Source organism: Octopus sinensis, linkage group LG2 (assembly GCF_006345805.1).
Source record: "Octopus sinensis linkage group LG2, ASM634580v1, whole genome shotgun sequence".
NCBI lineage: Eukaryota > Metazoa > Mollusca > Cephalopoda > Octopoda > Octopodidae > Octopus > Octopus sinensis.
In genome coordinates this window covers 161,894,142-161,966,230 of record NC_042998.1, presented here as the reverse complement: position 1 = coordinate 161,966,230, position 72,089 = coordinate 161,894,142, and the positions used below count along the sequence as shown (strand labels likewise).

Below are 72,089 nucleotides of genomic sequence, written 5' to 3'. Positions count from 1 at the left end.
TCCTTTGATATAGATGAACAGGTAGAATTTTCAGATCATGATAGTTACAAGAAACAAAAAACATAGATGAGAGAATTTTGTAAAATCTAACAGGGTTTTTTTTTTTTTTTTATGCCATGGAAAATAATCCAGAAGGTGAAGAGACAAATTATATATAATTATATGTCTCTTACAAAAAAGATGGAAAAAATAAGATTTTCCAAGTAGTACAACAAGCTTTCAAAGATATATCAGCAGAAATTATTGCCACTGAAAAAAGGCACTGTGTGCTCTATCTTTAAAACTAAAGATGGAGCTAAAGATATTGCCAAAACTTGAGCTGAAATTGTCAGATCAATGCATAGGTCAAAGAGACACAAGAGTCACAGTAAGTGATGTTGAACATGATGTAGAATCATGACCAGAGTGACTTTTATGTTACAAGGAATATAGTGAAAGCAGGCTTGATGAAAGGTGACCTGTGGTCAAGGAGAACCAAAATGTCCTTGCAAGTTCTTGTGACCTCCTAAAAGTCATTGGACCATACCAGAACGGTACCCAGTAGAAGGTACTGAAACAAAGAGCACGAGATTGATGATACTGGGTAGAAAGCCACACTACATTTGTTAGAGTAAAGCACACTTTAAGGGTGAACACCCAGAAGAACTTGGAAGATTGAACAAAAACAAGGAATATAAAATGATGAAAATCAACAGAAACAACAAAAAGAACAACAAATATTAGTTTCCAAAGCATCACCAGCCAAAACTTTGGAGATGGTAAATGAAATATCTTTAGGTCTAGTATTACAAACAGATGAGCAAATACCTCATCCCCTATCATTACTATTCTGTAATATCAAACCTTCATTGTGCAATGAGGAAAAGATAATTATAGATGAAAATATGAAGGGAAAAAGAGGAAAAAATACTCAAGAAAATGAAAATTACTCAAATTTTAATTGATAATGAAATACCTCTTCAAGAAAATAAAGAAAATACAGAAGATACACCAAAGTTTCATCATTCGTCAAAAATCCCAAAGCAGTTAATAGACAAAATTGCACAACACTGGTGCCATGAACTGTCATTGGAAGTTATAATGACACAGAAACAATTAGGTTAGGAATATAAACAACATGCAAAAGATAGACTACATGTAGAATTAAAACTAAGGCATTGTACCAAAGTTAGAAAAGAATTCCCTCAAGATATTGGTGTTTTTTAACACCAAATGTCTCAAACATGTTTAATGGTACATTCAGTTGCACATGAATGCAATTTGAGAAACAGTTACGGGAAAAGGTCATGGAGTAACCAACTCAACCAAGCCAGAAATTATGTATATTTTATTTCCCTAATTTGCATCTTGTTTTAATTATCATGCATTTTATTATACTTTTCTATTTCCATGCACATGTTAAAATATATTTCTATGTATGTGCATGTGAGTATGTACATATATATATATATATATATATATATATATATATACATATATATATATACATGTGTGTGTGTGTGCATGCATGTGTGTATACATGTACATATGTGTGTGTAGGTGTGTGTGAACTAATGAATAACAAAAGAACAAAAATTACATAATCAATTTCCTTGGCTGACAGTTGTCTCTGCTATAAGTTGTTGTGCAGGTATTCAGCTCTGAATGCAAATATCTTATAGCAGGAATAGCTGCAGAGTTGTTTACACTGTTATATATAGAGATGGTATAACAGATTCTCAGTCAATTTCATTTCAGGGCATTCAGTTGTTCAACCCATTCACTTCTTACACATGACATTAATGTACAAGTGGTTGAATATTCCCATGCACATGCCTTAATAGTTTTCTGTCCTGTTTATCATGACACAATGTGACAAGGTCAAGTATTTGAATTACAAGTACAATTCGAGAAAAGAAGGTAAGAGAGAGAGACAGAGAGACAGAGAGAGAAAGAGAGAGAGAGAGAGAGAGAGAGAGAGAGAGAGAGAGAGAGAGAGAGAGAGAGAGAAACTGATTCCAGTTTTAAACAGGTAATTTATTTATTGATTCCAAATGAATGCAAAGACCTTTGGTAGAATTTGAACTCAGAAAGCAGAGCTGGAACAAATGCCAAAGTATTGTTTTATGAACAGTGGTACAACAGTTCAGAAGATAAAGTTATGGTTTCATTTTGCAAATATATTTGGGTCTTCTTTACTATGGATTATAGCTTATTATTTTTTCTAGAATATTATTCATATAATAGGTTTTAAATGTATTGTCATTACATGATAATCACTGCTGGATTATTATCAAAACTATTTTTTTTTAAATGGTAACTATATTGTTATTTTTGCCTTTTTGTTTTTGTCATCATCATTGACAATGGAGCCACCATTGATTTTTATCAATATTCTCTTAAAGTATATCAAAAAATATGATGACAAGAAAAACTAAAGGAAAAAAATCATGCTGGCTTGTTGAGAAATACAAAAAAATTCAAAAATAAAATCTTCAAAAATATAAAAGAATTGGAAGGAAAACCCAACATGACGAAGGATGAATAATTTGTCTGGCTTTAAATGGAGAATTGCTGTCAAGTGCCATGCATTTAGGTCTGCTGCTTGCTCCAAAATTTCTAATGATGCAACAGATAAGAGAAAATTTAAATAGCTTCCTATTTCCCATAATGATCATTACTTCATATAATCTATAGAAAAGTAGTGGCACACTCGTTAACTATCACGTTAAATGCTTCTCAAGGAAAGCAAGTCCCTAATATACAAATATGAATGGTTATTCCTTCATAATAAAATACAGATAGATAGATAGATAGATATAGATAGATATAGGCACATCATGTAATGTATCTGACTATATCCATTTATGTACATATATGGAATTACTTGAAAGATATGTGTGGGGGTTTTCTTGTTTGTTTATGTGTATGTGTGAGTACTGTGTGCATGCATGTGGTGTGTGTATGTGTGTATGTGTGTGTTTCAAAGCTGTATCTTAATAGATTGCTATTTAAAGTCTTGCTTACACACTGCCATGTTACTGCCTGACAAAAGAGGCAATGCGAAATTCAGTGTAGCCATATTTTGCTTGTGTGTGTGTGTGTGTGTATTTTCTTTTACTCTTTTACTTGTTTTGGCCACTTAACTGTGGCCTTGCTGGAGCACCACCTTTGTTTGAACAAATCGACCCCAGGACTTATTCTTTGTAAGCCTAGTATTTATTCTATCGGTCTCTTTTGCTGGGGATGTAAACACACTAACATCGGTTGTCAAGTGATGGTGGGGGAAGACAAACACAGACACACAATTACATACATATATATCTACGATAGGCTTCTTTCAGTTTCCGTCTAGCAAATCCACTCACAAGGCTTGGGTCGGCCCAATGCTGTAGTAGAAGACACTTGCCCAAGGTTACATGCAGTGAAACTGAACCCAGAACTATATGGCTGGGAAGCAAGCTTCTTACCATACAGCCATTCCTTTGTATTATTCTTTAACTAGATTAGTATTGACAGAGACTTCAAAGGTACAGTCATCTAAACCTATTCGAAGACACTCTTGATATTATTCTTGTTAAAAAATAATAAATTTGTACTCTACAAAAGTGTGTATGTGTATATACATGCATGTCCAACCTAAACCAGCATGGAACATGACTGCTATATGACGATGATGATGATGATGGCGTGTGTGTGTGCATGCGTGTGTACATGCTTGCACATACAAGCATGCACACTGTCTTATTCTACTTAATATCTTAGTTAATATATTTTCTTGTTTACTATTTAATGACAGAATCCATCATTTTAACATTATCTAACAGAGTTGTTGGTAATCTGATTAATTAATGTTCATTAGAACAGCAAATAATCAATTGTTGTCCAATCCAGTGTATGCATGTATGCATGTGCCTCTGTGTGAGTATGTGTGTAAGTGTTTGTTCGTGTATGTGGCAGAAAGAGAGAGAGAGAAAGAGAGAGAGAGAGAGAGAGAGAGAGAGAGAGAAGAGAGAGAGAGAGAGAGAGAGAGCAAGAATACAATCCTTGAAAGTAGAAACCAATTATCTATTGTATAAAACGTTATTGTATATAATGACAAACCAATGCTGGAAGCCCTGTGCCAGTGGTTCTCAACCAGGGCCCATATGGCTTTTGGGGGCCCATGTAAGATTTTGCTGTTAAAATTTATGTACAATACATTGCTTATACTTTTACAATACACAAAATATTTTAATTTTTTATAGAATTCCTAATAATATTTAATTATAAAACTAATAATAATAATAAATAAATGCGCCCTTTTAAAGCCTAGCCAGGCTCATGGGCCCAGTTTCCCGGTTTCCATGGCATATGTGTTCCCAAGCTGGATGGGATGCCAGTCCGTCACAGCGTTACTCATTTTTGCCAGCTGAGTGAACTGGAGCAATGTGAAATGAAGTGTTTTGCTCAAGAACACAACACGTCGCCCGGTCCAGGAATCAAAACCACAATCTTACGATCATGATGCTGACACCCTAACCACTAAGCCCCCACAATTATAAAAATATATTAAAATTTTTTTATGTGCATTGAATTGCTATGCAAGTCTAGTAGAGTGAAATAAGAATCAAAGTAATCCACAAGCAAAAAATGGTTGAGAACCACTGCGCTGTGCTAATGCTCAGCCAGATTTATATGTTTTATCATCATCAACAACAGCAACAACAACATTTAATGTATATTTTTCCCTGCTAGCATGTGTTGGACGGCCTGGCAGGAACTGGCAAAGCCAGAGGCCACACCAGGTTCCATAGTCTGTTTTGACTTGGTTTCTATGGCAGGTGGTCTTCCTAATGCCAACTACTTTGAGTGTGTATTATGTAGCACCATCACCAGTGCTTTTTACATGACACTAACAACAGTACTTTTCATGTGGCACCAGCATCCATGCCAATACTTTTTTATGTGGCACCTTGGTTTTAGGATTTCAATTTTGTCAAGTCTTCTCAAATACAGCAATGCACCACATATCCCAATCTTCAGTTATTTTCTTTGTAGGGTTTATTGTTTTATGTGGTTAAATATTTTTCATGATTTTTGGACAATTCTTTTGACTGTTAACCTCATCTGTGAAACAACATTATATCCCCCAGAATGCACATCATGCTTATCATTTGCAATATATGCCATGTTACATGATCTACTTGGGATTGAACTCATGAACTTTTGTTTCATGCAATTTCCAATGATTTTATTCATAGCTCACAGATGAAGATGAAACTAGACAGAACTGTGTTTTCCATAGCATAAATGTTAATTTAACTCTTCAAACATTATAATGTTAGTATTAAATGCTGCCTGATGTCATCTTCATAGTATTTAAAAAGAATACAAAATCACACACACACACACACACACACACACACACATACATATATATATACACAGGAGTAGCTGTGTGGTAAGTAGCTTGCTTACCAACTACATGGTTCTGGGTTCAGTCCCACTGCATGGCACTTTGGGCAAGTGTCTTCTACTATAGCCTCAGGCCAACCAAAGCCTTGTGAGTGGATTTGGTAGATGGAAACTAAAAGAAGCCCATCATATATGATTGTGTGTCGGTGTTTGTCTCCCCAACATCGCTTGACCGATGCTGGTGTGTTTACATCCCCGTAACTTAGTGGTTTGGCAAAAGTGTCCGATAGAATAAGTACTAGGCTTACAAAGAATAAGTTCTGGGGTCGATTTGCTCAACTAAAGGTGGTGCTCCAGTATGGCCGCAGTCAAATGACTGAAACAAGTAAAAGAGTGAAAGAGAACATATATATATAGTTCATAGATGAGAACCAGATATTCTCCATACAGAATACACTTAGTGCTCAAGAGGTTTAAATTTGAGTGGGTAGAGAAGAAAATGTAAGGATAAGCAAGTTAGGCAGATTGATATATGTCGAATATTAAATACATCAAATACAAAAAAAATATGTTTACATACAAAATGGTCTGATTTACACAGAATAGAAATAATCCTTTCTGTTATAGGCACAAGGCTTGAAATTTGTGCAGGGGATAGTCAATTACATCAACCCCAGTACTCAACTGGTACTTAATTTATTGACCCTGGAAAGAAGAAAGGTAAAGTCAGCCTCAGCAGAACTTGAACTCAAAATGTTGCAATGGGTGAATTACCGCTAAGCATTTCATCCAGTGTGCTAACGATTCTGCCAGCTCGCTGCCTTACACAGGATAGAAATAATATCAAGAATTAAAGTGGTTGAAGAAGAGTATTACAAATCTAACAGCTGTTTCTGGGGACTCAGTGGTCTAAAATAATGATTGCAAGTTGATTCCAGTAGAGGTTTGTATCATCCGACAATGGAATCAATTTGCAATCATTATTTTTTTGACCACCAAGACCCAGAAACAGCTGTTAGATTTGTAATACTTTTCTTCAACCATTTTAATCTTGGATATTATTTCTATTCTGTGTATGTAAACATATAAGCATTTTTTTGTATTTGATGTATTTAATATTCTTTGTATATTGACCTGCCTAATTTCCTTGTCCTTACACACACACACACACATATATAAATATATACATGCATAATAATAATAATAATGATGATAATAATAATAATAATAATAATAATAATAATAATAATAATAATAATAATAATAATAATAATAATAATAATAATTATAATCATAAATATTCTGCTCAATACTACAGATTTGCTTGTCAGTTGTTTGACCTTAACCAGTTGAGCATGTCCCTTAGTGGCTAATGATACGAGCAGAAGTAGTGGGGGAGAATCATAGCCATGTTTTGAGAAGGATTCTTTGGGGTTTGAATAATTCACCTCTGGAAACAAGTGTGTTTCGTTCAACATCCTTAAACAACTCTTATTCAGGGACCTTTTGAGCGGGATGGGTTACTCGACCAGAAGAAAATTCTAATTGAGCCCCACTTGCAAGGTCATGTGCTGTTTATCTTGATATGAGATCTCCATGTCGCGCACATATGGTTGTGATGCATGTGCCTAGTGTACCCTTATCAGACGGGTAGTCATGATGGGTATACTGGGCTTCGTATATTTTACCCCAGTGTCACTTTGATGGCATGCATTGCTCTTTCACTCAATAATAATAATAATAATAATAATAATAATAATAATAATAATAATAATAATAATAATAATCTCTCTATATATATAAAGCTGAAGTTGACTGTGTATGGCAGTTTGGTAGCCTTCAACTAACACTATCTCCTCCGAGACCCTGCAGCACAAGTTGACCAAAATTGAAAGTATGATAGAAGAATGTTTGCTCTTCCTTCCTTCAAATCGGACAATGTTAACACCAAAAATTATTTACATCAAAAAGGTGCTTTTTTTCTATGAAAATCCCTATCTTTTACGATTTTTTGACTGCTGTATCACCATTTTTCAGTGTATTTCAACCAGAAAAATGTTCACTTAAAGAGAATAACAAGCTACATAAGGCAAAAGTTTTACTTTTCAAAAATTTCAATTCTGAAGGGTCGAAACAAAATCGAGCAACGCCAGGCGATACTGCTAGTAATAATAATAATGAACTTATTGTATACAGTGCTCAAGTTGCATGAACAATACATCGAAATTGCAGAGGAAATGAACAGTGAATAAGTCTTAAATAAAGAAATAAATGGAGGTGAGGAGCATCAGGTGCACTGTTGGCAAATTTCAGGAAGCATGGAAGTTTTGAAGAATGTAGTGTTTCAACAGCTAACAACTGATGTGGGTAGTTTATTCCATGCTTCAGCAATTCTGAGCATGAAAAAAATGTTTCCAAATGTCATAGGTGCTGTTCAGTTCATTGCTGGAAAATCTGATCTATAATGTGCATTAGATTAGTGTATAAGTGGCTGAATACTCCACAGACATCTGTACCCTTGATATCATTCTCAAGATGAATCAGCATGATGCAGTGTGACAAAACTGGTCCTTTGAATTTCAGGTAAAATCCATTTTGCAAGATTCTGCACAGTTTCCATTAACCCAATTTCATTTGTATGATCTGGATATACTCGAGAGTATGGAAAATGACACTTGCTCAAGATGCCATACAGTGAATTTGAAACCAGACGACATAAATGCAAACCAAATTTCTTCACCAATAGACCAAATTGTTCCTGAAGTATACATACAAACATACATATAAGCATATGCATAAACATACATGCATATATACATGTGTGTGTGTGTGTGTGTATGTGTGTGTGTGTGTGTGTGTGTGTGTGTGTGTGTGTGTGTGTGTGTTTGTGTGTATGTGTGTGTTTGTACATACGTATGTATGTAAGCTGGTTTTTTTCTTTTTGAAATATGAAAAACACGTTTAATGTAATTGCCACATTTCTCTAATTGCTTTTATTACTTTCATTAAATGCCTGTCTTTCTTGTAAGTTTTTCTAATTTAAAATTTGTTTTTCAATTGAAAAATTAATATTTGGAAATTTAAAACAAAGCTTATTCTTTCAAAGCAAATGCCAGGGCTTTGTCACTGAAATGTGCAGAAGGCCTGAGCAATAAAACTGAATTATAGGATTATTAATAAGCCAAGCGATGAAGTTCACATAAAGAATGAATGTCCCTATGGAAATATTGGAAAAACTATAACTATATACAGAAAAGTATAAAAATATATACTGTGTGTGTGTGTGTGTGTTTCTATGTATGCTTGTAGATCCATCCATACACACATACTTTCATATGTGTGTGTGTGTAAACGTGCATTCATTTACATGCATATATTGAGTCGTGAATGTTAATGATATTTTAGTTTGGAAGAAAATGTATTAAATTTATATTTCATGAAGTATTGATTTTTTTTCCCTAAAACATACTCTCATAATTTCTCATCATTTTTGTTTATAAATTGAACTTTTTGACGACTTGTATCTTCAATACTAAAGCTGTCTTGGTATATTTATATCACTTTCTACATGTCCATCTATGTCTCTGTCTAGCTTCCTAAATATTTTATGTACCTATATCTTTGCCATATATATATAGAAATATATTTTCATCCTAGCTTTAATTTTGAGTTCATGACTTTCTTTCACAAAATTTAATAGCATAATTTTTCGTTTATTCTCTTTTTTTTTTTCAATAAGGTAATTTTCATGAACATATTTAAAGAAGAGGCTGATCATTTTGAATTATTGATGTCTATGTTTTATACATTTTTTTTTTGTTCTAGCTGGAAGAAAATTGTCCATATCATGTATAAAGATCTTTTGGAAGGTGGATGGTCAAAGACATTAAAGTTTATATTATGCTTAAGTAGAAAAATTATGGTAGGAAGAATATACATGACCGGAATCAAATTTTGGGAGTTATCCAATTTTATAGTAAAAGATTACAAACACTCTTTAGTATGAAGGTCAAAAGGTATCTTTCACTTGTTTTCAGTCATTGGACTGTGGCCATGCTGGGACACCACTTTTAAGGGTTTTAATGAAACAAATCATCTCCAGTACGTATTTATTTAAGGGTCGTACTTATTTTATGTTTCTTTTGCTGAACTGCTAAGTTATGGTGATACAAAGAAACCAACATAGTTGATAAGCAGTGGTGAGGAACAAACTTGAACATAAAGACATGCATGCATACATATATACATATTACAGGCTTCCACACAGTTTCCATCTACCAAATTCACAAACTGGTCTACTCAGAGTTATAGTAGAAGACATTTGCCAAGGGTGTTGCACAGCAGAGCTGAAGCCAAAACTATGAAGCTGCAAAACAAGTTTCTTAACTAGAGAGAGAAAGTGGGGGTGGGGGGGGGATAAACAGAAATAGATAGATAGATAGATAGATAGATATGCATACATACACATTGGGTTGTCCGGAAAGTTCAGTCCGATTTAAAGTAGCTTACCTTTCGACTTATTTTAGAACATGGTTGAGTCCATAAAATAGGATTTGACTACACCTCCATTTAGAGCACAGTTTAAGCTATCTTTTCGTGGAAGAAGATTTATGTTCCTATAACCTGTGTTAATTCTGTAACCCTTTAAAATGGAAGATAAGAAAGTTCATTTTCAGCACTTGATGCTTTGGGAACCAGAAAAAAATTGCTGCAGCTCGACTGGGATGTGTTACCCCCACCCTTCATATTCACCAGATATTGCTCCTTCAGATTTTCACTTATTCAGATCTCTGCAGAATAGTCTTAATGGTAAAAATTTCAATTCCTTGGATGATGTAAAAAGATACCTTGATGAATTCTTTGCCATGAAACCACCTCAATTCTGAGAAGAGGATATTTTTATATATATATTTACTGTAAGAACATTATCATCATCATCATTGTTTTAACATCTACTTTTGCATGTTTGCATGAGTCTGTGGAATTTTATTGAGGTGGATTTTCTACAGCTGGATGCCCTTGCTGTCACCAACCCTCCCCTGTTTCTGAGTAGAGTAATATTTCCCCATTACCAGATTTATTTTAAACAGAAGACAGAGAACAAAGAGCCCTACTTGCATAACAAGGACATTCATTTCCAACTAGCACTCAATGTCAGGGCAAGAAGAAAATAACACACACACATACACACACACACCCATTGAAACATACACATACCCACATATATTCATACAAATGGACCCTGAATGCAGAAGACATGCAAAGGTTAGAAAAGAATGAGGCTAGTATTCGCTGCCGGATGTGTGATGTTAGTGTACATGTTTGACAGAGTGACATTGTTCTGAAAGAAAAGTTAGGCATAAGAGGAATTGGTTGCTGTGTGCAAGAGAGCAGACTGCACTGGTCTGGTCATGCGATGTGGACAGCTCCATAAAGAAGTTCTGATTTCTCAAATTGGATAGAACATGTGAAAATGGGAGGCTAGGAAGACATGGGATGAAGTACTGAAGAACAACCTCAGGAAGCTGAACCTTTCAGGGAAAATGACAAAGGACCAAGATCCTTGGTGCCTGGCCATACTCAAGAAGACCCATACCCTGCAACAGAAGTGTTAAGACTGATCCTACTGATGGTGTAAAGCATTCATGGTAGTGTTACATAAAATTGCCTGTGCAGTGCCACATAAAAACACCCATGGCATATTAACGATTCTACCAGTTCGCTGCCTTAATAATAACAATAATATTGGCTTCAAATTTTGGCCCTAGGCCAGCAATTTCAAGAGATCAGTTAAGTCAATTACATCAATCCTAGTGCTCAACTGGTACTTAGTTTATTGACACTGAAGGGATGAAAGACAAAGCCAACTTCAATAGAATTTGAACCCAGAACTTAACGATGAATGAAATGCCACTGAGTATGTTCACTGGTGTGCTAATAATTATGCCAGCTCACCACCCAATAAGGAAATGCAAAAAGAGTCCAAATTATATCTTTGCTGGTAAGGATTCTTTCTCTGAGTGATGAATAGACTGTTTGATGTTGTAGGCGAAGTGCATTATTGCAGGGTTGTGAAACATGGGCACAGAATAAGGAGGATCTGTAAAGAAATAAGGCACATTACTTACATTTGACGGATATTTGTCCTCATCTTCCTTGTTGTTAACACAACGTTTCAGCTAATATCCCCTCCAGCCTTCATCCTAAGGTATTTTTTGATGTTGTTATTATTATTATTATTATTATTATTATTATTATTATTATTCAGGTCACTGCTCTTAACCACTCTTAACCATGCTCTTAACCACTACGCCATGTGTCCATGAGCAATTACGGATTGAATTTTAGGGCTAATAAATCTAATATTCTCCTCTCCTTCCTTAATACTAGTTCCCATATGCTGTTCATATGCTAAGCACTGGGTCTGCTTAGGAGGTTGCTGTGTCCAAGCATATGTGTTGCTGCTTTTAGTTTTCATATTTTTCAGTGGTGTTCTCTGTCTATTACTTTAACTTCATCCCACAGGGGGAGGTGGTCTCCATTTTTCCATACATGATCAGCTGTACCTGATTTATCCATATCTCCTCATGTCACAGTTTTGCGATGTTTCTCTACCCTTATTTTGAAGGGGCAGCATGTTTCACCTTTGTATAACCTACCACAGCTGCATGAGATGGAGTACATGCAATTCTTAGTCATATTCTCTTCAATTGGTGGTTTTATTCGAAGGAGATATTTGCGAAGTGTTGTATTACTTCTGAATACTGTCCTGATGTCATATGGGCCACATATCTTTTGTATCTTTTCAGAGAGGTCTTTCACATAGGGTAGACAGACTGTGGAGGTTTCCATGAAAGCTGAGGCACAAAAAGATTGAGGGGGAAGAGAAGAGGTAAGAAGAATCAGATGAAGTGGGCAAGAGAGAAGAATAAAGTGGTACAGACATGAGATGCATATGGTGAAAGAGAGTTAGGCAGTGAAAGACCAGAGACACCGATAGGAGTAAAACAAGGAAAATGTAACAAGTGGTGAAGGAGGATCTTGGAATAATGAACCTCATGAAAATGACAAACTGTTGCCCCACATACATGCTGGAGATAATCTGTCCATTGCAGCCAAGCATGGGATAAAAATGACATAAAATTTTGTGTGTGTATGTGTGTGTGTCTGTGTCGGTGTGTGTGCTTGTATCTGTCTGTCTAGCTATCTATCTATCAAATTTATATATATGTTTGTATTTGTATGTGTTTGCATATGTATGTATGCATGTCTGTGTGTATATCTTTATATTCCTGTATGCATGTATGTATATGTATGCACATACATATGTATTTTTGCTTGTAAATGTGTGTGTGTGTATATGTGTATATACACACACACACACACAAACACAGATACATATATTGCAACATTATTTATTTATTTCAAGAATAAAATATTTCTTTTCTGTTTTTTTTTTAAAGAAATTAACAGTAGAATGATGCTACTGAAAGTACAAACCTGGTCATTATGTTAGTGGCAGTGGTGACGGAGGAGGTGGTGGTGGTGTCAGTAGTGATGTTTTTTTTGTAATGATGAAAGGGAGGAACTAGTAGTTATTGCTGTGAGCTGTCCTTAAAATATCTTACATACAGTTATCCTTTTCTTTGTTTTTTTAGCTTATATTTTTTCTTTTCAAATTTTGTCATCATACTCAAGCAGACACCATGATATGCATGATTGTTGTTGATTTTTTTTTTAAAAGACCCACCACCACCACCATCACTACCACTACCACCTCTTTGGTTATTTTGATTGCTATCCATGTTGTTTGTAATGGGTGATGGGTGATGCTATTAGCTATGCAATGCTGGTGATGGCAGTATTTTGATGATTTTTATTTAATGTTGATGATAACGATGTTGCTATACGTTGTTAGTGAACAATCTGTCGGGAGGTGGCTTCAGTGTCAGAATTTTGGTGTTGAGAATAATGGAATAAATAAAAGTAAAATCACAAAAAAAAGATAAAATAAAATAGGATAAAAAAAAAATGTAAATCTTTTCAACTAACTATATCTACAGCATTTTGCACTTGTTCCGGTGGTTCGTATGCATACATAAATGCATAACAGGTAAGAGATTTACCAGTGTAAACATATACCACAGCAGCCGTGACCTTGTTTACAAACTGCCCTATTAAGGGGTTGCTATGGTGACATGAGAGTGTATGTATATAGATGTGTGTGTGAATGTGTGTGTCTGAGGGTTGTTTCAAAGTACGTACACACATACACATATTTGTTCATACATACAAGCATCCCCCCCTATATATATATATATATATATATATATATATATAGTCATATGTGTGTATATATGTATGTGTATACATGCATATATATATACATATGACTATATATATATATATATAGTCATATGTGTGTATATATGTATGTGTATACATGCATATATATATACATATATATATATTATACATTATATTACACACACCCACACACACATATATATAGATAGATAAGTAGAATATAAATGCATATATACATATATATATATACATATATATATATATATATATATATATATATATATATATATATAATATATATATATATGTACATATATTTATCTAATTATTTATATATATACATATATAAACACACACATATTATAGATAGATATGTGCATACACACACACGTACATATATATTTACGAATATATACATGCACATATATATATGTATGTGTATGTATGTGTGTATGTATGTATGTATGTATGTATGTATGTATACATACATTTACATGCATATAAGTACTCATACACAATTATTTACATTCTCTCATTAGATGGCTAGGTGTCTAAAGTTTATATCAGCAAGTTTTTCTTTTGTTTTGTTTGCTTATTATGAGTTGGGTCACTGTTAAACCTTTAGAAATTCTTGCACAAGGAAAGAAAAAACAAAAAAAAAGCAATAAAAGAAACTTGCACAAAAAAAAGAAAGAAACAATCTGAATCTGTTTGTTCTTTTGCTTATCAAAGAATCAAAATACATTTATTGATTTAACAGCCTAAACTCTATTGTAACACGCTTCTTCTAGTCTATGAGAACAAAAACTGAGCTTTGTATGAACTAAAGGCATTCAATGATTTTAATTGTGTCCAAAAGAATTTTTTTATTTTTTTATTTATTACTGGGACACCGTCTTTAAAAGTTAGGCTTAGGTTCTGTTTGAATAAAACACAGATATACAAACGGCCCTCTAGTATTCATGTGGAAACAAACAGTGATCTCTTCACCCTTAAATCACTGCATCCAACAAAAAAAGTCACCATTGATTCAATATTTGTGACAATATTTTATCACCAGGACATTTTTAGGATGTTGGAATTACTGGAACTGGTGAATTTTTGTTGTTATTAATGTTTTCGGAGTCTGAGAGAATGTAATAAAAGCTTACATATATCAAATCTCTCTCTCTCTCTCTCTCTCTCTCTCTCTCTCTCTCTCTTTTGATTATTAATTTTGCTCCTTTATACAAAATATGTTCCAAGATATGCCATAGCTGTAAAAAAATAAACTAGCTACATATATGAATTACATTTAACTTCAGTTTTTCTTTCCAACTTTTAATGCATCTGTCATCTTAGTTTTTTTTAACAACAATATAATATAATTTTTATCCTTGGGTAACATCTGCTATTTCCTATTTGCTCACCAGTAGAAAGTTTGAAAAATGGCTAATATTTTCTTCAAACTTTACTTTTGCTACATCAAATCAAATCCCAAAGAATCCTTCTCAGTTAATGGTTATGATGCTCCCCCCACTACTCCTGCTCATGATGAAAAATGTACATACTAAGGGACATGCTCAACTGGTTAGAGTCAAGCAAATATTTGCTATAATGCTATTTCTGCTTCAGCAACTCAGCACTAAATCTGCCTGAAATGTAATGGGAAATAGGTCAGTTTCAAAACAATGACATCCAGGCAAGAAAAGCAAGGCTTGAAGAGTACAGTAGTCATTTCCTTTGATTTCTAGATAGAATCAAATAGGAAATAACACTTCCTGACCAAAGACAAAAAAAAAAAAAGTTAAAATTTTATTATACTATATAATTTAGTTGTAAAAAGTGCATATAAACATTTTCAGAAATGTCTAGTCTTATTCAAATTCACAAGTCATTCTTATATCTGCAACCATAACAATACCAATTGCTCTACATTCATTTTCAATTTCATCACTAAAACAGAAGCAAGCTTAAAATGAAGTAATTGAAGTAAAATTAGTCTCCTGCATTTCTTCATTTCGCATCTATGCTCAAGGAACAATACTGAAAGAGTTTCAAGGTTTCGTGACAAAACATAGCTTGAAACTCATTCAGCATTGATACTAATTTTAAGAAAATGTTTTAAAACTTACAAATTTGTAAAGTGAAAGTTTAAAAAGCTTGAACTGAGATTTAACAGATGCATTTCTGCTAAAATATGTGCATTTGTATGAGATTAAAATAATATCTTCCAAGCAATTTGACATCTGCCCCAAGGAAATATAAGCTAAGAGCATTACATTCCTTGGAAGAAAGCAGCGAATGTATACGGAACAAGGATAGGAAAGAAAAACAGAAATGTTACACAAATACAAATTACAGGACATAACAATAGGTGTCTTTTGACTAAGGATGAATTAAATTAAGCTGGTGTGTGTGGAAGTAAAGCCTTACGGCAGGGACATACGATTTAACAAGCACAGGAAGGGATATAGATGTTGCATGGGCAGTAGTCCAACCAAGAAAGAAAGGTCAGGCCTGGCAAACACCGGTCATGTAGGGAGAGAAGAGGAGAGAGGTAGAGGCAGAGGGATAGAAGAATTAAGAAGGGGCGAGAGAAAAACGAAAGAGACACAGTGAAGTGAAAGAGGGGAAGTGAGCATGAAGAGAAGGCCAGGAAATGTGAGAGAGGGGGAACAAAAGAATGAAGAGTGGAATGAACGAAGTGTGAAAGGGCTGAAAGAAAGAAGGAAAGAATGAAAGAATACAAAGAACAATATTGTTCTTTGTATTCCTTTTCTCTTTGTATTCTTTCATTCTTTTGTTGTTTGTATTCTTTCATTTTTTTGTTCTTTTCTCACACCATCTGTAATGAAGGGATATATAAAATATCACTGAAACAGCTGTAAGACTTTCTCTTAATAAATGTTCTTAAGATTATTCACAGCCTTTGATTTTTTATCTCATTCTGTTAATTTTTATATATATGTATATATATATGTGTCGGTGGCACATAAAAAGCACCATCCGATCGTGGTCAATGCAGCTCTGCTGACCCTGTGCCAGTGGCATGTAAAAAGCACCCACTATACTCATGGACTGGTTGGTGTTAGGAAGGGCATCCAGCTGTAGAAACACTGCCAGATCAAATTGGGGTCTGTTGCAGCCTTCTGGCTTCCCAAACCCCATCGAACAGTCTAAGCCATGCCAGCATGGAAAATGGACGTTAAACGATGATAATGATATATCTATCTATCTATCTATCTATCTATATATATGGAAGATCACATCCATATACGATACCCGAGGACAGTCGGTTTCTGGATTTGTGGGTAAAACGCCACTTTTCCTTCATCAGCTCAGAGATTTCTTCTGATTTAGATTTGAAAATACTAAGAATCTAACATACCCGTCCGATATCTGTAACATCGGACGAACCATGCCAGACACCCAGTACTAGCGAATCCAAAAATACAAATGAGATCTATTATTCTCCCTGTCCACCCACGTGAGTCATAGAGCATTACATTTCTACAGAGGTAAAAACTGCAGTTCAAATTCTTGGAGATTAAAGCATTATATTGTCATCAAAAAAAGGGGTAGAATTAATTAATTGTTAATAAATTCGACCAAGCAGTATTCGGTATGTAAAGACCATTTACGGTATATTTGAAGTATTAATTTATAAAAATATGGTAAAGTAAAAAAATTCACTTTACCACACACCGAACTTTTCAGAAATAGCAGCCAAAAATTTGGCTATTTCTTCAACTGCAAATAAAAGTCTCCAGACAATGCATACTCAGAAAATAACTCACATAGGTATAAGGGAAAAACAATGAAAGATCACATCCATATACGATACCCGAGGACAGTCTGTTTCTGGATTTGTGGGTAAACCGCCACTTTTCCTTCATCAGCTCAGAGATTTCTTCTGATTTAGATTTGAAAATACTAAGAATCTAACATACCCGTCCGATATCTGTAACATCGGACGAACCATGCCAGACACCCAGTACTAGCGAATCCAAAAATACGAATGAGATCTATTATTCTCCCTGTCCACCCACGTGAGTCATAGAGCATTACATTTCTACAGAGGTAAAAACTGCAGTTCAAATTCTTGGTCTTTACATACCGAATACTGCTTGGTCGAATTTATTAACAATTAATTAATTCTACCCCCTTTTTTTGATGACAATATAATGCTTTAATCTCCAAGAATTTGAACTGCAGTTTTTACCTCTGTAGAAATGTAATGCTCTATGACTCACGTGGGTGGACAGGGAGAATAATAGATCTCATTCGTATTTTTGGATTCGCTAGTACTGGGTGTCTGGCATGGTTCGTCCGATGTTACAGATATCGGACGGGTATGTTAGATTCTTAGTATTTTCAAATCTAAATCAGAAGAAATCTCTGAGCTGATGAAGGAAAAGTGGCGTTTTACCCACAAATCCAGAAACAGACTGTCCTCGGGTATCGTATATGGATGTGATCTTTCATTGTTTTTCCCTTATACCTATGTGAGTTATTTTCTGAGTATGCATTGTCTGGAGACTTTTATTTGCAGTTGAAGAAATAGCCAAATTTTTGGCTGCTATTTCTGAAAAGTTCGGTGTGTGGTAAAGTGAATTTTTTTACTTTACCATATTTTTATAAATTAATACTTCAAATATACCGTAAATGGTCTTTACATACCGAATACTGCTTGGTCGAATTTATTAACAATTAATTAATTCTACCCCCTTTTTTTGATGACAATATAATGCTTTAATCTCCAAGAATTTGAACTGCAGTTTTTACCTCTGTAGAAATGTAATGCTCTATGACTCACGTGGGTGGACAGGGAGAATAATAGATCTCATTTGTATTTTTGGATTCGCTAGTACTGGGTGTCTGGCATGGTTCGTCCGATGTTACAGATATCGGACGGGTATGTTAGATTCTTAGTATTTTCAAATCTAAATCAGAAGAATCTCTGAGCTGATGAAGGAAAAGTGGCGTTTTACCCACAATCCAGAAACAGACTGTCCTCGGGTATCGTATATGGATGTGATCTTTCATTGTTTTTCCCTTATACCTATGTGAGTTATTTTCTGAGTATGCATTGTCTGGAGCCTTTATTTGCAGTTGAAGAAATAGCCAAATTTTTGGCTGCCTATTTCTGAAAAGTTCGGTGTGTGTAAAGTGAATTTTTTACTTTACCATATTTTTTAAATTAATATCTATATATATATATATATATATATATATATATGTATATGTATATCCTCCTCATCATCATCGGTTAATGACCGCTTTTCATGCTGGCATAGGTAGGACTGGTTAGCCAGAGGCTGCACCAGGCTCAGTCTGATCTGGCAAAGCTTCTACAGCATGATGCCCTTCCTAACACCAACCAGTCCAAGTGTAGTAAAGATACGGAAGCCTCCCTTGCGAGGAATCGAGACCCAGTCTCCTGCATGACAGGCAGAGATACTTATTACTATACTACCAAGATATATAGATATATATATGTGTGTGTGTGTGTATATATGTATATATAGATATGTGTATATATGTATATATAGATATGTGTATATATGTATATATATATATAGATATATATATGTGTATATATATGTATATATATAGATATATATATGTGTATATATATGTATATATATAGATATATATATGTATATATAGATATATATATGTATATATATACATATATATGTGTATATATGTATATATATATATATATATATATATATATATATATATATATATATATATATATACATATATACATATATATGTGTGTATATATATATATATAGATAGATAGATATATGTATTCATATATGTGTGTGTATGTATAAATATATATACATATATATATATATATGTATCTATATATACATAAATATATGTGTGTGTATATAAAATGTATATGTTGAAGGTGCATAGCTCAGTGGTTAGAGTGCTGTACTCACAATCATGAGGTATTGAGTTTGATTCCTGGACAGATTTGTGTTTTGTAGTCTTGAGCAAGACACTTTATTTCATGTCATTTCAGTTCAGCCAGCTGTAGAAATGAGTCGTGACATTACTAGTACCAAACTGCATCAGCCTTTGCCTTTCCCTTGGATAACATCAATAGTGTGTAGAGGGGAGGCTGATATGCATGGGCAACTGCTGGTCTTCCATAAACAACCCTGCCTGGACTTGTGCCCTGGAGGGTAACTTTTAAATTGCAACCTCGTGGTTATTCATGACCGAAGGGGGTCTTACCTTTATATATATATGCATATAAATATTATGTATGTAAATGTATACATATATATATATTATATGCACATATACATATATATATATATATATATATATACGTATATATATATATATATATATATATATATATATATATACATATGTACATATATATATATATATATATATATATATATGAATAAAAAATGGAGTTAACGCAGGTTTAAACAAGTATTTTTACTTTCTACATATGTTTCAAAAATTCCACTGATACTTATTCAAAATAATAAAAGGTATAAACAATGCAATCTCTTTGGGAAAGTGAAAAAACGAAACTTGTCAATACGACATTTTAGCAAAAAATGATGGATTCGTATAGCGATAGACAGAACGCTATTAATATTGTTTAAAAATACGTTATATGATAACTCCATTTTTTATTCATATTATTCAAATATTCAACGTAAACACGAAGTTTCAACCTTTATAAACAAGGAGTTACAACATCTTTACTTGTGAGATTTTTGCTGCCCTGGTAACTATTCATTCATTTATCCGTGTTAATTGTTAACAAGGTAAAATACACTCATCTATTTATATATATATATATGTCTATACACACATGCACACACATACACATATACAGGGAGAGAGATGTTTGATAAAACAATAGAAGAAGCATTCAATATTTTTTAAATAGTTAAATATTTTGGGGAGTGATCATATGTTGTATCTATGAGTATTATTGTTTAACATTCCTAGCATGGATTGGATACTCTTACAGCATCTGACAGGTCCAAAGTGTAAATTGTAGCCATTATCTACTTTGACATAGTTTCTGCAGCTAGATGCCCCTCCTAATGCCAACCATTTCACTGAGTGTGCCCAATGCCTTTAACATGGCACCAGCACTAGTGAGACCGTGATGCAGCCTGCAAAACTTAGCTCCCCATTCATTGCATAGGGTCTAAAATATAGAGTGGGGTAGGTAATTTTATGCTAGGTAAAGAGGGATTAGAGCAGGGAGTTCTCAACCCCTTGATTACTATTTTTTATTCTGATAGACCCCCATAGCCATTTGAAGTTTGAAAACTTGTTTTATAGACACTCCTTTTAAAATTCTTATTTTGATTTTTTTACATATCAACTTGTGATGGCCAAACTATGTAAAATGTTGGAGAAAGAAACCTTACTGTTTCTTGCAATATATACCAATACATTCATCTAAAGCAAAATATTTTCAGGGACCTTTAAAATACTATTGTGGATCCCCAATTTACTATTTTGTTACATGGACCCCCCCCCCCGCAATATCTTATATGGATCCTCAGGACCCCATTTGTGAACCACTAGCCATTAGAGTGTGAGAGGAGGTGCCAGGAGAGGCATTTTGTTGTTGAGGAGTGACTGGTTTATTCACATTGCAGAAAAGAGTTTGGAAATGACTGGGACAAAGCTAGAAAGGAATTAAAGTAGTGGAAGTGAGTGAGGGCAGGAGAACAGAAAGAGAGGAAGGGGAGGCAGAGGTTGCATTATCCTATGAAGGAGTGAGAGATGGTTAGAGATAGAGTAAAGGTAAGAGGGAGGATATAGTTAAGAACAAATGTGAAGGGTTAAGTAAAGAAAGGCAGGGAAACAGGAAGAGTAGGTTCTCAGGTATAGAAAATTGGTAGAATTGACAGATAACCAATGGTAGACAAGGTTAGCGAAGGTAGAAGAAAGGGGAAAGCTAAAAGGGTGGTGAGAAAGGAAGAGTGAAGAGTTGCAGAACAGTAATGATGATGATGATGATGATACAGATGTAGAAGAAGAAAAGGAGAGGGATATGTGTGGTTATGTTGCCATTAAAGAAGTAAAAACCTTGTTTCTTAACTACCGTGTTTCACTCAGTCATTACAAAGTCAGTAACTTGAAGTGCTATTATGAAGCAAGTCTCACAAACATTTTGCATGATTAGCCGCCGCCTAAATCAGAATTACAGAAAAGTAATTTAATTGGGTTAAAATCATCTCTAAATAGCCAGTAGATAATATTGACAAGATTCAGTAGTGAAGCCAATACAACGACTGATGCTAATTTTATTACACCATGGGGTAATATCCATCATACTAAACAGCAATATTCTGATGATGTTTTACTAAGAAGAATACTGCTGAAGTTGTTAAATCTTTTGATCAAAGTAGAAAGACCCCACTAAGCTTTAATGACTAATAGCACAAACACCAACTTGATGTACTTCAAAGATGCATACATCCCCCAGATTGGTGCTGATGTTGCAAACAAAATGTAAAATGATTAAAAGAATTTCCTGGCATTCAGCTTAGCTCTGGATGAATCCACAGACATGCAAGACAATCAACAAGTGGCAGCTTTTTGTTTATTGTGTTTTCTCTACTATAACAGTTAAAAAAAAGTATTGTTGGACTTGGTGACATGAAAAGAAACAGCTAATGGTGTTGACATGAAAAATGCAGAGGAGAGAGCCTTCATGAATGCTGATGTTTCACTAAATATACTCAATGATATTGCAACAGAGGGAGTACCTACAATGATAGTGGGGAAAAGGTAGCACAGACCGTTAATGGTGTTGACATGAAAACTGCAGAAGAGAAAAACTTCATGAATACTGATGTTTCACTATATATACTCAGTAATACTGCAACCAATGAAGTACCTCCAACAATTAGGGGAAAATGTATGTGTATTTATGGAAAGTAGTCCTAAGTTGCCTGGATTTTTCTTTGTTCATTGTTTTCTTGACCATGAACTCTTGGTAGCCACATACTTCAGGTATGAAGGTGTTACGAAATCTGTTGATGAAATTGTCAATTTTATATGCTTAAACTGGAAGCTCCTCTGACATTTCAGAAAGTTTCTTGAAGAACTGGAGCTTGAAGATAAACTTAGTTATGTATCTTTCAACTCCACTGAGAAATGGCTGTCAACCAGTGATGTCTTGAGCAATTTTGTGGATCTGTGGGACCCTGTTATTATGTTCATTTATGGGAAGAGAAGACCCTATCTTCAACTGGAAAAATGATGAATGGATACCAGAACTACAGTTCCTTACAAATATAATGAATAATCAACTATCAACTTGGTTTTCCAAGGAAGAGTTAAGATTATTTTTAATGTTATGCAGACAATTTACAGCTTTCAGAATAAAATTTTTACAAAGTATAATGTAAGGAGTTTTACAAAGTACAGGCATGACTGCGTAGTTAAAAAGTTCACTTCCCAACCATGGGGTTTTGGGTTTGATCCCACTGTGTGAAACCTTAGGTTTCTTCTACTATAGCCCCAGGCTGATTGAAACTTGTGAAAGGATTTGGTGGACAGAAACTGAAAAAAGCCAATCATATATGTATATATATGTGTGTGTATTCATATGTGTGTATGCATGTTTATGTCTCTTTATCTTAACATCATGTCACAGTTGTAAATGAGTGTCACAGTTACACAAGTAATGTCATTTCTTTTTAATCTTCCATGAAATCATTTCTGGTCATGGGGGAAATATTACCATGCTTGGAAATAGGTAAAGGTTGGTGACAGGAAGAGCATCTATCTAAAGAAAATTAACCTCAATGAACTCTACCCAAACCACTCAAGCAGAGAAAAGGGAATGTTAAAACGGTAATGATCATATATCATAGAGAAATTTCATCCACTTTCCCAGTCTCAATAGAAGAGTAACTATCTTTCTTGACTTGGAATAAAATGCCACAAACTGGAAGAATACAATGGTAAATTGCTAAGATTGCTTGATCATTTCCTTACCAGTTTTCATACTTGTTTGCATTTCTTGTAAATTTCTCCATATTTGATGCAGACATTTCTAGTCCAATTTCAAAATTGGCTACTGTAGCATTGAGATTACGAGAACTACAAGAAGACCTAGGTCAAGAAATGATCTATATAGAGCTTCCATACTACAAGAGAGTTCCTGAACGCCTTACTTCCCTGGGCATGGACACATTGAAACTCCGACATCTGGCAGCTGACTTGGCAGACACCCATAAAATTATCAACCATCGTACAAACAATAACTCTGAGCACCTTTTCAAACTCCACCCATCTAACACCCGTGGACATATTTACAAAGTCAGAAAACAGCACAGCTCCCATGACTTCAGGAAACATTTTTTCACGCTGAGCGTTGCTGAAGCATGGAACAAACTGCTGGCATCAGTTGTTAGTTGTCGGAGCACTGCATCCTTCAAAACTTCCATGCTTTCTGAGATTCGCCAACACTACACCTGATTTTCTCCCCTCCATACACACACAAGCATGTATCTGACTCATACATTACATTACGGCATGTACCTTATAAGCACTTTCTGACAAGTTGTGGTGCACCTGAGCACTGTATACGATAATTTTATTATTATTATTATTATTCTAAAGAAAACTTTAGTTACAAGGACATAAACACACCAACATCAGTTGTCAAGTGGTGATGGGTGACAAACACAAAATCAAAGACGCACACACATACACATACACACAACAGGCTTCTTTCAGTTTCCGTCTACCATATCCATTCACAAGGCTTCGGTCAACCTAAGGCTATAATAGAAGACATTTACTCAAGGTGCCAGGCAGTGGAACTGAACCCAGAACCATATGGTTGGGAAGCAAGCTTCTTACCACACACCCATACCTACTCTAATCTATAATTTTCTTAAATAGTTTGCCTGTTTTTTAAAACTATTTTCCTCTATGTTTTGAACAGATATTTACTAAGACAACCATGGAATATATTTCTGTTTTCCTCTCTTTGAGTTTATTTCTATATCTTTATTTTTATCGGATCACAGTGATGCTTAAGTACTGCTTTGAAGGGTTATAGTCCTTTTTTAAAAAAAAAGTCTGGTACTTGTTCTGTCAACCTCTTTTGCCAAACTGCTAAGTTAAGTGATGTAAATAAACCAACACCAGTTGACGATTGATGGTGGTAGTGGTGGTGGGGATAAACACAGACACAAAGGCATACACATATGTACACACACACACACATACACACACATATACAACAAATTAAAAAGGGTGGCTTACTAGCAATTAGAACCCAAAGGCAAAATTAATAGAGGTCACAAAAGTGACAGAGGGTACTGACTAGCACCACTTTTGCTAAAGATAAGAGTTAAACTAACTCAAAGCCACAAATGTAGTCTTAGGTGACTAACAAAGGGAGGTAACTCCCCAGCATACATACCAAGATCGCAATTTTGGATTTTGATGTTGACCTTCTTAATCCCATATATATGTACAATGAGTATCTTTCAGTTTCCTTCTACCAAATTTACTCACACAGCTTTGGGCAATCAAATTTTAAACTACTGAAATACAGATTTGCATTTCTTTCTTTTATTTTTAGATGTTCCCACAGTTCATTGACATTAAATACAATCTGTATAGTTAAAACAATTATTCATGAAGATTTTAAAAACACTTGGGATAAATGTGATGTGATTACTGAAGCTCATGGTTATTGGTAGATTGGAAAACTATGTGTATGAGTAATTACTATGTTCTACACACATATCTTTTTTTTTTGCACCCTTTTAAAGCCTAGCCAGGCTCATGGGCCCATTTTCCTGGTTTCTATGGCATATGTATTCCCCAGCTGGATGGGACACCAGTCCATTGCAGCGTTACTCATTTTTTCCAGCTGAGTGGACTGGAGCAATATGGAATGAAGTGTTTTGCTCAAGAACACAGGAATCGAAATCACAATCTTACGATCATGATGCTGACACCCTAACCACTAAGCCACGTGCCTCCACTCTACACACATATACTGAAATATAAATTTCCTAGCTGTTTGGTTAAGAAGCTCACTTTTGCTGCCACATGATTTTGGGAGAGGTGGATGTTGAACATTTTTCATCCCAGGATCCAATGACTGACGAGGTGGCTAGTCTCTCCTGATATAGTGGGAACCTCTTTTACAGTTGTCCCATTCACGCAGAAAGCAGCAGTGCTTGGTGTATCCACCCTGCAAGCCCATTACAAGAGCAACAATCTTTAAGTCACCACAGAACTGCCATTGATGTTCATCATATCTTATGCCTTACAACATATGTTTTATATTCTTCTAAGTTTCTTTCATGCATGGTGCATAGCCCACAAGAACTGATAGTTCGCTACTACCATTATGCAGCAAGACACCTTTCAGACTTGTTTTTGATGAATCTGTGAACAGTCTTTAGTGACTGGGTTCGTATTCAATACCAAGTGCTTCCATCAGACCATTAATGTTGTTGCAGGTCAATAAATCACCTTCCATTGTGAAGAAATTGCTGAACTGCTGCTGACGATAACAAAATTTTGAAATCTTCACATCAACTGCTAGGAGATTCCACTGTTGAGGCTCTGCCCTAATTTCAAGTAGTTGTAGATCTTTGACAAGGTCATGGAAATCCCCTTGTGTTATGAGATGTGGCCTAGAGGAGTGTGTTTCATCAAAATTTGGGTCACTCTGTAATCTAGCTCTGTTATCCTTTTCTGCTTCCTCCTCACCACTTTCCTCATCTGAATCAAAGGATACCAATGTTGGTGCATCAGAAACAGATAGACCATCTTCATGTAAAACTGGTCGAATAGCTGATAGAATGTTTGAATATTCAATGGACTCTTTTTTTCTTCTTTGACAAGCCTTTTTGTACTGGGGTTACCATGCAGAAATATCAATTGTTGGTATGACCCCCATCACGTTATTGGCACAGCAAAAGGCATTCTTTTCCTCTTCCTGTTCAACCATTTGCAAAGGTTAGTAGCACAAGTGTTACAGCAAATGTGAGGAGCCCAATTCTTATTCTGGTCACCAATCTTGCATCCAAAATATAGGTGATATGCCTTTCTAACCATAGCAGTTATATGATGCTTCTGTGATGCAAAGGTCACCCTACCACAAATGTAGCAGAAGTTGCCTGCCTTATTCACACAAGTACAAGGCATCTGAAAGAAAAAAAACAACAAACCATTAGAAGATAAACAGAAAATTTATTCTTAAATTTATCATTATCATACAAAGCATGACAGCTTAGTAGAATTATTTATATTATTCAGTAGGAGAATGAAATTAATATAAAATGTCTCACATGCATATCAAAAGCTTGCTCGATGAATATTTATTACAAGTTTTAAAAAGTGTTTGACTAGGAAAAATCACCTATCTTTCAACTCAGAGTATAAACTTGCACAGCATAACCACCTTCTATTATTGCTAGAACGATACTGAAAGGTAGTGAGACTGTGAGTGTGGTAAAAAACACAGCCGCAAGCATGTTGGAACCTGTTGTGACACATAGGTGTATCTTGTAAAGCAGAGCTAACAAACGAATTTAACTATGATATTTATTATCAGCGACCTAAAATTAGTTGGAAATTTCTACTGGTCTTGGAAGCTTTTTTGTTGTTGACCAGTGCTATTAGAAAACAAAAGTGTTGACCTCAGTACAGCTTATGATCAAGCATGTTCACTAGATGTGGTGCAACTGAGTTCCAGTGTCTTTTCAAACTCTGAGTGTGCCAACTTCAGTCCAAAGGCACCCATCATAGCCAAGACAATTGAATCCCCAAAGCCAGAAGAAGAACACTCTGCTGTGATCCGAAAAGGAAAACCCTCTCAATGTTGGTTTTGTGGTTATTCCAGACACCCATGCACTCATTTTGCACAGAAAGCAGTCTGTCACAAATGCCAAAAAGTAGGGCATTTTGGAAAGCTTTGTAGGAGCAATGCAGCAACTGTGACACATAAAGATGATAAAGGATCTATGGCAGTTTCAGCATCAGATTCCTGCCTTTGAAGCTGACGGCAAATTATGGCAGTATACTAGGATGCCATTCAGAGTAACTAACAGTAGGGCATGTTTCCAACATATAATGTATGACTTTGTAAGTAAATACAAGCTGCAAGATTTGTTCCCATTCATAGACAATTTAACTATATAGCCACTCCCTCTCTCTCTCTGATCATCAAATGTGCATACCCTTTATATCAAGGGAAGTCACTCAAATCATAGCACAATTTGCATAACATTAATTTGCATAACAATGTGAAAGTGTGGCTGTGTGGTAAGAAGTTTGCTTCCTTTTCACATGGTTCTAGGTTTAAAATCACTGCATCACACCTTAAGCAGATGTCCTCTGCTATAGCCCTGGGACAAACAAACCTTGTGAGTGGAGTTGGTAGAAGGAAATTACAAGAATCCTACCATACACACACACCTATATGTGTATATATATATATATATATATATATATATATATATACATATATATATATATATATGGCAGGCTTCATGTACATATATGTACACGTATGTATGCATGTATGTACGTACATGCATACAAACATAAATACATACATATGTAAATATGCATGTATGCATGTGTATGTGTGGGTGGGTGTTACTGTGTCATTGCCTTGTTATCACATAACTGCAAGTAGAGCTCTTCATTTCCAATCTTCCATAAAGACATGTCTGGTCATGGGGAAATATTATTTTGCTTGGAAACTGGTGAGGGTTGGTGACAAGAAAGGCATCTGGTCATAGGCAATCTAACACAACAAAATTCCATCCAATACATGCAAAAATGTAAAGCGGATATGATGATGATGATGATGATCATGATGATGATAATGATTATGGTGATGATTACTGTACACAAACCTTAAGCAGGGCTTATATCTTAATATCATTTAACTATTGTTAAACACCAGCTGTTCTTAGCAACCAAACAAATTGAAAGATAAAATTGTATATTATTTTAGCACCCCTAATAATGATAACAAAATATCCAAAATGAATTTCCAAAGATATTATGGGTCAATCAGGTTTCATTATTAAGTAAAACTGAATCATTAATTTCTTTTGATATTCTTTGTGTTGTTATTCACTACCTTCTATTAATCTCCTGTCCAATTCCTTTTCTTATTTTCTTTTTATTTTCTTCAAAATTTTCTCTCGTTCACAGTCATGTTAGGATGAATTTTTAATATGAATGAAATGATTTTAATAGAAATATCTTGAATTATAAAACAAAATATTAAAAAAAAAATTAAATAATCTAAGAAATAGGAAGAGAGATAAATAAACAATGAAAAAAATATTGACTGAGAGAGAGAGTGGTGAGGAGGAGGACAGAGTTAAACAGTGATGACAGAGGGAGAAAATAGGATAATATAATGACACAGAGAGAACTAGAAAGACATAAAGAGACACAGAAAGACACAAAGAGAAGTACATTTATAAAGAGAAGAAAATTAAAACTAAAACAAAAAATGCATAGGAAAACTAAAATATGTTGTATAAAAGTGATATAAAAAGCAGCTGTAATAGTAATGATGATAAAAGTTAAGTAAAACAAAGTCAAAGAAGTCTTCTGTTGAAAGAATAAGACATCTTACAACTTGAATAAGAAAAACAGAAACACAAAAGCGTAACAACAATAAATATATGAAATGATTGAGGAGGATCAATAGATGAATATTTAGTGTTGTAAATGCTTGTTTAAAGTGCTTGTGTGGCCGCACCTACAGTTATATGTATATTTGTGCCATTAGATACTATAGAAAAGACAAAAGATATATAAAAAAAAAGAAACAATTATGAAAATATATGGGAGAGGAAATATAGAGAAAAAAAGGGTAATACAAAATGTATAAAAATAAACTTTATTATTTTAATCAATAGTATGACAAATAAGAAAACATGGATAAAAATATGGACGACATATTCAGGTTCTTATATTTATGAGTGGGTGTTTATATGTATGTGTATAAGTGTGTGAGTATGTGTGAATGTATACACACTAATGCATACACAGATACTAACACACACACATACATTCATATATATAAAGACCAAGATTTTATATCAATATGTATGTGCATATAAGTATATATATATACATACATATATGTGTATGTGTATACAAATATACATATATATATATACATACATGTGTATCTGTATACAAATATATATATATCTATATATACATATATGAACACATGTACATATCTATCTATATATATATATACACACACATATATGTACAAACATACATATGTATATAGATTTGCGTACATGGATAATTATCAATATCTACATAAATGTAGACAAATATATATACATATATAAATATTTTGTATGTCAGTATGCATATATGCACCTACATACATATAAACATATATATACATACTTGTATGTATACATGCATATATATACACGCATATATATATATATGCATGTATTTAGCTATATTTTTATAGTTATATATATGAAACTATAACAATATATTTAAAATAAATATAGATATAATATTTTGTTTATGTGTTTATGTTCGTAGATGTAAACACTTTCTCCCTCTTGCTCTTATACATACATTTATATATATGTACATATATATATATACACACATATATATATATATATATATATATATTATATATATATATATATATATTCACATGTATACATACACTTATGCATATATATATATATATATACATAAATATTTACTTATATATATATATATATATATATATATATATATATATACTTATATATATATATATGTATATATACATATACACACACATTCACACGCATACATATATGTATCTGTGTATACTTACATATACACACAGATATAAATATGAACACAAATCGCACTATATTTTCTATTCAATGAAACAGAAATCTATAAAACAACAGTAACATTGCAATGTCATTTAAATACACAAAGAAACAAACAACACACAGAATATATTTTTATGCATGCATACACACATGCATACATATACATGCAGGCATACACACACACACACATAAATTAAGATTAAAAAAATTTCCTCATTTCTATCTCTTTTATAATAAATACTACACTTTGCACATTGCACACACATACACACAGAAAAAGAGAGTAAGAGAGAGAGAGAGAGAGAGAGAGAGAGAGAGAGGTTTAGATAGAGAGACAGAACCACAAACAGATGGTTCAACAGACAGGGTAAGGGAGATAGATACAAAATTATTATTTGTATTTATTTCTCATTTAAATATAATTCAAATGAATAATTAAATAAATAATAAAAATCAAAGTCTAAAAGTGTGGGGAAGACAACGGAGATGGAATCGGTATGTGTAGCAGACTTTATAAATCTTCAGCGCATGATCTAATGAATGAAATGTGATGAATGGTCTCAAAAGAAGAATTATTTCAGGCGAAACTCCAAAGACTTGCTCACAACTCTCTCAAATATGGTAACACCTTTTATATTTTATATTATTTTTCTTTAATTTTTTAAAATATTTTTTCATCCTTACTTGGAATTCTTAAATTGGTCCCTGCAGCAGATAAGAAGGCTGGGTGGGTGTATAAAGAAGTGGAGCACAATAATAATAATAATAAGAAGAAGAAGAATGCTAATTACAGTGATGGTGGTGGTGGTGGTGGTATGTATATAGAAATTAATAAAGTGATAGTGATGGAGTGAGATAGAATGTGGAAGAATAAGGAGTGAAGGAGAGGAAGTGAGATAGAATTGGAAATTTAGTGGTACAAGATGAAGGCATGTATGCGTATAGGGTAGGGAAAGGGTGGGTGATGGGAAAGAAGAATGAACATGAAGGAATTATATAAAGAAAGATGGGTGGGAAAAGAAAGAGAGAGATTATAATCAGTGTCAAATAGTGCAAGAGTAAGGAATGAGAAAATAGAAGAGAGCTAAGAGAGGGAGGAAAAGAGAGCTACAGAAGGAGAAAGGAAGGAGAGCCAGAGAGAGAGAGAGATAGAGAGAAAGAGAGCTACAGAGAGCTAAGAGAGAGAGCAGTGGTTGTCATGAAGCTGAAACAGTGACAATAAAATTGTGAGAGAAAGAGATAGAGATAAAGAAAGGTAAAGAGAGGAAATGAGAGCAAAAGTGAAGGAGAAGTAAAGAGAGACAAAAAAAGTAAGTGAGAGGGCAGGAGAAAGAAAGGGAAGGAAAGATACAAGAGAGGAAGAGAGATGAAGGTTGAGAAAGAGAGAGAGAGAGTGATTTAGTGAGAAGCTGAATTTTTATTAGTTTCTTTTGCATTTGTTTATTATGAGGAAAAGAATCTTCGAATCTGATGAGAAATAGCCCTGTTTTGGTATTTGTTTTCACTTATTGATAAAGTATTATTTGATTTAATAATGACACCTAAGTTTGGCACAAGGCCATACATTTTAAGGAATAGAACACTTGATTAAATCAACCCTTCTTCTCCCCACCACCATATCTTGGTTGCTACTTATTTTATTGACCTTAGAAGAATGAGAGCCAAAGTTGACTCCAATGGGATTTGAACTCTGAGTATAGAAGGTTGTACTTAAATACCAGAATATATTTTCTCTGGTGTTCTATTAAATCAACAATCTACAACCCTTTATTTGATTCAACAAAAAAAAAAAATAATCAACATATAATCATCTTAACTGTTTAGCCTTTATTCTGGCCCAAATATTCTACCTGTTTTATGTTGAAACTGAATAGATCCAAGCTCTCACACCTACTCTATAATGTCATTTCTAAAACTATACAAACATACCATTGAAATCTTGAAGCTTCAAAATAATGTGTGATAAATTCAGAACAATGTGAACAGATAAGTAATAAATTGACAAAGTAATCTGAATGCTAAAAGGTTTCACTTATTTTTCTGCAACAATAAAACATGATTTTAAATTCTATGTTTGTATGATGTATGTATATATTTGATATCATCATTTTAATGTCTACTTTTCCATGTTTTCACGGCTCAGAGAGAGTTTACTGAAGCATATTTTCTAATGTTGGATGCCCTTCCTGTTGCTAACCTTTACATGTTCTCAAGCAAAGTTTTAATGTCCCCATGGTCAGACATGTTTACACAGAATATTGGTAATGAATGACATTCATTTACAATGATTTCAAGACAAGGCGAAACAAATATACATGTATGTATGTATACACAATTATATATATACATATGCATAAAAATTTATATACACTAATTTGTATATATATGCATGTGTGTGTGTGTGTGTGTGTGTGTGTGTGTGTGTGTTAGTTAAAATATGTTTGTGATATATTTCAACTGCTAAAAGGTAAATTCACTGCAGTCGCTGTGGAGAAATTTTTCTCTTATGATAAAAGGTGTAAAAATACCATATCTGTCCTGTGTTACTGCCTGTCAGAATTCTCAGACATCAAAGTGAAAGCTTTAACTAAAATACAGTCATCAACATTGACTGGCTTCTGCCAGTAGATCACCAGGTCATGGAAATTACCATAATATTAGCACCAAGCAGTATTTCTTCTGTTTAGTGACTTCATTAAGTCAGGAAGGGACAGTGCCCATAACCTTCTCCAGGGTTTCCATGACTGTTTTGACACCATGTGGTCCCAGTTTATTTTGTGGTGTGGTGGCTTATAAGACTCAGTGACCCCAACAGCTGTACCAGTGGAATGCAAGCTCCTGGGAGGACATCCTGTGCTAGATGGGTCAAAGGATTGAGACCAGGCTAATATAAACTACCTCATCCCAGATGTCCCAGATAAGCAAATTTTAGGGTGGTTAAAATATGTTTGTGACGTTCCAACTGCTAAAAGGCAAATTCACTGCAGTTACCATGGTGAAAATTATCTCTTTTGCCTAAACACTGCATGGTGCAAATATTACAGTAATTTCCATGACCTGGCAGCCTACTGTTGCAAATCAGTCAATGTTGTTGACTTTATTTTAATTAAAGCTATAGCTTTGATAAGTTTTGTCAAGAGTTGCCTTTCTTAGATATTTCCCATTAATAACAGCTGAGGAGCTAGAAACAATAGTGTCTGAGAATCCTAAGAGGCAGTGACACTGAACAGATATGCTGTTTTTACACTGTTTTACCATAAGAGAAAATTTTCTCTATGGCACCTGAAGTGAATTTGCCTTTTATCCTTTTTTAACTCATGTCTAGTAAGTTCACTGTCATCAATTTACGACAGGGAAAGTTTACTGTAAGGAATATTCACTGTGAGGAACGTTCCTCACAAGGAAAATTTATGGAGAGATAAATTCACAATAAAAGAATAAAAAAAACGTTATTTTTGAACTCTTATGTCTTTAGTCAACAGATAGGAAACTTCACTGTAAAACATCTCCTCACAGCAAACTTTCTTCATCATGAATTGATGGTGGTGAACTCTCCTGCAATGAACTGATGGTGATGTAATCATTTTAACTACCCTAAACTTTGCTTATGCCTAAACATTGCTTAGCGCTACTTTTACAGTAATTTCCACAAGAAGGCGCTCCTCTCTCTGGACTTATTGATTTTGAATGTCCATTGATGCTTTTTTCTAGGTAACTAGGTAATTCTAGGCAAGGATTTTGGATCCTATGCAAACCCATTTTGACATCTGGGATGAGGTAGTTTATATTAGCCTGGTTTCAATCCTTTGAACCATCTAGCACAGGTTGCCCTCCCAGGAGCTTGCATTCCACTGGCACAACTCTCAGGGTCACTGAGGCTCATAAGCCACCAAACCACAAAATGAACTGGGACCACATGATGTCAAAACAGTCATGGAGATCCTGGAGAAGGTTATGGGCATTGTCCCTTCCTGACTTAATGAAGTCACTAAACAGAAGAAAATGGACATAAATCTTGATATTTTATATATAAGTGTTTGTAGAAGTGTTCATGTATATAGGGAAATATATCTGCATGAGTAAATTTACAGTTTTTAATATGTCAGAATAGTAGCTGTGTGATAGACCCTTAAAGCTAAAACTAAATGGTCAATTTCATGCATTATTGCAAGTGTTCGTCATTTGGGTGTATTGATAAAATCTGACAGGTGTAACTGCTATAAGTAGTTATATTAATACTAAAACTGGCTCTTACCTATATTCACAGTATATCAGTAAATAAGAAAGATTTAATAAATCATTAAATACATTGAGCTATCTTGTCGATATATATTACTTTATGATCCTTGTAAATTGTTTACTAAAACAAAAATTATTTATATCTTTAGAAGAACTTTTTCATTTCTAAATGGATATTAGACAGTATTTTCCAACTCCCTTGATAAACTGTAACATAGAGCAGATGAGCTCTATGATAGACAACAAAAGTTTGGTTGAATCCGTCAGGAATTCATGAAAATTGATGGATAGCGCAGCAAAATGACTGAAAAGTTTCTTGCAGTTTGTCTACTAATATTTCTTATTGAAGATACATATTGTTTGCGTCAAAACATCAATACTCTTGTTATATAACCACAGAGAATAGTTAATAGCTGGGATTTGGGACTGCAGTGTAGGTTACTAGTATGCATCATGTCACAGACAAGTTTTTGTAAATGAATACTGGTGCTGAGGAGTAAATAGCACAAATATTACAAGGAAATCTATAAACATTTACAGAGTGTGTGTGTGTGTGTGCTTGTGTGCATGTGTGTGTGTGTGTGTGTGTGTGCTTGTGTGCATGTGCATGTGTGTATGTGTGATGAGATTAAAGGAAGTTTGATTTTTCTAAAGTTTTTTTTTTCTACTATTATAGTCAGAGGAGGAAGAGCAACATCTATGATGCTTTCTATAGCTTCAGGATTTGGCAGGAGAAAGGTGAGATATCATCCTTAGGCTAGAAATCTAGTTTAAGCACTTGCAAGAGAGTAATTTCCACTAAAGGTACCTAAGGGTCAGGTGGTGTTAGTATTAATAACAAGTTATAAATTAAGACAATTAATCTTTCAAGACTTGTCCATGAATTACAGGGGAAAAAATAGTTTAAATACCATGCAGCTTCACACTGGAATGGTAAAAGTGACCAAATATTAATATGAAAAATATTATTTGTTAGATATCAAAAGTAAAAAAGCGAAAAAGAGATGCACAAGGACAGCAAGCTAAGTCATTCCCAAAGCATTTGCACCATCAAGTACCTGAATTTCTTTTACCAGTCCTTTCCACCATTCTCAGTCTTGAGCTTCCAGTTGTTATTAAATCAGCATAATTTCCATTCAAATTTTTCATTGGGCTTCATAATCTTGGTGATGCCCACCCATTCCCTAGGATACAGGTGCCATTGGCTCTCAAATGACTCATCCTCTTTTGATAACTTTTATTTTCTTAATGAACCTTCCTCATTGGGTGAATCTAGTAAGGTGCCAGTTTAGTCAGCAATCACTCAATCATTTCGTTAGACTAAACAGAAAAATGAAGCACATGAATTATTTTTAAAAATTTGTATATTTCTTCTTCAACAGAACTTAACTGATGTAGAGGCTTTCCAAATCTTAAGCAATTAATTATTATAAATGCCACATTTTCATTTTAATTAAGTGAAGTTTAGTAAATGGAAATTATGAAAATACTTTTGAATATTTATAGATATGTGTGTGTGTGTATATGTATATACATTGCCAATGCATACTGGTAAAAAATATAAATATTATTGAGAAAAGCAAAATGAGTGCTTTAAGAATGGAGTCCTTAAATGTATTTGGCCTACACCATATAACAGATGTTGCCTTATAATTGCTGCTCCTAGAAGTGGACCAACCTGTAACCAATGGCTCTAATATTTACATATTGCATATAACAAAATGTTTCAGTCCTTAAATTCAATAAGTGAATGTGAATCAAGAATCTATAAAACACAAATCAAGTTTACTGTTCTTTAAGCATTCATAAACAACAACAATATGGTATTTTTTAACATGGTAAATGAGAGTTACTTCAGATTAATCTTTCAATTGATTACTTTCATTGTGGAGTTGTCAATAGTTATTGCACAGAAGAATAGTGTGACTTTTCAGTATAATACAACCACTCTTTGCCATCCTTAGAATTATAGACCTATAGAAAAATGGGTTTTGGACTTAAACAGAATAATGGCATTTTCAGCAACTAGTCAAATCAATTTGCTTTTACTGTCCACTAACAGAAAAACATGTAGTTTAACCATTTGCCTGTCCTATGTATTAGATGTTATACACAGAACATATTTCCCTGGTGTCTATACATCTTATATGATACACATTTCCAGTTTTTTCCAGCCACTAGAGTAACTTATGATGTATGAAAATAAAGCTTTATATTACTCAGAACATATGAAACAAACAAGGGCTAACTAAAAGTCTGCAAGTAAATATGAACATTTAGGACAGACTTACAAAAATGCTTTGCACGGGACACCCATTTTCACTGCAAAGCTAATGATGTGTGTTTGCTCTCAAAACACATACTTGTCATTTTTCCTTACATCCCTTTTTACCCAAACACTGCACAGTGTTTCTAACTAATTAAAATGTTTCCAACATTTATGCAAATGTTATACAAATTAGGGCAAACCAATTTAATTCTCTCCTACTTTGTGTATACAATAAATACAAGGTGATATCAAAAAGTTCCCTGACTAGTTTTGTAGCATGCCAACAGATGGAAGCACATGGTTATGTGTGCAGTGAGAGCTAGTAGTGACCTTCATGAGGCAGTGGGCCGAATGATATTGCTGCGTTTACTTTGCAAGTTGTGAAATTCATGTTTTTTATGATCATATGTATACTGTAGTCTGTGATTTTGTCATGGACAGGAAGTTGGACAAAGAGCCAACGTGAAATTTTTGCATTAAACTTGGGAAACCTGCCACAAGAGTCACCCCCTGGGAATGTGGAGAAAATTCATCAGCTTGTGCATGTAAACTCACTAAGGGAATATGACTCAGTATTCCTGCAAGAACCTTCATGTACCTTATATGATGTTTAGTGTCATTTTACATTCATGTTGAATTATGCAGCAATCTTATGTTCTCTTCATAGAACACTTGTAATGTATGTATTACCAATTCTTTTGCTACAGTAGATTTTTGCTATTCTTGTTTATGTCTCCTCACAGATGTGTATATTCTAACAAGTCGCTTCTTAAATTTTGCAATGCTCTTGTTCAGTAAACGAGTTAAACTTGCAAAGCTGTTTATTTTCTCCTTTTGATTTTTATGTTTATTTTAGCTGGCTACCAAACTATCCGGCTAAAATGGTAATAACAAATTTTTTAGTTTGCTTGACATTTTATAAGTGTGAAAGGGATTAAAATTTCGCTACACCATATCAAAGATACCAACAAGAATAGGAAGAAAATCAGAGCTTGAGACAAGAAGACACTTTCGACTTATCAGAATTCTGCTTACATAATCAGTTTGATCGGTCACCTTCCTCTGCCAGTTGAGTAGAGTTTCCTCCAAGCTGATGTTTATTGGTAACTAAACTTATTTTGCAACACTTGTACGTATTTATCAGCTTTGCTTTTTTTGATAAGAATTATCAACAACTTTTCCTGTGATCATCATTTCAGAAGACATACAGAAGTATGCTAAAGATCAGGCATAATCTCTTGTGGGCAAGAAATGTATAATAAAGTTCGTTATCAATAACACAAACACTTCGTAATTTAATAGCTTTCAATGTAATACTTGTTAAATAAATATTATTTTTATTTAATGAAAATTTAACAAAATCTAATCATAAGTAAGTGAAATTATGCTAAATACAACTAAATTGGAAACCTTTTTCCCCCTGGCCATATTGGTAATTCTGAAAACTTTTGAGTGCGAATTTTACACAAGTTGAAGCTTTTTTTTAATAATTATTTTTTCCTGAAAATCACCTGGGCAAATTACTTGGGGTTTTATGGTAAGTTATTATTTATTAAACATAACTAGTCCTGGAACTCTTTGATACCACCTCATAATTAAAATGTTTCCTCTATTTATGCAAATGTTACACAAATTAAAGCAAACCAATTTAGTTCTCTGCGACTTTGTGCATACAATAAATATCTATAAACTACAGTTTTCTCTGTGGTCAGAAAAAATTACTAACAGTATCTGATAAAGCAGTAAAAAATACTGAAACTGGTCAGCATGATCTCCTTTTTCTAGTTACAAGGACAGAAACGTGATTTAATCATGATAACTATTTTTCTCAGCATGACTAAAAATACGTTTTTACCTTAAGCTCACATGTGTAAGGTTATCTTATATCTCTATAATGTTGGAGAGTCAGTTAATTAATTATTTCTGGTCTCCTTAAGAAGAAAATTAAGAAAAATATTAATTTAGAATGCCTTGGTGGCCATCACACACACAAAGACACACACAAATTGAAAATCAGTTTCAACATCCTTGTTGAAGCTAATCAGAAAAAATTTATGAAACTTTCATGTTATAAACCAGTTAAAATTTAAGGCTTTACTGATTTGTAAGCACCACACCATTTTAAATAAGACTTGCTGTGTGTTATTCCCAGATCAGTATTGATTGATTAGATTAATGTTTAGTTGCATTTCAACCATGGCCATCCTGTCTTTTTAGAGGTATCTAACACTATATTACTCAATACGTCCTTCCTTGATTTGAGAGAGATGTGGTTGTTATTTCTAGTAGGTTAAATGACCATTTTCTATTTATTCAGGACCAACAACTTCGTGATTCAAAAAACATAAGTGAGAGGGAGCACATCATTTTAATGGATGAGTAATGGTTGTGTGGTTAGGAAGCTCACTTTATAAGCAGGTGCTTTCAGGTTCAGTCCCACTGCACAGCACCTTCTTCAAATATCTTTTCCTATGAACCTGGACCAACCAGTACCTCCTGAGTGAATCTGGTAGATGAAAACTGTGTGAAAGCTTGTCGAGTGTGTGTGTGTGCCTCTGTTATTCTTTGTTCCTCACCATTACTGAGGCAGCTGGTGTTGGTTTGTTTATGACTCTGTAACTAGATGTTTCAGCAAAAGAGAGTAATAGTTTTAAGATACATCTTGCAAATGCTCAGAACTGCATTGTCAGTGATGCTTTTGAGATATTGGGGGATTTCAGATCTTTCAACATCCAACCTCTTTGTACAGTTGGCTCCTAAAAACAGCAAACCATTAATCTGCTCCGCTTTTCCAAAGCCTCCTAATGGTCTTCTTTGCAGCTTCAGTGATGGAATTTATAGCCCTCCACTTTGCTGCACCAGATACTCCAAGCTCAAAAAAAGCTAACCATTTGACACCCAGTTTTGGTTTGTTTACATCCCTATAACTTAATGGTTCAGCAAAAGAGAGCAACATGATAAGTACTAGACTTTAAAAATATATATATACAGGGGTTTATTTGTTCAACTAAACCAGTGGTTCTCAACTGAGGTCCATATAAGGTCCACATGACAAAATAATAATCTGGGCATCCACAACAGTATTTTAAGGACCCCTGAAAACATTTTTGCTTTAGATGAATGTATTGGTAGGTATTGCAAGAAACAGCTAGGTTTCTTTCTCTCATGTTTTACATAGTTCAACCTATACAAGTGAATGTGTGAAACACATTGAGTGGCTATGGGGATCCATCAAACTGAAATAGTAATCAAAAGGATCCATACACCAAAAAATGGATGAGAACCCCTAAACTAAATGTGGTGCCTCAGCATGAGTGCAGATGAAAGATAACTCAGCAAAAGTAATGTCTCCTACACTTTCCACATTTTCATCCGACAAAATTTAATCATGGAACCAAAAATATCACTTCAGTTACTCAACTTTGAAATCATAATGCTAAAATCATAAAACTGTTTTACTCTGCAGACATAAAGCTGAATAAATTAGGACAAAGACAAATGATAAACTCATAGGTATATGTACCTTATCTGACAAAATATTCACTTATGGTCATATAAACTTCTACTGTGCCCCTGGGTCAACCAATGCTTTGTGAGGGAATTTGGAAGATGGAAACTGTGTGGAAGCTAATTAAACAATTTAATATGGATACATTATTTAAGGAAGTAAGCTGGCAGAGCTGTTAGCATGCCAGGCAAATTTCTTAGCAGCATTTTGTCCAGCTTGGTGTTCTGAGTTCAAATTCCACCATGGTCAACTTTGTCTTTCATCCTTTCAGGGTTGATAAGATAGGTTCCCATTGAGTGACAGGGGTCAATGTAATTAATTTACCCACTAACCAGAAATTGCTGGCCTTGAGCCGAAATTTGAAACCAATATTATTATTATTATTATTAAGGTGGGAAGCTGGCAGAATCATTAGCATGCTAAGCAAAATGCTTAGTGGTACTTCATTTGTTTGTAAATTCTGATTTCAAATTCCATTGAGGTCAGCTTTGTTTTTAATCCCTTCAGGGTCAATAAATTAAGTACCAGTTGAGCACTGGGGGTTGATGTAATCGACTTACCCCCTCTCCCAAACTTACTGGCCTTTTGTCAAAATTTGAAGCCAATATGAATACATTATTTGTTTGTTGTTTTTTATTCTTTTTACATATTTACTCATTGTGGCCGTGTGGTAAGAAGTTTGCTTCCAAACTACATGGTTCCAGGTTCAGTCCCACTGTGTGGTACTTTGGTCAAGTGTCTTCTACTATAGCTACAGGCTGACCAAAGCCTTGTGAGAGGATTTAGTAAATGGAAACTGAAAGAAGTGTGTCATATATGTGTGTATGTGTGTGTGTATGTGTATGTGTGTGTGTGTGTGCGTTTGTATTTGTGTATGTGTGTTTTTGTGTATGTGTTTGTTCCCTGGTGTTGGTGTGTTTATATCCCCATAACTTAGTGGTTCAGCAAAAGAGACCGATAAAATAAAAAACAGATTTTACAAAACAGTAATAAAGTAATGGGTTGATAAGTTTGGCTAAAATTCTTCAAGGATGAATTATAAAAGTTTGGCTAAAATTCTTCAAGGATGAATTATAAAAGAACTGCATGAATCAGCAGACATTAATTTATGGATTGGTTCTAACATATTGGTAATGGCACAAATATGAAATAAAAATTAAACACTCACTTTCAACATATTTTTATAAGCTGGACAAGCTTTACCGGTATCTCAATCAAAGCTAGCTTCTCTGGACACAGAAATAATTTAGCACAACAACATTACAAAATGAGTCACAAAACCAAGAATTTTAGATGGTGAATGATGGAATAGAATAAAACTATCATCCAATAATGGGAGCTAAACTGTATATGTATGATTATTTTGTTTTAAAAATTTCATTTCTGAAAAACCATTACGCACCAATATTTCTATAGAAACAAGTGCAAAAATATGCATAGTTTTACATATACCAATATATGAACACTCATAAACTTCCCATGCATATAAACACGTATATGCATGCATATAAATGTGCACTCATGACATATATACATATACACACATACACACACACACACACATGCATATACATAAACATATATAAAAGCACAAATACATATATCTATATTATATATCTCTATTTGTATCTGTATCTATGTATGTATATATGCGTGTGTGCGTACATACATATAAATAAATAAATATATATATATATATATATATAACATATGAATATGAGCATATAAACAAGAATGTGTGTATGTAAATCTGTGCAAGTGTGTGAACGATATATATCCATATATATATGTATATACATATATGCATGGGCACACACACGCACATGCACGCACACACACACATTCACACACACACACATACACAAAAGCACAAACACACAGAAACGAACACACTCTGACATATACATATAGTCTGTGATATTGTATAAATTTTTAAACAAAGCCAATCAACCATTTTATTTGACTTCTATATTCCACTTTAATTAAAATTTTATGGATGTAGCTGCTCCTGTTTTTTTTCCTTTTATTTTCATTTTTATTTTTTTGAGAAGAGAAAATCATATGATGAAAATATTATTTTGAAAGAAAGGGTCTTTCTTCTCTTTTATCCATAATTCATATGCAGATTAGAAAAAGATGGCTGATCAAAGGTACCACTTCCTGCCTGGGTAACAGAATTCAAATAACTTCTTTTTAAAATTAGTGAATAGTATTTGCTGGGGCAGAGAAGAAAATATTTAAATATTATAGAACGTTATCTTGATATTAAAAATACTCTTTACTTCCTGAGCCATCGAGGGAGCTGCCTCATTGCGGGTGCTCATTCTGCTAGAAATATCAGTTAAATAACACTCAAATCATATACTACTGTCTTTAAAAGGACAAAAATATAATAAAAAAAAAACACAGATTGACTTATTGAATAAGGGGATTTTTATGGATGGCATACTTTGAGATTGTAGGTTTGTTTGATCAGAACAGATTTAAGGATGAACAATAATTTCTTACTTCCTGTTCCCTACTTTACCATTTTCAAATGACTTCAAAGTTATTCTCTAAAATATTCATAAGTATTTTAATGAAGTTAACCATTGAGGGCTCAGCTGATCATAATTTAAGAAAAATCTCTATGCTAAAAAACCAGCCACCATCTCCCTCAAATGATACTCAGATGTAACGAAAAATGTGTTTTCTAAAGTGATTCTGAATACAAGATGAGAGGGTTACAAATGGTAAGCTGGATCAAATCTGACATGGAATAATCAGCTACAACAGCAACATAAAGGATTTTCAATATATATAGTTTCCAAAATAAGGGAATCTTTACTTTTTTGATGTAAAAGTTGTCATTGTTAATTTCATTTTGTTCATAACTGCAAATTGCAAACATGAGTCAAGCATGTCTTGAAGTCATGAGCTGCTAGAGACATTCTGTTATGTCCTGAAGCAAGGTTGGTTATTACTCTCTACTTCTCAAAAGCTAGTGTGGATTTCCCCCTTTCAATTATGTTCTGAATGTCATTATAAAAATGTGTTGAACATCACAACCAGACAATTTTTCTTCCTTATATATGCAAAAACACTCAAAGATTTTAACGGTTAAGAAATGTAGTCATATTTATAAAGTCATGCCTAATAGCAAAATGAGCCTTTTTTTTTCTCTTTTTCCAGTACTCCTACTCAGTACAAAAACCCTTCTTGGTGAAATGTCTCATTGATAACTTTGACACTCTTAAAGAAGTTCTAAATATGACCACATTCCTTAACCCTTTTTATCTACCAGTGTTTTTATTTAAGCAAGAAAGAAGAATTGTCAGGTTGCCATGTTTCACCTTTTTTGTAATATTCTATTCAGAGCATAACGAAAGAGAGGACAACTCAAACAGGTTTTCAGAAACATTATAAAAAGTGCTTCACCAAGCATTTCTACAATACTAATGAACTCAGCATTAATATTCAAATTATAATCACAAAGCATTAACACAGTTGTTGCAATTAAGCCCAAGGTCAATTCTGATCATGAAGACCTATAATCAAAGCACTCCAGTCACGACCATTCCATCTTATTTTTGGACAATACATGTGGACTATATTATCCATTAAGTCCTTTTAAGATGAAAATATGTTATTTTAAGGGAAATTGGTTGCTATTTCTAGTAAACTTATGAACTTACAAAACTTACAAGAAATCTGGTTGTAGATATCAATGGTATAGTAGACAGACAAGCCCCTGATGTTCACCAGTTGTTGGAGGAAAGGAGGCACATGTCTTTAAATCAAAGACCTGACATAAATGCCTGCAACAGAATGTATTTTGAGAAAGACACCTAGCGTGCAGGTGCAGGTTTTTAAAAAGGACAACAGTTTAACTCTGCCACCCAAGAACAGGAGCAGTTCCTTCAGTAGACTTTCACATAGATGTGGAAAGAAGCTTGCTTCCAGTTACATAGTTTCAGGTTTAGTCCCACTGTGTGGCACCTTGGGCTAGTGTCTTCTATTATAACCTTGAGCCGACCAGAGCCTTGTGAGTGGATTAGGTAAATGGAAACTGAAAGAAGCCCATCATCTATGTGTATGTGTGTGTGTTCATATATGTGTTTGCCCCTCACTACCACTTGACAAGCAATGTTGGTGAGGTTACATCCCCATAATTTAGCAGTTGGTAAAAGAGAGACCGATGAAATAAGGACCAGGCTTAAAAAAAAACAAGGACTGGGGGTCGATTCGATTAACTAAAAGTTCTTCAAGATGGTGCCCCAGCATGACTGCAGTCAAAAGACTGAAATAAATAAAATATAAAAGAAAAGATAAAAAATAGTTTCTGCAAATAGACAGGATTTGATCTTAGAATACTGTTTCTTAGCTAAATATCACAAACCACTTAGTCTGTAGCAATATCATTATTTGTATTAATAATTTTGAACACTAGCATAAAACTAGAGACTGTTAGACAGTAAATGGGAATGTGTGTAATTTTTACCTTTCTCAAAAGTGTTAGCAATTTAAATGAAGTGACAAAAATCTATCTGGAAATTGAAACTGCATTATTAATTAAGTTTACAGAAAACTTTCTAGAACACCGTGACATCAGAAACTGAATATGCTAAAACAAGAACATTCGTAATAATTATTATTTCTGTTTTTTCATTGTATGAAGCTATGGTAAAAAGTTTAAACAAGAGAAACGAGAATTTGTGATGTTCATACTTTTCCAAATGGCTGCATCCAAACAGAAATTTAAATTAGTTGCCAGACTTAGTTCACTGAGAACCAAACAGCAATAATGAATCCAATTGTGCCTAATGGGAATTACTGAAATATTGAATAATGATATTGCTTTTGTTAATGAATTCCTCCCCACTTCAAAAAAGGAAGAAAAAAACTGTGCATTCCTGACTGGATTTTCTGACCTACATAGCAAGGAGAGTGACTGGAAAATAATTCTAATCAGCAAAGATTTTAATGTAACAAAACAATAAGGATTTGAATTTGAAAGAAAGAAAAATTCAATTTCTGTATGAAAAAAAAATTGCAGTATTGTAAAAGAAAACTAGGAAGAGCAGCCATAGAAGCAATAAAAGCAAATTCCTCTTCCATCAACATAACTGCAACTAATAACACCAGTGTACTCTCTCTCTCTCCACTCTCTCATTCTCTTTCCCTCTCTCTCCCTTCCTCTCTCTCATAATCTCAGCTATGACAGTTTTTTTTCCTTGGTTCTTTTAGTTTTGTGCCATTAAACTGTTACACTACAAATGCATCTTTTTTACTTTGGTCATTACCAATGCTGAAGATTTCAGAGTCAAATTATATCTTTTTAATTGAACTGAAGAACAGAATATTGTTCCTACATTTGGGACAGAGCTGCTGCAATAAACAAGCTGACATGCTAAATCACATATTTAAAAAAAAAAATGCTCTACTAATTGGCAAGAAGTTGCACACTGACACATTCCAACCTCTGGTTCACTTACTCTGCTTCTTCAATTACAGCTATGGCCTCTGTTCCTCAGAATTAGTTGATCTCTTGCCACATGAGCTCAGGCCCTTCTGAAGTATTCATTTTTGTCCATTATCCCTCATATTGAGTCCATATACCCCAAACCACTCACTAATCACTTGGCTCAGTCCTTCCTTCCTTTTCTCCAAACCACTAATAAAGAAATTATATGAAAAGTATCTTTTCACTTGTTTCATTCATTGGACTACAGCCATGCTGGAGCACCACCTTGAAGGGTTTTAGTTGAACAGATTGACGCCAGTACGTATTTTCAAGTCTAGTACTCATTCTGTCTATTTTGCCAAAACCAGTAAGTTATAAGATCTTACATAAATATAAGACAATCTTGAAACACTTTTGTGCTGTTTCTACCCTTTCTTTTTAACTATATATATATATATATATATATACTACACACATGCTGTCGGTAGTTTCTTTTCCTTCTTTGGACTTTTCACTTTCTCCTTTCTGACAAAGAGCTATGCTTGTGATATCAAACTTCCTCTTTTTGCCAAGTGTCAAACTAATACATTCTTTATGCATGTCCTCTTTTTGTCCGTTAATTTAATTTTATTTTATTATTCGTTTATTTGAATTGACTATATCTATCTGACTGGCTTCCCCTCAGTTTCATCTACCAAATTCACCTAATTCCATTACTGCCTAGTACTAGGCAGTAGAACTGAGCACAAATTCAAGTGATTGCAAAACAAGTTTCATAAACACACAACCCATTCTTGAACCTTGTATGTGGTACATACAACTTCCCGTCTTAAAGTAACCTAAATTAAAAACTTACAAAGAAAAAGTTCATTAGAAATTTTACTACAACAATGTAACTTGCTTGTATTTATTCTCTTGTTGAACACTAAAGAGTTGCTGGAATGTATCCCTATTGAAAACAATTTTAAGATTTCAATCACTGTTAACCATTTTCCCTTATTCTCAGTAGCTAAAGAAATTAATTTTCTGTCCTTATAATGTATAACTATTCTACATGCAGTATTTGTTTCATTTTTTATTGTTTCTTTTTGTTATGGTCATTACTGCTTGGTGTACCATAACTAAGTGATCATTGTCAAATTGGTTTACAAGCCAAGAAGAAGAAATGATTTTTATTAAATATTGAAAATTTTGAGATGAGTTGCTAATAACATTATAAGTTTCTGCACTATTAACTTCATCTTCAGAAAATTTATTTTCAGTATTTATATCTATATTGTATCAGTGGTTGTGTAGATAAGAAACACTATTATTCTTTGTTTAGCAAAACAGGTTTTTTTAAAAAATCTGAATCTAGTCTGAGACTATGTACTCATTCACAAATAAGGAACCTGAAAATGATCAGAAATTACACAAATCAAAAAGTGTTCTATATACAATTGTATATATATATATATATATATATATATAGGTGTGGTGGTGTGGTAAGAAGCTTGCTTCCCAACCACAATGGTAGCAGGTTCAGTCCCACAACATAGCACCTTTGGTAAGTCTTTTCCACTATAGTCCCAAGCCAATCAAAGCCTTGTGAATAGATTTGGTAAACAGAAACTGAAAGAAGCCCATCATATATGCCAATATATATATATATATATATATATATATATATATATATATATAGGTGTGGTGGTGTGGTAAGAAGCTTGCTTCCCAACCACAATGGTAGCAGGTTCAGTCCCACAACATAGCACCTTTGGTAAGTCTTTTCCACTATAGTCCCAAGCCAATCAAAGCCTTGTGAATAGATTTGGTAAACAGAAACTGAAAGAAGCCCATCATATATGCCAATATATATATATATATATATATAAATAGGGAGAATTCACAAAAAAAAAAAGATGAAGACAGTTGGTGTAGAAAACAAGCAGATGTATCAGTATATATAGGCATATATATATATAAATATTGTATGTGTGTGTGAGTTTATGCGTATACCTATGTGTGTATTTGTTTTCCACTTCTGCTTAACAATTGCTGTTGGTTTGTTTATGCCCCCATAACCAGTCTTTAAAAAAAGTAAGTACTGGATTCATGTGGTGTCCCAGCATGGCTGCAGTCTAATAACTAAAACAAGATGAAAGATATACACAGGAGAATGCAAAAGTAGGTATACAATAAGTGTCATGTCAATGATATAATACGTAAATCATTAAAATTCTTCACACATTAAATTAGTTAGCCTCATTTTTGATATTTCAGTGTCATAATCATAGTACATTTATCGTAACTATAATAGTACTTTTGTCATAACTTTAAATTTTTTTTGCTAAAAATAAACGAGTATTGTACATGTTTTCTTTTTTCATTAATGCATACCTATTTTTGCACCACCCTTCTATATTACGTGATGTAGTTTTACTATTTTAGCTCTTCATCTGCTTTTCATCTTCTTCATTGTTTCTTTAATGGAGGGGCATCATTATTGTTTTATAGAAGTCCTTCTTCACTCACTTTCATGGTTTTGTGTTAACCCACCTCAGATTGCCCCTGGTTCTACCATACCAACTTCCTGCTTTAAAGTAACCCAAATTAAAACCTTTCATTAAAATTTCATGTTAATTTGTGTTCCAAAAACCAGTTTAATAATGATTATGTTATTTTACTAAAGTCTTCATTACTTTAGAAATTTGAAACAAAAGTTATGTATTTCAAAACAAATACAGTAACGAAAGAGTTAATGTTTCCTTTGACAGTCTGGGTATTTTCCTGTACAACCATTATGTCTCACTCATCACATGATGATTACAAGTGATTGTACTGGTTGATGCTGTTAGTGAACAACTGCTGTTGTCACTATGATGATGATGATGTTAATGATGATGATGATGATGATGATGATGTTGAACAAAATATTGATTATCATAAATTTATTGAAGAGCAAGAGTTAACAGAAATAAAGGAATTCCACTGTCTGATAAACTGAGGTTTTATGCTCTTTTTGCATAGATGATCTTCATTACTTTCATCTCTCTCTCTCTCTCTCTCTCTCTCTCTCTCTCTCTCTCTCTCTCTCCTCCTCTCTCTCTCTCTCTCTCTCTCTCTCTCTCTCTCTCTCCTCTCTCTCTCTCTCTCCTCTCTCTCTCTCTCTCTCTCTCTCTCTCTCTCTCTCTCTCTCTCTCTGTTTCACTCACTTACTCATTCACACTTCAATTCTTTGGTACAATCAGTACTGAAGTGGTTCTTACAATAACAAATGTACCTAATTTCAGTTGTTAACACTTGTTTCAAATTTTGGCACCAGACCAGCTAGTTCGTTTGAGAGGGTAAGTAGATTACATGAACCCGAGTGCCCAACTGGTACTTATTTTATCAACCGCAAAAAAGGCAAAGTCAACCTCAACAAAGTTTGAACTCAGAACATAAAGTCAGACAAAATGTTGCTTAGCATTTTGTCTGGTATGCTAATGATTCTGTCACCAAAGATGTGTGATGAAAATGATTCCAATTCTTACAGAGGTTTTATGCAAGGAAGTTAAAAAGTTTTCACTATCTGTCCTCAGAAATCACATGCCAATTCCTTTGAAATTAAAATATTTTTGAAATAGCAGCCTATAGTTCAAACATGCTTTTATCTTGGTTACCCTAAATTCTTCTTCACAAAGAAAATGCTTAAAAGCTTCCAACTATTTGAAATAAAAAAAATTATTTAAAGAAAAACGGTCACAAAATCTCAGAAATATTGTCAAGTTACAAAGAAAGAAACTTAAAAATAATAAATGAAATAAAATTTAATGATAATAATTTTTTAAAATATAAATATTTAAGTATATAAATATAATCAAAATTGAATTTTGTTTAATAGCTTTAGCATTGCCCTTGTCATTTTTAAATTGCAGTCATGAACATGTCTTCTGTGAATTAAAGTAAATTCCTTAGAATCGGTTAAACTCTGACACTTCTGACAGATAACAATTCTTATTTAATGGCTGTCTTCTTGATCATTGACTTTGTTCCTGATTTTTGATTATCTCATTTCAAAGAATGATTTTTAACTGTCAATCTTTGTCGCAATTATGTGACACCGGATGTTTGATACATGAAAGGAAGTATATTCATAAAGAACATATCACATCACCATCATCATTACCATAACCATCACCATCAATATCACCTTCATAGTTGTTACCCTAGTCATCAGTACCAACTCTTCACAAACATGCATACAATTGATCAGAAAATAATGGAAGATGATGATGATGATGGTGGTGGTGGTGGTGGTGGTGGAAGTGACATTGATGGAAGAGTTGACAAGGATGATAAAAATAACGATGACACAAATGTTAATAAAACAATTGATATTACTGCTGTTGTCATTATGATGATGATGATGATGTGGAACAAAATATTGATTATCATAAATCTATTGAAGAGCAAGAGTTAACAGAAATGGAGTTTGAATGCTACAGCAAAGAGCTTGATGCTAGAAATTTTTTTTAAATTCTATTTATTTATTTGAAGTGTGATAGATTTTAGGGAAGATGTATTTATTATGATATATAGCTACTCTTACAAGAGCATTCATGGGTACTTTGGTTTTATTTGGCAAGGCTTGGCTTGGCTAGCCTAGATTTGACTTGGCTTGGCTTGACTAGGCTAGACTTGATTTGGCTAGGCTAAGCTTGGCTTGTCTTGGCTAAGTTAGGCTAGGCTAGGCTTACCTTGGACAGGCGTGGCTTAGTTAGGCTTGGCTAGACCAGTCTTGGCCTGGTTTGATGTAGCTTGGCTTGGTTTGCTTGGCTTCACCTTCCAGTGGTATCGTATGAGCACACACATAACATACTGTACACTTGTTTCCTCCATCTTGTCACCAATGTGTACAAAAACTCGGGTCTCCATTAATGATTTGCTAGCCCATTCTCTGTCCTTGTCCATCAATCTTTTCCATTATCTACCAATTCTTTTTATGTTTATAGTTCCTCAACCTTTTAGCATTCAGATTTCTTTGTCAAATGTAGCTTTTTTATTCACATTGTTTTGAATTAATCATGCATTATCTCATAGCTTCAGGATAGCAATGATATGATTGCTTATTTTTAGAATGACATTGTAAGGTAGGTGTGAGAGTTCTGATCTGGTCAACTCGAACACAAAATGGGTAGAATGCTAAATGTTTAAAGTATGGCCTTCACAAGGACATTAAGTCTTGTTTCATGGTCAGGCCATTTCAGCTTTCTTTTCTTTAAAGCATTTCCAAACAAGAATTATTAAGATCATGGCCCAAACCTAGTTCACATAAATTCCAAGATTTCATACAACCCTCACTACTTTAGGATAACAGAATATTTGGATCTTTTCACTTTGACTAGCAGATTTAAAAAATTATTTTTTGTAACTAAACACTTTTAAACTTCGTATACTAGTAGAATGTGTCACATAAAACATCTTTTACTCTTGGCGTTCTTGAGAAAATTCTTTAAACAGTGACAAACGAAATATACACCGCCGGAACTTCGTGTTGACAAACAGCAGCAGTATTTGTATTCACCTCAATAGACGTCATTGATTGGTTGAAATTGCCCAAATACGAGAAATTTAACAACAAATAGCTTACAAACTACAGAATTTTCTTAAGAACGCCAAGAGAAAAAGATGTTTTATGTGACACATTCCACCAGTATACGAAGTTTAAAAGTGTTTAGTTACAAAATATTACTTTTTAAATCTGCTGGTCAAAGTGAAAAGATCCAAATATTTTAATTGTAAAGGACTTAATTCAAGTGTAAAAATGCTGCAATGATAACTAACCTAAATATCTTGCAACAATTCATATGTTCAGCACTTCATATATAAGCCATGGTAACTGCTTGCTGTTATTTTGAAATTATATACTAACAATGATCACATAGCAATCATTTTCCTTTCCGGCTTTTTCAGTAGTGGTGGCGGTGGTGGCGGTGGTGGTGGCAGCAGCAGCAGTAGTGGTTTTCTGTTGTTGATTAGTGCTGGATCAATCCCTATACAACCAATCTATCACAAAGATAATTCATGTTGTGAGCTTTCCATCTTTTGAAAAGCATGCTGCAGCTGTAGAAAGGTTGCTTCAATAAATTTTGTTTGACCCATGTCAGCATGGAAAAGTGGATGTTAAAGCAATGATAATGAATACTGATGAGGATGATGTTAATGATGATGATGATGATATAACTGCATAAGTTACTTATACTCTATTTAATATACAAAACATTCAAAAACTAATTAAGTAATATACATAGATGCAAACATATTTATATAGCATATTTTATCTTTCTATTGTTTACTTGTTTCAATCATTGGACTGCAGCCATGCTGGAGCACTGCCTTGAAGGGTTTAATTGAACAAATTAATCCCAAATACTTTTTCTAAAATTTGGTACTTATTTTATTGGTCTCTTTTTGTCAAATTGCTAAGTTACAAGGATGTAACCAAACTAACACCAATTGTCAAGCAGTGGTAGGAAACAAACACAAACACACACACACATAGATAAATACACACTCATGTACATATACATATGCGTATATGTGTGTGTGTGTGTATATATATATATATATATGATGGTCTTCTTTCGGTATTGGTATACCAAAATTCTCTTATATGTTTTTGTATGGTCAGAGCTATAGTTATAGACACTTGTCCAAAGTGCCGTGCAGTAGGACTGAACCCAGAACAATGTGGTTAGGAAGCAAACTTCTTACTATACAGTCATAGTATGAAGATAAAAGGACAGCTGTGGACTAATGTTTCTGTCTCAACAGTCATCATCAGCACACCAACTGTCCTACCCTACTTTCATCTTCAACCAAAGGGATGAAAATGTGTAGAACACATTTATAGCCCAGGTAATTTGCAGAGAAGAAAGCAAGTAAACTCATAGAAACAATTATGAACAATTGTCAAGGAAATGGTGAAATAACTTCAAGAAATGAGGAATTAATTACACAAAATTTATACTTTTGTTTAGCTTGAGCTTCAAGATAAATTAAAGGCTTAGAGGATAAAGATATTGCAATAGATCTGATATTTTATTTTTAGGTTAATCCCGTTTTTTCTAAATATATTAATATTATAGGCGCAGGAGTGGCTGTGTAGTAATAAGTTTACTTCCCAACCATATTGTTCTGGGTTCAGTTCTTATGTGTGGTCCCATGGGGAAGTGACTTCTACTATAGCCTTTGGCCACCCAAAGCCTTGTGAGTGTATTTGGTAGATGGAAACTGGAAGAAGCCTGTCATATATGTGTATGTGTTTGTTTGTCCCCACGACTATCGCTGGACAACCAGTGTTGGTGCGTTTACATCCCCATGACTTGGTGATTCAGCAAAAGAGCCTGATAGAATAAGTACCAGTACTTTAAAGAATAAGTACTGGGGTTAATTTATTCAATGAAAATTCTTCAAGGCAGTACCCCAGCATGGCCACAGTCTGATGACTGAAACAAATAAAAGATTAAAGATTATGTTGCATCATATTTATGGCCTGTATGGGTCCAGGCATATTTTGATAATGCAGATCATAGCATTGCAGACATGACTATTTGAGGGGGTTTTTTCAGTGAAATGAAACCAAGACTATCTTATTTGTGTTCAGAGGCCTGATTTGTACTATATTAGTATATCTTTATCTAAAATATAACAAGTAAAGACTAAAACAACATTGTGTTCATTCAAATGGTCGATATCCTTTGGTTTTTCAAATTTCAGCCTAATAATCTTAATTTTTACCCCACAAGATTTAACTGCAAATGAATTAAGAAGCTATTATCAGAAATGTAGCATAAGGGGTCCCAAATCCTGGTCTTCAGTCACATGAGAAAACTAGCAATAAAACTTTCTATTATAGGCACAAGGCCTGAAATTTGGCGGAGATGGATGGTAGTCAATTGCATTGACCACATTGCTTGACTGGTATTCATTTCATCGGCCTCTAAAGGATGAAAGGCAAAGTTGACCTCAGTGGAAGTTGAACATAAAGACAGACAAAATGCCACTAAGCACTTTGTTTAGCATGCTAGCCAGTCTACCAGCTCTCCACCTTAATATAATACTATTAATAATCATTCCTACTATGGGCACAAGGCTAGAAATTTGTGGGGAGAAGGTAAGATGATTACATCAACCCCAGTGCTTGAGAGGTACTGTTTACATCGACCCCAAAATTATGAAAGGCAAAGCTGACTTCAGCAGAATTTGAACTCAAAGCATAGGTGAAAGATGACATGCCATTAAGCATTTCCCCCAGCATGCTAATATAGTTTCAAATTTTGGCAGAAGGCCAGTAAGTTCGGAGAAGGGGGTAAGTTGATTACATTGACCCCAGTATTCAACTGGTACCTATTTTATCAACCCTAAAAAGATGAAAGGCAAAGAAGACCTCAGCAGAATTTGAACTCAGAATGTATAGACAGATGAAATGCTGCTAAGCATTTTCCCTGGTGTGCTAACCATTTTATCAACCCACTGCCTTACTGTAATACTACTAATAATAATAGTGAAGTGTTTCCAGAGATGTGGAAAATGTCTAAAAGATAATTGTTTGAAATTTCAAGTGAACAAAAAGTATATGTCTATTAAAATAAGACATAAGTATGAGCTGTAATTTGTAGACTAAACAATTTTGTACTTCATAACTAAATGAATGAGTGAAATCTGAAGAGAAGCACCTAAACATTTACACATGAAATGAAATTCAGTAAATAATTAAATACCTGTTCTGGTTTCCCTTAGATCTAAATATAAATTTGGTGAGTGTCCAGCCAATAAATCAAAGCTGGCGTGGCTGAGAACTCTCAGTAGTGGATTTAACTTCATTTTGCCAACAGTCCTAGTTTGTCTTATTTTTAATCTGCTGCCTAGCTGTGTTACCATTTTTTTAATAATGTGTGTATTGTCAAGTAAATGTTATAAGAACCAATCAATTTGAAATGGGAGGTGCTGGTTCAATGCCAATTCACAGACAAGATTTACTTGACTTACCTGCTTGAGATCTTATGACTATAAGGAAGAACTACTTTGTTGTGAAAACATTTTACTGTTACATCATAGTTTAAATGGCACTTTCTAAGACATTTCTAGATATTTAGTTATTTTTCTAACATTACAGAAATAACCAGAAAATTTTGTAGTTAAAGGAAAAGCAATTTTTATGTTTCTTTATTCTTTGAAAATAACAAAATTTCTTTCAAATATTTTCTGTTACTTAATAGCTTTGATTTCTAAATAAAATTTGTCTTTAATAGTGTAACAGAAACAAAACCCAAGTTCCTGTGGAACTCTCTAAGATCAGATGTTGGTATTGTAGCTTGATATGGCTACATTTATTTATTTATTTATTTATTTATTTATTTTTATATTTGTTGTTTCATTTTGCTACTTCAAAGAAACAAAATGCAATTTTTAACTCTTTAGCATTTAGATTAATCTGTCAATTGTAATGTTTATTTATTCATATTGTTTTGAATTAATAATCCATTGTTTTATAGCTTTCATATTTTTATGAGATAACTTCATTTTCAGAATGACATTGTAGAATAGATGTGAGGGGCCAGATGTGGCCAGTTTGAACATAAAACAGCAAGAATAATTTCACCAGATACGGCCTGTTTTAATGCTAAAGGGTTAACTGTTACTGAACAAGGGAGCTTCTTCATAGTAATTTGGAATGCTAGAAATAACAAGTAGCTCTTTCTCAAACTACTTCCAAGGGTTAGTGATTCAAGAAGGTGTCTGAGTCTACTTGTGATTCCATAGGCACCAAAAATGATTAGTGCATGCATGTTACTTTTATACAAGCTGTACAAGACACACTGACAAACAACTTTAAAATTCTGATGCACATATTCACTTTATTTTTACATTGTTTTCATCCACAGCTATTTTTCAGTATGATTTGTGAGTCACAATTAAATTAAGTGATAGCCATTTCATATACAAAGGAGTGAATCTGAATATTAATGAAATAAATTGCCTCACACACAAAACAAATGCATTTTCACATGTCTTTCCGAAAAGCCCATCAATGACATCAATTCAAAAGGCAGTAAAACTAAGAATAAAACCGTTGGTTATATGAAGAAAGAGATCTTAAACTATTTACCTTTAATTCTCATGCAATGTGCTAAATATGACCCATACACATTCATTTTACACGTTAGTGGATCAACAAGGGTGATTTTCAGTGTAAATGGCTGTGTGAAGAGAAAGTGCTCAGTCACTGATATTTGGTGTCAGGGCATCAAGAAGAAGTATTGCTCTCAAGAATAGATATTTGCCATTAGGCATTTTATTATGCAGTGCATGCCGCACTTGAATGCCTGCAATATTTCACTGAAAGCTGCCTTGGACAGTTTTCTCTTTATATTTGTTACCTTATTGGTTCTTCATCAACGAAGCACTTTGACTGAAATCTATAGAGATTATTCTTCATTCCACTTTTGGTAGGAAAATGACACCCTATAAATGTAGTATGGAAAAATTACAGTACAATTCCAGAAAAATGTTGGTAACGGGATTAGAAATTTTCCTCAAAATAGTATTAGCCCTGTGTGTTGGTAACGAATGTCTTATTAATATACATCAATACATAGTTATGTGTGTGTGTGTGTGGATATGTAGATAGACAAATAGGTAGATAAACAGACAGATAGATAGAGAGATAGATAGATAGATAGAAAGATAGATAGATAGATGAATGCACATGTGTGTTAAACATATCCAATCCATACTAAAACACACACAGACACACACAGACATGTAAAAATGCTGACAAACATTAAGTTTTCACAACACATTCTTCTATCTATATCAGGTTCACAAACTGTCTACAGTTGATGAATCTGTTTCTTTTTTTTTTCTTTCTTCTTTTTTTTTCTCGACAACTAAAATTTGTTTCAGCAGAAGTCAGTGATGGTCAATGTTATAATTTGTTTATTCCATCAGATGCAACTCAATTTCCCCAACTGTGCTACAAAATTCAGGTAATTGCATTATTCCAGTCTGACACCAATTACCTTAACTGTTTCTACTAAGTCAAATAGCTTTAAGTCAGGGTTTCAATTTTCTCGAGCCTCTCTTGGGTCCATTTCACTTGAATTAAATCCAATCAAACCTCACAGCTACCTCTTCTTTTTGGTTAAGCTTAACTTTTGAAATATACACATTTCAAACAAGTGTCTAAGTTTCTTTCAAAAGTAATTCAAACAACATAACAAGACAGTCATGTTCTTTCAGTTCAGCCCCTCTTACAGATAATAAGAAGCATAAGCAATAATCTATTTTGTAGCTTATTGCTATTTGGTGGTGCGAAACTGGACTTAAAAGGAAATTGGTTCAATAAAAACTTTACACATGTGTTAAATGTAGAAGGAACAAATGAAAACTTTCAGAAGAAAAATAATAATAATACAAAAACACTATACTTTCATTAAAATAGGATGATTCCAATTAGATGACATCATTGTTATTATTATCATCATTATCCTTATCATCGTCATCGTCGTTGTCGTTGTCTTCGTCATCAACATGACCATTGTCTTTTCTATGTCTGCTGTTTCCATGCTGGCATGGTTTGGATGTGATGTCTTGAGGAAGAATTCTGCAGTTAGATGCCCCTCCTGGTGGCAACCCTTACTTTTTTTCAAGTACCTCAGGGAATCACCACATTGCTGGACATATGAAGGATATAAACAGTATCACTGTCCCAATGCAGTTTCAATACAAAGACACATGATGACAAAAACACATACACGTGTGTGTGAACATACATGCATGCACACACATGTACACATGCATGCACACACATGCATGCATGTACGCACATACATCCATATACATACAACATGCTTCCTTACAGTTTCCACCTCCATAGTTTTATTTAAAAGACATTGGTCAACCCACTGGGAATTGAACTGTTAATGAAGACAATTTTTCAAGGTTCCATTCTGTGGAATTGAAACAGAAACTGTGTCATGTGTGTGTGTGTGAAATCATGATCATCAGCCTCATTCACACCCTCATTCTCATTTCATCATTTCAATACCCAGTTTACCTTTCCAGTGGCCAAACCTTACCTGTTTCGAAGAAAAGTAATATTTATCCCATAACCAGAGAATATAATATATATATATATATACACTCTTTTACTTGTTTCAATCATTTGACTGTGGCCATGCTGGAGCACCACCTATAGTCGAACAAATTGACCCCAGGACTTATTCTATGTAAGAATCAGTCTCTTTTGCCAAACTGCTAAGTTATGGGACATAAAGACACCAACATTGGTTGTCAAGTGATAGTGCAGGGACAAACACAGACACACATACACACACATATGCTACACTTCATTCAGTTTCCATCTGCCAAATCAACTCACAGGGCTGTAATAGAAGACACTTGCCCAAGGTGCCATGCAGTAGGACTGAAACTGGAACCACGTGGTTGGGAAGCAAGCTTCTTTCCACACACCTACTCCTGCTCCTATATATATATATATATATATATATATATATATATATATATATATATAAAATCCTTAAAATCCTTAAAAATGTTTTAGCCCGAAGGCCGTGGCCATGCTGGGGCACCACCGCTGAATGAGCTACACTAGTTTGTGAATCCACCTCTGATACGTGGCACTTGATCAACAAGGGAGTTCGATGCTGCTGCCCGCATCCGTGTCTCCTGTCGTGAGGTAGGTTCATCTGGGACTCCCAACAAGAAGAGATCCAGTTTAGTTTTAAAGAAACCCACATCCACACCATGTAAGTCTCTCAGGCATTTAGGGAGGATGTTAAAGAGCTGTGGTCCTCTGAAACCCAAGCTGTTGCAGTATCTGGACCTGTATTTTGATGGTGATGTTGTTGTTGTTGTTGGAATCCTTGGCACCACACAGCGGCGCCCCGTTCTGCGGTTGGAGTAACTTTGAATGCCAAAGTTTAGGACAAGACCCTCCAGGATATATATATATTTTAAAGCAGTATAGAGTATGTACTGCTTGTAGAGATGTAAGCAGTGATTCCTTCCAACTGTGTTCTGTTAACTGAGCCATAGAGATAATATTAATAATATTCAGTCTTCTACTAAGATAGTTCCTCTGTGTTACATTTTTATTTTGTTTGGCTCACGATTGTAAGAAGCTCATTTTTTTCTTTCTGCATGTCCCTTGAGAAATGTTTCTGGAAACTGAAAGAAGCCCATCGTATATATATATATATATATATATATGTATATATATACACACACACACACACATATGTCTTGTATGTGTATGTGTTTCTGTTTGTGTTTGTCCCCACAACTTAGCAGTTCAGTAAAAGAGACCAACAGAATAAGTATCAGAATTGATAAGAAAATAAGCAATGGGGTTGATTCATTTGACTAAATGATTTTCAAGTTGGTGTTCCAGCATGGCCACAGTTTAATGAGTGAAACAAGATAAAAGATAGAAGATAAAAGATTTAGAAAGAAGTCTTGCATTTGGCAATTTAAAAGCTACGAGTTTGGTGGAATATATTATCTGGGTGGATCCCTTATTAGCTCTAGGTTAAGATCCAGTTAACTGCTAACCACAATAATCAGTGTCTAACATCTGTCCCATATTACAAAAAATCAGGAAATCACAGAAGAATTGTTAGTCACTCCATGAATTCGTCCGATGGGTAATTCCATGCAGTCTTCACTGGATGGTAAAAATTGTCTGGAGCACATGTTAATATTAATAATAATAAAGAGTATGGAGACTAGTACAGCCACAAAATTTATTTTGTAGTTATATACAGCATATTACAATGATCTACACATCTTTCTGCTGCAGTAACTACTTACGAATGCACGGTGCCAAGTGGGCCACTTTTGGTAAGCAGAACTGATGATGTGGGATGCAATATTGTTGGTGTATCTTCTTCAGGATCCATCCATTTGGTCCTTGAGAATTATAACTAACTGGCACTCCATCAGTTATAACAACAAGTTGTAACAACAGTTACAACAACAAGTTCCAGTTGATCTGCTCATGAAATCAACGTGCAAGTGGCTGAGTACTTCACAGACATGTGTACCCTTAATAGTTCTGCGGGAGATTCAGCATGACACAGAGTGTGACAAGGCTGGCCCTTTGAAATACAGGTACATCTAATTTTTGCCAGTTCAGTGGTTTGGAGCAATGTGAAATAAAGTGTCTTGCTCAAGGACACAATGCACCACTGGGAATCAAACTCATAATTTTATGACGATGAACCAAACACCCTAACCAATACACTATGTGCCTTGTGTATAAAATATGCAAAACTACTAATAGTACTGTTTCAGCAAAAGCTGTACATGTGTATGTGAATGTGCATACATGTGTGTTTGTGTATGTATGTATGCATAAATACATACATGAATGTGTATATAAGTGAGTTTGTGTGCATCAACACACACACACACAACATATGTACACACACATATATATATGTGAGTATGTATATATATATATAAATTCATATGTAATTATGTGTGTGAATGTGTGTGTATCTCTCTCTCTCTCTCTCTCTACACACACACACACACATTTATATATATATATATGGCTTCTGCTGAGACAGTGCTGGTGGTAGTTTTGTATATTGCAGCACTCAGATGTCTAAATAAAGCTTTGCAATATTCTGTTGAGAAAAAAAAACAAGAGAAAGCAAGCTACCCCATGGTGTCTGAGAGTAAACTAATGTTAATTGTCATTCTCAAAGTAAAGTGATGAATGACAATTAAAAAACAAAAAATCAGGAAATCACAGAAGAGTTATACAGTTTTGACTTTTTTGATTCACATCGGCTATGTAAAACAAAGCATCAACAACAGATGCTTAATTGCTGCTAAATGCAGACATTAAACACACAACTAGCTCTCATGTTTATTTTAACTACGGGAATCGTGAAGAAAGACACTAGGAATAGCTGTCTGTTTTATGTGTGTTGCCTCTTATCTCCTCCACTGTCAACTGTCTCTTTACCATTTACCTCATACTGCACCTCTTCCATTATTTTTCAGATTCTTTAGAGTGAAGAAGAGGTATAAGAAAACCAAACTTAAGATCATAATTTTCCTAACTAAAGGTCTCTTTAGTGTAAGGATGAGTGCATTTTTGTGCATCCACACACACATACCCATTTATATATACATACATACATATATATATATATTATATATATATATATATATATATATATATATATATATGTATATATACGTATGTATGTATGTATATCTATATATATACACACACACATATATATGTAAACAGACAAGTTACACATGAGCTTTTTTACCTCAATTTCTCTTTTGTTTTTTACAGATTTTTATCATCTCTCATCCTGTCTTTCTTCTCAACATCGCTATTGTAAAAAAGGACAATCTCCAAAGAATAATAAATCTTTTACTTTTCTTAGTGACACACTAATAATTTTCATGATAAACTTATCCCACTATATATTTTTCTTTTTGTTCCTTTCACATCTCTCTCTATTTCAAGATATATTTGTGTGTGTATGAATATATATATATATTTGTATATATACACAGGGAGAAAGGACACTGAATAATGAAATATATATATATATATATATATAGTGAGAATTTACAAAAAACAGCAAAAGACAAAAACGGATGTGTAAACAACAAACAGATGTATTAGTTTAATGCTCAGGAAGTGAAAAAGTCTTTTACATTTCAAGCCTATGCTCTTCAACAGAAAAGAACACAGAAATAAACAGGGAGAGAAAATAGAATATATATGTATGTATGTATGTATGTATGTATGTATGTATGTATGTATGTATGTATGTGAGAATTATAGTCATCAACTAAATGTGACTAAGGGTTTCAAGACCCCTACATTGCTAGAAATAAGATCTAAAATGTTCCAAAGCTGTTATTATGTACCTACCATATATTCTGATATGGGCTGCATACATACATACATACATACATACATACATACATACATACATACATACATACATACATACATACATACATACATACATACATACATGCCTACATACTTATTGTATAATGAAGTCTGAGAATGACTTTCAGAAAACCTTGGAAGTTCATGACCAGAATGCTTTTGAGTACAGATCTACTCATTTAGGGCTGACCTGAGGCTAAACAAAAGCATCAACCTCTACGACGACCACATCCCCACACCCCTGACATCACATCATCATCACGACCACAATGATGACAACCCATATTATATGTCAATAATGTCATTTCCTTAGGAAAACATGAAATAAGTGTCAATTTAAATGTTCTTTATTATGCTATATTTCTGCTTTTGGTATTCATTTACATAAAGGGAATAAAAAAATATGTTTCAGCAATATCTCAATCTGCTGAAATAAGAATATGCATAAGATTATCATGACAGCTGTAAGTGCTTTTTAAGTTTAACCTTTTACCAGACAAAAACTAAATAAACAATGGTGATAAAACAACTACATCATTGTGCAAAAGACTAAGGCAAAATTCTTTTTCTAGTGTTTAAAAAAGAAAATTTTTTAAATTAATTCTATGCTTAGCAAAAAAAGCTAATTAAGTAAAAATAATAAAGTGATACAAAAAGAAAATATATAGCTCTCCTTTTTGTTTTAGTAAAATTTATTCACTTCTTTTCACTAAAAAGGTAGCATCAAAAACCAAAATATGATACTAATTTTTTTTTTTCAAATGTACTGATATCATTTATGAACAACTTCTAAAATACTTTTTACAGATGTTCCTTTGTTTTGAAATAATTTTACAATCTAAGAAATTTCAGACCATCTCAAAATTTCTGAAGGATATCACTAAAACTTTGATTGTTTATGAAATATTGAACATTAAAAAAACATAATGATATTAGCTATAAATAAAGGATATTATGCAGAGGAGTGCAGAAGTCACTTTACATTTTAAAATTGGCAACTAATTATTCTTTTTTTATTGTTATATGGCTTCTTTATCAACAAACAGTTACTCATTTAATTTTATTACTTTTTGTACCTAAAATGTGATCTTAATTATTCACTAACTAAATGGTAATCTAAGAGAAAAACTTTACACAAACTAGTACCAAGTGCTCCGGGAACTGAAAAACAATATTTAACAAAAAACTAAAACATTGGTATCAAATAGATCATAAGCTGTCGTGGAAGACTGTCTATTAAGATTTTGACAGTGTGAAGCTGAAAATTAGAAGGCACTGACACAATGTTATATTCCACAATTTATTCAAAGAATTTTCCAATGTCCAAAATATATATATCTCCATCCATTCATCCATCCACCCAACTACCCATTAACCCATCCATCTTCTCCATGCACTATTCCTGAAGAGTCATGAGAATAGAGATGTCAAACGTCTCTTCCATAGAATCCTATCAGAAGCAACCATCATTAGGCTTACCAACAGGATTCCCAAGGGCGAGTTACTGAGACCCTGAATATTTTCCAAACCATCTCATTCTTGGTCTACCCTTAAGTCTCCTGCCAGTTTGCTTGGCTTGAGGAATCCATCTTGTGATTCATCCTGGCAACATTTGCAATTACATGTCTTCTGGAGAGGATTTCAATCTTTGCAATAAAAAGGAAAATTTTGCTGGTCAAATACAAACCAGCTCCATGTCTGACACAAATACAACTATTGTAAACTATCGTATGAAAAGGGTTCAAAAGAATATATACTCTAAAGGGAAACTTTCTTTATCTTTTTATTAAGTTTTAAAACTGAAAGCAACTTCCACACCACCATTTATAACAGAACATCACAAGCTTCAATGTAAACTACTGTTTCTTGTCAACGAATATTTTGTGAATATATTCTTTGAACAACTCAATACATGTCTGAAAGATGTTCTTTAATTTGGTTTTTGCTGGGAGTATGAATAAAGTATCCTAAGAGAGAGGCTACAGTCACAAAATATCTTACTAAATAACCAAATGAATGATACTTGATGGGTTCCCCCTTGATGGATTCCTCTGTTGTTTAGCAGCTGAACATCTGACTCATTAAATCAATAAGCAAGTAGCTGAATATTCACCTGACATGTGTACCCTTAATATAATTCACAACCTGAATTTCTATGACACAATGTGTGACATGACTGGGCTTTGGATTATGGGCACAATTCATTGGATAGTTTCCTTCTAACCAGTTATATAACTCACAGCACTTGGGTTGGTGTGAGGCTGTGATAACATTTTCCCAAGAAACTATACAGTGAGATCAAACCTTGGACTTTATAATTACAAATTAGATTCCTTAACCACTTGACCATAGCAATATCAACATGTAAGGATTCCTATTTACTTGATGAGAAATTAGGATTGCATTTTATGCACAAAATGTAATATCTTTTGTAGATAGAGAAGCCATACAGTAACATTTACATACAGAGACTGTGATACTATATCCATATATTGCATGACTGATGTATTATATGTGATATTAAAACAAATTAATGTAAATTGTAACCTGATCAAGTAACTCATCTACTTACATGCTTTTCTTAAAGCCTCAACAGCTGAACTGAACATAGTTGCTTTGAGAACACATTCAGATGCACATTATCACATCAACAGAATCAATGAAAATCTGCTTTTGTAAATTAGCCAAAGACAGAGATTGGTAAATTTGAAATGTTTGTTAGTGCTGGTCTACTCAAACCAAAAGTAAGAGATAAATAACCCTGGCATTAGTGTGTCAATAAAATAAATTAAAGACAATACAGGGTAGCAAACTGGCTGAGTCATGAAGGATCATGGAAATTGCCCCACTCCTGACTAAAAAGGTTTTTAAAATTAACAAGTATGAAAGAAACAACCCTCCTAAATTAATATCAGATGAACAGTGAAGTAAAACTTATAATAAAATGTTGACAACAAATAAATGTTAAATTCTAAAGTCAACCCATGCTAGCGCAGAAAGTGGACAATGATGATGATGAATGGATTAACAAAGCAACAATAACTTACTTCATGTTTGAAATGAGTGTTAATCAAAAGGTTTTTTTTCCACTTATTAATCTCAACCACTTATTCTAATACAGCTTTAACCCTTTTTTAAAGCCACACATAAACAATCAATTACTTTCTTTCAGATTATATACTCAGATTTTTTTTTTCTTATCTAGGTTTATTCTGTCATCGTCCCTTGCATTGATAATGTTTATTATTTTGATATAAACACTGGTATAATAATACTGTCGTCTCTCAAGCCATGGATACAGTCACGTAGTCTCTATGTATAAATATTGTTACATGGCTTCTCTATCTACAAATGTAGTCTTTCAGATAAATCTCTTTAATTTCTCTGCTTATGATATGGTCTATTAATCTCTCTGACTTTAGATATGGTCTCTTAGTTTCCCTGTCTATGCCACTGTACACACATATTCATACTACTTCCTTTAAAGCTAAAGTATCAGCCCAGCTTCTATTAATATTGGTTTCCATATTGAGAATACTATCATAGCAGTCTTTCTTTTCTTCTTCCTTTTTATGTGTGTATGGTAAATCCTGAAGTAGTAGGTTTGGTTGGCGTGAAGGTTCAGAATCATTTGGCAGGTTGCCTTATACGACTATGCTACCCTGCTACTGATCTGCTTTAATTATTGTACATTAAAAGCACAACCAAATTTAAAAATAGATCAATTGAAATATTGACAGAGTCTGTTAATGTGGACCTTACAACTTTTCTGTTTAAACGTCAGTTGTTGTCGTGTGTTTTCCCCCAAAGTGTGTGAAACACCCTGTGTCATTTAAATATAAGTCATGTTTTTGGCCAGTAACCAATAACAACAAAATAAAATAGCCTCTTGCATTCAGTAATTGGCACAATACTAAATCTGACTTTATGAAACAAATATTTTCAACTTTTTCACTGACAGAATAAAATAAAATAAAGACATAAGAAAGGAAGAAAATGCACAGCATGTTCATCTATTAATTTCTCTAGTATAGAAAAGTTATGTTTGAGTGGAGAAATATTGAATCAATATCTGGTAAACAGAAAAGGAAAAATATAATTGGCTATTTATATAATTTACTTCTAAACAGTTCAGTTTTCTCTGGTATAAAACAAAGCCTTAAATGAATACATTGCACACACTCACACATACAGAAAATATTTTCCTAAAAGCATTGTTTCTGAAGCAGAGAAATTTTTCAGAAAATTTGTCTTCAAACCAGTGTTTTGGTTTAAATTTTCTTTTCATTTCAGCAACCTTTATTCTGTACACTTGGTATATGCCAGTAGTGTACATACTCTCTTTGTTTCCAGAAACATTTTTATTTTTCTTACACACTGTGAAATTTCAAAAAAGAAAATAATAATAATAATTATAATAATAATAAATAGAAAAATAAAAAGAAATAAGTAAATAAATAAATAAATCTAACTGTCCTTTACAATATAACAAAATAATGTTAGAGGTCAGAATAGAGTAGATATTATATTCTTATGCAGAAGCACTTTAGAAAAAATCCTAGACTGATGTTTTGTATAAATATATTTAATTGGATTCCATCTATTGATTTGAAACTTGTAATTTATTCATTGTTTGACCTGCTACTAACAACGAAAATTGCAAGTTGTATTTTCTTTTCAGGACTGGTTTGAAAACTGATAGAACATTGGCAGTGAAAACAAAAAAGAAAATTCTTATCAGATCACCATAGTAAAACCAAAACAAACCAGATTAGTTCTTAAAAGGATGGCTCTTTCATACAGGTTAAAACAATAGTAGGATGCACCCGGATCAAAAACAGTTATGTTTACGTTATTAAGTAATAAGGCGGCAAGCTGGCAGAATCATTAGTGCATTGGGAAAAATACTTAGTGGTATTTCTTCCCACTCTTTAGGTCTTGAGTTCAAATACCACTGGGGTCAACTTTATCTTTCATCCTTCCGAGTTCAGAAAAATACAATACCAATCAATTACTGGGGGTCAATTTAACTAAGCCCAGCCCTAAAATTGCTGGTATTGTGAAAAAATTTGAAAACAGTTATAAAGTGAATTTTTATCTGGAGTATCCTGCATCAGAAAAATTTAATAAACCTCAAATCAAAGCAGACAAACCTACATTTATATTGTCTACAGGTTATAGGTGCACCTAGGGATTGTCATAGCATATTTGAGTGTCTACAAAAGTCTGTATAGCTTATCTCTTCTTCGGTAAAAGTGATTGGATCAGTGAATAACACTCCTCGGCTATTGAATAAAATTATATATTTATACTGAAAGCTTCTATATCAAAAAACCTTCTTTTAATTTGTAAGGGAAAAGAAATAAATGATTTTTTTTTTTTACATATTTTAATGTATTCACAAGATAAGTTAAAAGAAATATTTTTATGCAGAGAAAGATAAAAATTTATCATTGCACAAGGGAAGCAATGGAGCTGCAGATCTACTTAGAGGCTTGTTTGGCTGATATGAAGTATTCTGTAAGTGTCTGTTTACAAGTGTCTTCTTTGTTTTTTTTTTTTTTTTTTAGAGGTAGGGGGCTTCCAAATGTATAAAAGATAAGAAATAACAGAGCTTGATATATGACAAAATAAATATGTCTAACATAAGATCTGAAACTGGTATAAAGAGAGAGACAGTGTTAGTCGACTGAATCAACCCCAGTACTTGAATGGCATTTTATTCTACTGGTACCAAATAGATGAAAAGCAAATATAACCACGTCAGGATTTGAACTCAGAACTTAAACATAGCTGTGACAAATACCATAAAACATTTGATCAAATGCTGAAATGAATCTGCCAATCCACTGCTTGTATGTGACAACAGAGTAAGGAAACATAAATTGACAAGACATTTTAGACCACTGGAATCATTTTTATCATCTGTCAACAGAAAAACAAATATGCTTTCTACAGAAGAAATAAGAAATTTTGAGATGTCTTGGTTTCAAATTTTGGCACCATATAACAATGGTTTCAGACCAGTAATTTTCGAGGGTGGATGTAAATGGCACCTATTTCATCAACCCCAAAAGAACAAAAGGCAATGTTAACCGTGGCAGAATTTGAACTCAGAATGTAAAGATGGATGAAATGCTGCTAAGCATTTTGCCTGGAGTGCTTGCAATTCTGACAACTTGCTGTCTTATTACACTATATAATAATAAGACATGCACCAGTGCATGTGATACAACTGGCATAATGACCCTCCCAGGACACAAGATTTGTTTCAACACACAAAGTCACATAAAGAATCTTAGAAACCAAATACAAAAACGAAGTAAAGTAAGAAATTTCTTTATCTTTATTGAATCACCAGCAGATGAAAAAAATTTTACCAGAGTAAATTATCTTTTGTGATCTTAAAGATTAATATTCTTTTCTACTCTAAGCACAAGGCCTGAAATTTTGGGGGAAGCGGGGCAGTCGATTAGTTTGTAACTGGAACTTAATCTATCGAACCTGAAAGGATGAAAGGTAAAGTCGACTTCAGCAGAATTTGAACTCAGAACACAAAGACAGATGACTTAAAAGATAAATATTGGAAATGGTATGAAAGTGGCAAGCTGGTAGAATTCTTAGCATGCTGGGCAAAATGTTTAGTGGTATTTTGTCCGTCTTTACATTCTGAGTTCAAATTCCACCAAGGTCAAACTTGCCTTTCCTCCTTTTGAGAGTCAATAAAATAAGTACCAGTTGAGCCCTGGGGTTGATGTAATTGACTTAACCATATTTTCTGAACTTGCCTTGTACCAAAATTTGAAACCAATATTAGAAATAGTAGATTATGAAATAAAAATTAACTATTTCCTATCTTGTATCTTTTACTTGTTTCAGTCATTGGATTGTGGCTATGCTGGAGTACTACATTGAAGAGTTCTAGTAGAGCAACTCTAGGTGGGCAGGCAGGGATAACAGACATAAAAAAATGATACATGCATATTTATATATATATATATACAGCAGGCTTTTTTCAGCTTCAGCCACAAACTCCACTCACAAAGCCTTGGTCAACCCAGGGCTATAGTAGAAGACACTTGCCCAAAGTGACATGCAGTGTAACTGCACCTGGAAGCATGAAGTTGGGAAGAAAGTTTCTTAACACACAGCCATACCTGCTCCTGTATTCCATAATACTTTTAAAATTTGGCTTTATTCTTTTATTTGTTTCAGTCATTTGACTGCAGCCATGCTGGAGCACCACCTTTTAGTCAAGCAAATCGACCCCACGACTTATTCTCTGCAAGCCTCGTACTTATTCAGTCAGTCACTTTTGCCAAACCACTAAGTTACAAGGATGTAAACACACCAACATCAGTGGCAAGCAATGCTGGTGGAGCAAACACAGACACACAAGTATACACACACACACTCACTCACACACACACATATATATACGTGATGGGCTGCTTTCAGTTTTTGTCTACCAAATCCACTCACAAAGCTTTGGTCAGCCTGAGGCTATAGTAGAAGACACTTGCCCAAGGTGCTATGTAGTGGGAATGAACCCAGAACCATGTGGCTGGTAAGCAAGTTACTTACCACACAGCCACTCCTGCGCCTGACTGTTGATAATTATGATGACAATAGATGATGACAATGATGATGAAGGTGATGACGATGGTGATGACAAATATGATGATGATAATGCAGATGACAGTGATGGTGGTAGTAGTTGTGGTGCAACTGTGGAGAGGATGATGATGATGATGATAATGATGATGATGATAATGATGATGATGATGGGACAGTGGTGTACGACATTGGTAGGGAGAGGAAAATAAGGAAGAGGACAACGATGGCAACAATGACGATAACAACAACAGCAACAACAACAACAGATGAATTAAGCTGCCCATCAATAATATAGTCCATTACTTACCTCCTTATTATCTCCTTTACTCATGATTTATTCAAAACTGTTTTGAGTAATTCTTAAATCATTGTTGTTGAATCAATATTATTACTTTCATTAACTCGTTTCCAGTTTTCCATAGCTTAATGAATAGACTGGGTAAATATCTAATCAAGGTTTTTTTTTGGATCATGTATTTCTAGAAACCATTAGGCTTCAGAAACCTCAAAACTTTCGCTTTTACACAGTAGAATCTATTCTTATTCTTTTATATTTTACTCATTTCAGTCATAAGACTTAGGCCATACTGGTGCACCACCTAGTAGAATCTTTTAGTCAAGCGAATTGACTCCAGTACTTATTGTTTTAAAGATTGGCACTTATTTTATCGACCTCTTTTGCTGAACTGCTAAGTGATAAGGACGTAAATATCAGTTAAAAAGCAGAGATGAGGGACAAACACAGACACAATGACATACACATGGACACACACACATACTCACACATACACGACAGGCTTCTTTCAGTTTCCATCTACTAAATCCACTTACAAGGATTTGGTCAGCCTGAGGTGATAGTAGAAAAAACTTGTCCAAGATGCCATGTATTGGGACTGAACCCAGAACCATGTGGTTGGGAATTAAACTTCTTACCACACAGCCACACTTATATATATATATATCATCATCATCATCGTTTAACGTCTGCCTTCCATGCTAGCATGGGTTGGACGATTTTGACTGAGGGCTGACGAACCAGATGGCTGCACCAGGCTCCAATTTTTATCTGGCAGAGTTTCTACAGCTGGATGCCCTTCCTAACGCAAACCACTCCAAGAGTGTAGTGGGTGCTTTTTATGTGCCACTGGCACGGGGCTAGTCAGGCAGTACTGGCAACGATCATGCTCAGATGCTGCTCTTGGCACCCTACTAGCACGGGAACAAGTGCCAGTAAGGCAACGCTAGTAATGATCACACTTGAATAGTGCCTTTTATGTGCCACTGGCATGGAAGCCGGTTAGCTGCACTGTCAACGATCACATTCATATGGTGCTCTTTGCACCCTGCTAGCACGGATGCCAGTCATCGAATTTCATTTTGATTTTGATTATATATATATATTTATATAATTTATAACAAATTTACCAGAAATCTTAATGTGTTTTAATGTACACTGTATTTTATATGAATAATATATAGTCTATTACATATATATATACATATATATATATACATATATATGTACATACATACGCATTATATACATACACTAGCAGAATTGCCTGGCGTTGCTCGGGGCTGAATTGCTTGAAAGTACTGTTAATGATTGCACTGAATTATGATGATTATTCAGGCAAATATTGATATAAGTTTACACTGGGAGATAAGGACTTAACGATCAAACGTGTGCCATTGCATTGTTTTGGGGGAACCAAATTTCTGATGAGCATTATAGGGGCACCAACTTTAAGTTTGAGAAAGTGTGGTGGTAGTCCGGGGTGCTCAAAGGAATTGAGTACCTCTATTGGATAGTTGATGACGTCCTCTGGGTCAGGAGTTGTATCGATAGACTGATATACATAGACTTCCCCAGGAATGAGTTTTAGCATTTCATCATTAATATGGTGAACAGTTTTATTCCTCGGGGCCAGTATAGCCTTTTTGCCAATCCAATCCATATTCTGATAATTAGCTTGTAGATCTGGGAACACTGCATCTCTGAGATCAGAAGGCGTCTTAACAATGTTACAAATGGAATCGATGGCAATATTACCATTTTCATCCCCTGGTATTTTGCCTTCGCCAAGTGCAAGGAGGGTGTGAGGAAATGCTGGTGATGTGATATTACGTCGCATATGAGCACGCATATTGGTGTGAAGTTTGAGAGTTACTTCCCTTTATTAAAAAAATATGCATTAAAATGGAAAAAAATGATGGTAAATTATTTGTAAAATCATAGACTCATCGTAGACGCGCGCTAATACCCAGAAGGGCTCGATATGAATCACGACTATAAGATACCCGGTTTTGGTTAAACTGCATCGCAAAATGTGGGAGTAGTTAGGAATCTAAATCGGAGTAGACAGACACACAACCTTTCTTTTATATATAAATATTTTCGTCCTAAAAAACTTTGTATGGATTGAATGGTTACCTCTATGGAAATATATACACGCACATTATACATACATGTGTGT

The 72,089-nt window shown here is 34.0% G+C and overlaps 1 long non-coding RNA gene across 1 annotated transcript; it reads right to left on the bottom strand.

Moving 5' to 3' along the window:
• Positions 1–40,113: 40,113 nt before the first annotated feature.
• Positions 40,114–61,576, bottom strand: LOC118762348. The gene is made up of 3 exons (XR_004998095.1): positions 61,540–61,576; positions 43,537–43,542; positions 40,114–40,225 (listed from the first exon to the last, which is right to left on the bottom strand). It is a non-coding gene; the product is annotated as an uncharacterized LOC118762348 (long non-coding RNA).
• Positions 61,577–72,089: the final 10,513 nt, after the last annotated feature.